Below are 71,324 nucleotides of genomic sequence, written 5' to 3' on the forward strand. Positions count from 1 at the left end.
TGCACCTGGATTGACTCTTCATTGCATTCTTTTTAGTTGAAACCAGTTTTACCAACAGTCCCAGTGGTGACCAGACTGTCAATGAAGGTTCAAATCTGAGTTTGCCGTTGTGACGTAACTGGTAAACCAACTCCAAACGTTACTTCGACCAGAGTATTAAAGAATGGTACAGATAGTGATGTAGTGTTCTTTGGAAACCGTTGGGTTATTGTAAACATCAGCAGAACTGATACTGGAACATACCGCTGTACGGCTTACAATGGAATTGGAAATCCCGCGAACCATTCGCTTTGTGTTAATGTTACTTGTAAGTACAAGCATGCACTTCAAAAAGGTGAAATAAATAACTACTATGTACTTATGCATTAAAAGTGGTTTACTTATACTAAGTGACGTTAATAAGGGTGCATGATTTTGTTACTGCTGAGCAAGGCACGTACAACGAGATTTTATTCTTGTTATACATGCTAACTGTATTATGTTCAGAGTTAAGATTACTCCACTTTCATCATTAGTTAATTAACCAAAGCAACATGGGAAGCGAAAGCTCAAAAATGAAAGTATCAACATAACATGACATAACGGTAACACAAGTGGGATGGGAAAAACCCTAACAATGACATATCACAAGACCTTTTGAAGAAGACTGTATATCGTTTCACTTGGTAAAGTTGTCACGATGTCCTGTAATATTCTGTTGAGTCGCACGCATCAGGATTTTAACTCCCTGTTATAATCACCTTTAACTATTTTGTGGCTGCATGCTCTGTGACGTATGTGGCGGCGTTATCTGTGTAAAAATAAATAAATAAATAAATAAATAAAGTGACTGTTTCATCTTGTGGGAAGAAGTATCTGCTTAGAGATATTCAAACACCACCCTGATTTTAGAGAAGTCTCTCTTTGGCTTTGGAAACAGACAAACAACATTCGCCCAGTTGTGTATGATTTTAAATTGACAAAAATCAAAATAATTCTGGTGACCTTTATTTAGTTGAAGTTGTTATACTGTGAAAATGAAACAATTACGTCTGACATGTACATGTAACATGAGATCATCCTTTTCTGTAGAACACAACTGAGAACAAAGACTGTTCTGATTTGTGGGCGAATTTCACGTGCATCTCATCTGAAGCCAATCCACCAGTTTATAACTATCTGCTCTCTGATGATGAAGATGGCTTCAGTTTTAGTAAGAGTGGATCATGGATAAAGAAGATATTAAGAGGAGGAAAGTCTTTTTTCAATTGCATAGCATATCAGCTTGTAGAAAATGTAACAAGCACAAACAATACCACTTTGACTTTGAATGGTAAGAGAATGAATTCTGACAAACAACAATTCAACAAAATTGTTATACATTCACCTTTTACAGCGTTTGTAATGCGTCTCGTTAAACTGGTCTTTTCAAGTTTAAGGATTAAGCTCACCATAACAGATTGAAACAATCATTTTCGTCGGTAGTTCGTGCAGGTAAAATAGAACTACAGAAGTACATCAGAGGGATTTCTAGAAGCCTCAACTTTTTGTGCACTCGGAAACTTTCAATTGTCAATATTGATTACTGTTGTAACAAGAGTTTCTACTCACTAAGTTGGCCAGTCACAGTAAAAGTTTTAATCCACACAATTCACCATTTTTTAATCATCACAGTAGAAACTAAATAAAAGTTACAATTTGGATAAACTTGAGATATTTGACTCCCAGCTAATAAGCTTACAAATTCTGCGTTCATCTAGTTACGTTAAAAAAAAGAAACCCTTTTAGTTTAAATAGCTTTTTATTTTTGTTTCCAGTTTCACTAGCTACGAAACAAGCAGAGAACAAAACTGTCCAGGAAGGTGACAATGTGGAATTGTACTGTAATGTTACTGGCATTCCTGATCCAGACGTCATCTGGAAAAAAGTGCAGGATGGTGGCTATAACTCGACTGAGGGACATTTACTGAACATCACTAACATCACCAGAGCTCAAGCTGGAGAATACAGGTGCACTGCAAACAACACTTGTGGAGAAGACTCTATAGTGGTGGACATTGATGGACAGTGTAAGAAAATATTTCTGTCTCGGAACTATCGGTCTGATAGTTGCCCTATTACAGATTTGCTGTTCTTAAAAATAGCATATTTGGTAGCTTCAGTTCTCTGGAAAATATTTGTTTTAAGAGGATCAAATTTCCTCGTCCGCCAGTTCCTCCACAAAAAGCTTAAAGTTTAAGCCGTGTCGTTTAAGTAGATAATGGCAAAAACGAAAATCAATGTTGATTATTATTGCAAGTGAATGTATACACAACTTAAGCTGGCTGCCGTGAAATTAAAGCCTGAGAAAAATTTCAGGCCTGAACGGCGTTCGAATCCCGTTCACGCCTGAAATGTTTTCAGGCTTTAATTTCAAGGCTGCTTAAGCTGTGTATATCACTGCGATGATCAATAATGTCTTCTGAATTATTATCGCTTACCGGTACTTTGTTGGCAATCTTTCTTGTAGATCTACCTGAAAATGTCCGCTTAATTACAAATATAACAAACAAAGTGTGTACAGGAGTTGTAATACACTTCACATGCACTGCTGAAGCCAACTCACCAGTACATACTTATTTGTTGTACTAAAATGACACCGTGATTAATAATATGGGAATATCAGGAACCTGGATGAAACGATGGAAACTCCTGGCCAGTTTGTGTTTAGATGCGAGGCTTATAATTCTATCCAAGGGATTGGAAAAAGTGGTAATACTATCTTGATTACTGATGGTAAGTTTGAAGGTATTCAACTATGTTGCATTGTCATCGCAAAAAATCTACATGTATTTCAAATATCCATTGCGTGATAAAAAGATTACCATGTATAATCAAGCCGGGAGTCGGAAGAAGATTGCTGGGTAACGCCAGGGAGATTTGAGATGTAGGGTAGGATTTACCTGCTGCATCCTTTCATATCTGTATCATCCGGAAGATAAAAAATTCAGATTGTCTACAAAAGTCTGCTAATCAATCTTTTTTCTTACATTGAAGCACCGACATGCATAAGAGATTTACATTTGATTGTATTTTTCAGTCCCAACATCTGTGGAGCAGGTCGAAAATAAAGTCGTCAAAGAAAGTGATAACGTTGAAGTGTACTGTAATGTGACTGCAGGTATCCCTGATCCAACTGTATATTGGTCAAAAGTCACGACTGGTGAGCATATTACGGGAAACCCATTGAACATCACTAACACCAGCCGAGCTCAAGCTGAAGAATACAGGTGCACTGCAAACAACACTTGTGGAGAGGACTCTACAGTGGCGGTCATTGATGTGCAGTGTAAGAACATAACTAGATCTTTTACCTAGAAATTTCTTAATGTTACGTTTAACGAGAAGGCTAAAAATTGATCAGTCCACAATGTTTCTGAGGGCGACCGTTATATTTGACTCTGCATTTGAATGATTGCTATAAGAGAGTTTTCTGTCTTCTTGTAACAAGTCCATGGGTCTGAACAATGACAAAAAGAGAAAATTACACGAGAAAGTAGTTTCTGAACTGGATTAGATGATCTGCTTCCATTTTCAAAGGGCGAATCATGTGAGTACATGAAACAATCTTCACGTGATTTTACAAAATAGTTTTATTTTTAACATATTCCTTCATCTCTATTCGTCTCCAACTACGGGACCATCAACACGCTACCCTCTTCAGTGTATACGCCTCTACTCTCCCGACAGACCCTGCAGACAACAAGAACAAGCACTGTTTTTAAGGGAACGACCTTGTTTTCAAGAATTGCTAGCAAAGAAGGAGGGGGACATGGGGGGTTCTGAACACCGCAACACCGCAACACCGCAAAAAAAAAAAAAAAAAAATTAACGAACACCGCATCACCGCAAGAAAAGTCAACGAAACACCGTCACCGCAACACGTATTTTCAGCGCCATAATTCGTTCATCTACACTTAAAATAATAGTTTTATGCCTCAACAGTTTTCCACAAAATACACACTTTACAACGCTTTTCATTGCGCATATGTCGATACTGCTGATGCCTGTAAATCAGTTTTCTTGATCTTGTGAAGAAACCTTGCGCGAAACTAGGAAGCGGACGAAGAAAAAAGAGAGGAGCCTCGAGAGATGGCTTTTACCCCCAGATCCCTCTCTTCTTTTACTTCGCTCACTTTTCTTGGTGTATAAACCCTCTGACTGAAGCCCTATCTTGACTGAAAGTATTGCATTCCGGAGCTAGCTCCGTTTGCGTTCGATATCGATAATCGTTTTAAAAAATAGACGGTCAAGAAAGTCGCAGGACCTTGGAGCGGGTATAGAGCGGTATCAGAATGACCTATAGACGAAGCTGAATAGCAAAAGTAAAAAAAATAGTAAACGTGTGTAATTTCCAAAACTTCCTTAAATTAGAAAGCCTTTTTTCTTCCCTACCCACGCAACATCTGAATAAATTTTGTGGCCGGCAGTTTTCGCCACCTTATCCTTTTTTCATAGAAAAAAGCTGCGCAGTCAACAATACATTATATTCGGCTTTGGCGTTTCCAGAATTTTCAGGATTGTTTCTGTCCTCTCTCCTCCACGTGTCTACCGAACACTGAGCTCCGGGTGGCAGAGGTCGAGTTACTTGTCAAGTTACGTATAAATGAAAACAGTTTCGGATTGGCTGCCGAAGCATATTGAAGATTGACTAGAAAGTGATGGTCTGTATTTTGTTACAACTTATTAACCTCAATGGTACGTGTTTGTCATAAATTAGCATGGATTAACGAAGTTTACATGCGAAATTTAGGTCAAATTTAGGTTTGAGAAACGCAAATAAAAAAACTCCAGCACCGCAAACAATTTCATTTCACGGGACACCGCAGCGTGAAAAACACAAACATCGCACTAAACAATGCATGAACACATGGCAAATTACAGAGGTGTCAAACTCAATGAGTCGACATGCAGATAACAGCGGAAACCATGCAGACCTATGACCTATAAAAATTTGTCATAGCACGATCTAACGGCTCAACTCCACTTAAAATTCCTCCTTATTACACAACATGAAGTGCCCTTCATGAACACGAGTGAAGCGACAAGAAAGGTCGAGTGACCGAACAGACAACGGCAAATCTACAAATGTCACGAACCGTAGAAGTCGTGTAGGCTAGTCAACCCCATTTTACGCCGAACACCGCAGCGTGAAAAACACAAACATCGCACACCGTAGGGTTTGAGATCACCGCAACACCGCGAGTTGAGATTTTATTCACCGCATCACCGCATTAAAAAACATCAACACCGCAACACCGCATATCCCCATGTCCCCCTCAAGAAGAAATTTACAAACTATGTCCACTTGTCAGAAATACTTTTTCAGACAATATTCTGATGAGTCGGAACTGCTTTCTTAAAAATATTTTCACTGTCACTCTCAATTACAAAACTCTGTCGCCATGTTCTTTTTTCTCCCAATCCACAATGTCTTCGAAACAGTTCCTAACCCCCACGGGGCTACGCGGGCCAGGAATGCCTGACCAATTTACGATTCGGCTTACAAACATAATCTTGACACGCTTTGTGAAACCGATGAAGAAATAAGCCTTCCGCTATGCTTGCAGAACCATAAAACGAATTTTGCGGATAATCCAGGACGTGTGGTGTTTCAGCCTGGCACAGCGCACGTTTGGGCGACACACGCTATGTGCACGCTTGGGTGACTATCGTGGGAACCCTAACACTGTGTACGGGCCACGCTCACCACAAGAAGAGCCCCATACGGAGTGCAGATGGGAAGAAGCTCTCACTGATAAGCAATTTATCTTAAGGCGCTGGTCTGCACACGTCCACCCCCTCTTCAGCGCCAACCACAGTGTAAACGCACTGTTCGCGACCCTACATGTTTTAATCTAGTCACGTGTGGAATCATGTTATCGGTGATCGGATATCCATGTTGTGTAATGTAGGATTTCAATTCATTCTTCGTGATTATTAAAGCATGTAGATCTACTACTCGCTTCACCCTGGTTTATTACATCGGCGACGTGGATAAACATGGCAACCTACGGAAACGTGGGGGAATTTAAGGAGTCAGAGGAATCGTGGAATCAATACGCGGAAAGACTCGAGCAGTACTTCGCCTTAAATGAAATTAAAGACGAAAAGAAACAAAGAACTATCCTGTTAAGCGTTTGTGAAAGCAAAACATACGGGTTAATTCGCGATTTGTTACAACTCCAGAAACCGGGCGATGTGGGCTTAAAAGAGATCTTAGAAAAGCTGGAAAGCCATTTTTCGCCGAAGCCAAGTGTTATCGTCGAGCGATTCAAAATCCATAGCAGGAGTCGCCTCGAAGGCGAAAATGTTGCAGAGTTCGTCGCAGGACTCAGAAGGTTTTCAGAGCATTGCCATTTCGGAGCAACACTCGAAGACACGCTGCGAGATCGACTCGTTTGTGGAATCAGCGACGTCAGAAGCTGGGCTGCGGCTGCGAAAAGAAAAGTGTTTCTTCATGGTGTCGGACGTCACCTATTTTGGTTATGAGATCAATGGTCGTGGTATCAAGCCAGTAGAAGCTAAGTTGGAAGCCCTACAGAATGCCCCAGTGCTTCACAGCTGCGTGGATTTCTGGGAGTGCTAAATTATTATCACCGTTTCCTACCAGATATCGCTACAGTTCTAGAACCACTCCACAATCTTCTTAGACAAGGTACAAAGTGGTGTTGGAAGACCGAGCAGCAGGTGGCTTTTGACAAATCCAAGAAACTACCTCAGTCTGCAAACCTCCTGGTACATTTCCAGCCAGATCTGGAACTAATCTTGGCGAGTGATGCCTCAGATTATGGAGTACTAGAACCACTCCAGAAGCTTCTTAGACAAGGTACAAAGTGGTGTTGGAAGACCGAGCAGCAGGTGGCTTTTGACAAATCCAAGAAACTACCTCAGTCTGCAAACCTCCTGGTACATTTCCAGCCAGATCTGGAACTAATCTTGGCGAGTGACGCCTCAGATTATGGAGTACTAGAACCACTCCACAAGCTTCTTAGACAAGGTACAAAGTGGTGTTGGAAGACCGAGCAGCAGGTGGCTTTTGACAAATCCAAGAAACTACCTCAGTCTGCAAACCTCCTGGTACATTTCCAGCCAGATGGCGAGTGATGCCTGAGATTAAGGAGTAGGGGCGGTACTATCCCACCGGAGGGCAGATGGAACAGAGCGCCCAATTGGGCTGAGCGTGGTTATTCCACTATTGAAAAAGAGGCTTTGGCCATCATCTTCCGAGTGAAGAAGTTTAATCAGTTCTTGCACCGTCACAAGTTCACTATACAGACTGATCACAAGCCGCTGGAAGGGCTCTTTAACGAGAAGAAAGGAGTACCCCAACAAGCCTCTCCAAGAGTTCAGCGGTGGGCCCTTACCTTGGCAGCATATGACTACAAGATTGCCTATAAAACAGGAACCAAAAATGCCAATGCGGATGCATTAAGTCGACTCCCCTAGTCCAAGAGGCCGGAGTCTGTTCCTGTACCTGGAGAGACAGTTTTGCTCCTAGAACATCTGTACCACACCCCAATCAACTCACGTCATATCCAGGAATGGACAAGGCGCGATCCTGTTCTCTCAAAAGTGCACTAGTTTACACTTAATGGATGGCCACACCACTGCCAGGATGTGCAGTTACACCCATATTTGGACTGGAAAGCAGAACTAACCATAGCAAGTGGATGCATTCTATGGGGAAACAGGGCGATAGTACCACCTCAAGGACGAGCACAAGTCATAGCCGAGCTTCACGAAGCCCATCCGGGCATGTCAAGGATGAAAGCCCTTACACGTGGTTATGTGTGGTGGCCAAACACGGATCGTGAGTTAGAAGATGCAGTTAAAAAGTGTCAGCAATGCCAATTGCACCAGAAGGCCCTACCAGAGGCACCTCTCCACCCATGGGAGTGGCCCGGTCAACCCTGGTCACGGGTGCACATTGATTATGCAGGGCCATATAAGGGTCACATGTATTTAGTGGTGATCGATGCACATTCCAAGTGGATGGATGTCCACATAATGCAAAGTACAACATCAGCCGCCACCATAGTGAAGTTGAGAGAAATCTTCGCGACCCATGGTCTCCGGGAAACCATCGTCACCGACCATGGTCCCAATTTCACAAGTGCAGAATTTGAGAATTTCCTCTCAAAAAATGGCATCAAACACACCAAAGTATCGCCATACCATCCAGCTTCGAATGGACAAGCGGAGCGAGCAGTTAGAGCGTTCAAAGAAGGGATAAAGAAGATGGAAGAGGGAACCATGCAAGACAAGTTGTCACGTTTTCTGCTCAAGTACAGATCAACACCACACGCGACAACAGGGGTTACACCAGCGAAGCTGCTGATGAAGAGAAAGCTGAGAACTAAGCTTGAAATCGTAGTGCCCAACACTGCAAGTCTGCTGAGACAGAAGCAAGAACATCAAAAACAGACCCACGACCACCACGCCAAACACAGGGACTTTGAAGCCAGTGATCCTGTGTTAATAAAGGACTTCAGTTCCCCCAAGTCCTGGCAAAAATTAATTTTGGTGCAGAAGACGGACCCGGTCTCAACCCTAGTCGAATTACCGGATGGTCGAGTTGTTCGACGACATCAGGACCATATGCCGAAGAGCCACAGCCAAGACCCAACAAAGTCAAATTCTGAGATTTTGGTACCAGGAGGGGTGCCGGAGGCAGATTGCACAACAGACGCAACCCAACCGAGTAGCCCAACCAAGCCAGTCGTGGGTTCGTCTGATGCGCAAGAGGCTAAACTTTGGAGACTTGGACAAAGATGACGTGAAATACATTCGTTTACACACTGTTGGGAAACTGTTTAACTTGAGACGTCTACAAGACCAAAGGAAGACCTTGGGACAGCTAATGCCCCGTCTCCCACACTAAAACTTAACAGCGATACAGCGAATAACTTCTTGCTTTGAAAAAAACTTCGCTTTCCAGGCTTGAAGTCAACGGCAAGCCCCCCCCCCCCCCCATGTAGAATAGTATCAACCAATAATCGTCATTGACCAGATCAAGCTGAAAGTTGTCAACCAGTTCACCTATCTGGGTTGCACAGTCACTTCAGATTCCAAGATCGACTAAGAAGTGGACAATAGACTGGCTAATGCAAACTCCGCCCATGGAAACTGCAAACAAGTCTGAGACAATAGCACTCTGGAATAAATCACAAAGATCAGCATATCATTATTATGTACAGATCTGAAAAGGTGACTACTCTCTTGTACGGTGCCAGACCCGGTGCACGTACAGAGCGCCTCGAGCGCCTCTATCAGCGCTGCCTCCATCGTATTCTCAAAATTCATTGCGGTGGCTTCTTTAAGAACCTCGAAGTCCACCAAAAGGCGGACACCACCAGCATTGAGACCAGCCGCTTAAGGATGACATGCTACCTCCTACTAAAGATTTTGCTGTATGGTGAGCGTTCCGTTCGCCATCGTGGTAGAAAAGCATCTGTTAGAGACGCAAAGAATCACTAAGAAAGTCTCTTAAATCTTGCAACATAAGCCATGGCACTGGTCTACGCTGGCTGCTGACAGAGATACCTTGTAACACATGTGCTAGCAGGTAATAGGGACTTTAAGCAACGACAACGCGGACGGCGACGGGAACGCCATAAGATCAGGGAAAAGCCAAAAGGTCCACTGCGCATGACTGGCGGGAAACAGGTTGACGTTCTGCGTTCGGGCCCGACGTGAGTAAAGCTCATTTCGCGTTGTCTGGAAACGTGAGTTTTCGCTTTCGTTTCGTCTGCTGTGTCAACGCTAAATAACCCGTGTTACTTTCGAGGAACTTTAATGCTTGTTTTCTTTTGTTATGTGAGATATTTCATTTTATAGAAACGTCGAGAAATCTGAAGCGAACTCAAGCGAGTCGGCGAACATGTGAGTACCGTGAAATATCTTTTTTGAAAGCTTATGTAAATAAAGACAACTTACGCCAATTTCAATCGAAACTTTTCGTTTCAAGAAGAACTCAAATGTCAAATGGCTCATTATGGTGAAATTCTAACACATTTAAAAGGGTAGACACGATTAAAACTTGTGTAGCTGTTTCCATTTTCTGTCGTAAGATCAGTGGTTTACTTAGATCTTTATCAGTCGGCACACTGATTTGTCGCGCCAGTCTGATTAAACATCTGTTGATAATAAGTTCATTTACTTAATTGTACAACTCAGCGAGCAGGGGCAAGTTGCGTTTGTGGAAGCGAAATTCGGACTGGCAATCGTCGTCTTCAAACAATCGAAGTTAAAATCAGGAAAGGAATCATAAGGTTGGTCGATATCATTAGACCGGTTTAAATCGTACGAGAGTAGAAGTTCGTCATCGTTTAACACACCTTCATCGTGGATTATCAAGAGTTGATTGCGAACTTCTTTCAATTAAGTCATCCCAGTTCATCCTGATGAACAGAGGACGAATATCAATAATGTCAATAAGCTTGACAGTGCGGAAACCGCGGTTTCCGACGGTGCTGCTTAATGTTTTTGAATTCCCGCTACAACGGCGTTCTCTCCCCAGCCTTCTCACAGGTTTCGGCGTCCCCGTTGCCGTCCGCGTTCCCACTGCTTAAAGTCCCTAATATCATCCTTCGAAAGCTCCAGAGGGGTCACCATTGAAGTGAAAGAAAAAGGAGAAAGAACCGGGAAAAGACCTAATCAGCCTAAACTTTTCCTTACAGCTCCTGGGAAGGGTATGCCTGTCCTGCACCGAGCTTGCCTGCGGTGGATATCGATTGCGCCCATCATAAATCTTCTTTCGCGAAGACAAGCCGACAGAAATATTTGGTTTGGTGTGACGTATTAAATTATGATAATTGTCATTTAAGCTTGATGACCAATGTATTAGAATAGTTGGGTTTGTCATGAGAATGTAAATGGTAACTTGCTTGGCAGCAATAATGACTACTGTCTATATAGAGACCCAAGATCTGCATACAGACCGAATGGTATTTTTTTTTCCCACGATGAAAGTGGTTTCTATGACATGCTTTGTTTTCTGGCCTTAAGTTTTTTTTTGATTTTGTTCTTTCCTGTCTTTTAGATAAGCCTGACGATGTTCATTTAACTACAAATACAACAAACAAAGTTTGTGCAGGAATCATCATAAACTTCACACGCAGCGCTGAAGCTAACCCAGCAGTCCACACTTATTTGCTATATGAAAATGATACTGTGATTTACAATATGGGATTGGGAACAGTGATAAAGACAATGGAAAATGCTGGCCAGTTTGTATTTAGATGCGAGACCAATAATTCTGTCCAAGATAGTGGAAGAAGCAGTGACACCATCTTTACTGTTCTTGGTGAGCTCGCATAACTAATTTAGGTGGCAAATGTTGTCATGAATCTTTTAATATCAGTACCACCAAAGTTCTACCTCGTAGAGTATTCAAGCTACGAGAGTACTATTTTGACTGACCAGGGTGCTACTCAGGGTGCTACACAGGCTAGCGGAGCACTATTAAGAGTCTGTGTAATTGGGGTGTCGTTAACGCTCGCCAAAAAATGCTCTTCTTACGTTAATTCCCTTTGCGTCTTCACCCATAACGTCATTTATTATTTCACTAACAACCATCAGAAGAACCAGATAATAGCTCAACTCCGGCTTTTTGCAACGTGAAATGAATAGGGGCATTGTTTTGTTTTATCATGATAGGATATTTCTCTCTCGCTCAACTCCGAATATTGTCTACTGATTCCCGTTTAAATTTGGTCAGCTTTGGAGAACCTCGCAATCCAAGGCTTCGTAACACACGTCTTACTCCAGCGTTATTGTTTTTTTTTTTTTTTGAGACAGGTTTAGTGTGACAATGACAATTGTGATGGAAAAGTCAAAATATTCCAGTGGGAATTTTCAACAGAGATTGTGTACAGGAACAGAAAATCTGTACCAGTTGCAAGCATATTTGTGACATGAAAATTGCACTTTAGTTAACAGTAGTTACTGCTCTGACATCAAAGGCCTTATTCTGCGTTTTCGGCTGTTTGTTTGGTCTCTTCAGATCCCCCAACGGTTACCAAGGAAGAAGGTCACATTATTGATGTGTCTGAAGGAGATTCAGAATCAATTTCTTGCCCGGTACTTGGAAACCCTCATCCCTCCATAACTTGGTACGATGGAAATGAGACTTCGCCGAGCACTTTGATAAATACCGATAACACTCTGAAGTTTCCTGAGACTGTGCTAGATGATAGTGGATGGTATACCTGCTTTGCCGAAAACTCTTTAGGAAACGTTACTGTCACGGTCCAGTTACGTGTTGGTAGGTTGTATTGTTTTGATTGCTAAATAAGGTACTTTACAAGACTAATCACGCATTAAAGCTGTTATTGCAATATAAGGCAGTCACGGCACTCATTCTTAAAATTGTAAGAGATAATTTTATAGAAGGTCCATATGTGGAACATCTTTAGCAAACATATAGAACTGGAGTGGAGCTACTGAAAATGACATAAAAGATAACTTTTTGCAGTTTTCCTCATGCTTCTTAATGCTTCTACTCCCTGCTAACTGATTGAAACTCTCATGGTGCCTCAGCTTGTTACTTTGTTGCGAAGCCACTGAAAAGAGCTTAAAAGAGAACTTCTCTCAGTTTCCCACAAACTTTACAATATATGTTAGTGCACTCTGTAAACTAACCTTATCATTTTGCATCAATTCACTGCATTTCTAACTTGAAGAAGGTTTTTATTTAATCAAAATTCTCATATGGCATATTCAAAGCGGTTGTTCTATTCAGAAGTCATCATCCTATTATAAAGAAGAACATCCGCCTTTTTTCTTGAGAAATGGAAATTCCTCAATTAAGAAATGCAACGAGCTTAGATTTCTGAACAAAATACTAATGTTTGGTAGTTGCGCATGAAAAATGTCTTATTTTTCCAATCTCAGAAAAGTCTGTAGAAACTACAGTAACCACCTTGCCAAAGCCAACGACTTGTTTATTATTGGAGTGCTCTCAGTTGATGGCAATTGTGATTGTGGACCTGAAGCATTTTATTATAGCCTGGTTGCCCAGAAAGTGTTGTGTAAGTGTTTATTATTCTAGGAAGCTTCACAAAAAGCGTACCAACGAAAAGGGATGCAGCTTTCACCACGAGTGAAAGTCGCAAACTGGTTCTGATTAGCTAAGAAACAACGGAAACCAGCGAGAGACAATCAGATTAGAGTTGTGTCTACGAGAACATATTGGTGCAAAAATTTGAGATAAGATGCCAATACGAAAATAGCCGGAATTTTTCAAAAAACAACTATTTGGTTTTTGTAGTGAAACAAAAATGGTTAATACAGGAACTCAAGAACATGTAAGAAAATATTTTGCTAAAAAATGTTTGGTTAGTTTAAAAATAACACACATTTGCGAGTTCACAGTTGACCAAATTCGGGAAACCTCAATTACGTTCTCAGAAGAATTTGTAATTAAAGCTCCCTTAAGCAACACAGACCACTTTAGGGATTTTTTAAATTGGGATTTTTGTTAAAAAACTGAATGAAAAAAGAAAATATTATTGTGGCTAACGTCCAGACATTTTGGGTTCAAATTCCGTATATGAGAACACCCATGTCATGTTCAACTCAAGATTTGGAATCTTAAGGGGCCTCGTTGTATTATCTACATGAACGTGCAAATCTCTTTTGCACGATTAGGCTGGTCAACATATTTGCACATTGGACACATTCAATACTCAGACATATTTCGTTTGTGCAAGATTATGAGCACGATGGCTGAAGTGGGCTGTACTGTGTAATTCAAGTCAGCGCATGTTGTAGCTTTATCTCTGTGGTTAGAGAGTTGAGGTTACCATCTTTGCAGTAGTTACATTTCATACTTTGCATATCTCCCCATTACCTGGTGATATTTTGTGTTACATGTATTTAGTTTCTATTCAAGTTGTAGAGAGCACCATTTCCGCCACGGCGATCATAGATAAGAGCTGTAATGAACGATTAGACGTTGAGAAAAAGTTTCCCAGTTTGGTAAGTTATTCTGTTTTTCATGTCGCAGACAATCTATTAATGCATAAAATAACTTAAACTGACGTGTGCTACACCTTCTTTTGAAAGTCTTTGGAGCAGAAGGATCATCCTCATTAAGTTGGTTCAGTTAATTTTATCTAGTGATGCCGCGGATAAGATTTGCCCGCTACTCATGTTTTTATTTGTACATTGTTACAAAGGGATAATACATACAGGAACCACTAATATTACCAGCGACACCTAAGAAGCAATTTGAACAAAGACACCGCAATCACAGGCTGAAAATGCCAGCGGAATCCACATAATTTGTAGTGCACTTATGTTATGTGAGCATAGCTATCTGATAACTCAAAATTTAATTTTTCATCATCGATTATCAAATTTTGATGATTGGACTGTTTCAAAATATGTATTTGCAAACCTGTTTGGCCTGGGCTGTGGGGGTGGGGGGGGGGGGGGGTGAGAAACAACTATAATAACTTTTATAACTTAAGCAAAATAATGCTAGGGTGGTCAAACAAGGTAGAGTGGTAAGAAATCAATTTTGGAACTGTCCTGACATTTCTGATAATTTTGCGAAATGCAAGATGGCGGAATTTTTGAAAAGTGAAAGAATTTAGGAGTGATTGACACGTGACTTTACATGCCATGTACGTTTGATTAATATTGCATCCCTTCCCCACCCCGCGGACTAAAAATGGTTAAGGTTTGGTGGGTTAAGTGGTTGGTATTTTAGTTGTTTTTATGGATATCCTGAGTGACATTTTGTAAAAGTCGAAATTGCACGAGCCGCTTCAGCGAGTGCAATTTCAGTTTCAGAACTCATAAGTGCAAATTAATTCCAAATTGAACGAGAAAAACCGTATGATTACTTATTAAAAATATAAGCATGAAAAAATTCGCCTGGAGGAAGTGCCGGAAGATCTTTCTTGAAGCCACTTTTTCTCATTCGAGGAAACATTTTTCAAAGTTTTTCCACAAAATTGCACTTATGTTACACTTAAACTGCACTGTTCTCAGCCAATCAGAATGGAGTAATTTTTTCGTGTACCTTATTAATTATGTCGTGTTATGTTTTTTTTGTGTGTCATATTATATTTTGCCGCACTGTTTATGCATTTTTCAAAACTATACCTGAAGTCCTGCATCAGTCTGACTCAAGGCAGTTTTAACACTGACAAACAAAAAAAATGGACTCTTTTCTCACTTTAACTTCTTTGGTTTAGGAAACTAGAAAGATCATGGTGCCGCAAAATCTTTGAACGCGCGTATTTATGTACTCATACTAAGTGTTAAAGGATAATGCAATGGAATATTGAAGTGAAATTTTAACTTATCAACTTTTGCATGCAATGTTACGTGCATGGAGACTTTCTATGCTGTTAGTAGATGGTTTGAGTGAGTCAATATTTTTCTTTTCAGGCTTGTGAGCGTGTCAGACACTTGAGTTGTTTATCCGCCCAAGCTGTAGCTAGTAGGTATGATAAATCTTTTTTCATTCTGTTTGTATTTTGTGAACTTAATTATGAGGTATACGAGGCGTTGGTTATTAAAGGACCGAACAAGGAAGGTGGTAATGCTGTGACGTTTGGGACGGTAAACTAGATCACATTTTCTAGCCCTTGTTTAGCTTCTCGGGTTAATAGTGCATGTTTCACACCTAGAGCTGCACTCACATGGCAAGCTTAGCAATATACTGCATCGCCTCCTGTTGCTATAAGTAAATGAAATTCAGGTGAAGGTGTGAAGGAACAAACTAGTGAAAGAGGTGACAAAAAAAGGTGTCATACTTTGACGTTCACTAGGAAATGCCTGAATTATTTACTTGCTGGCGCTGTTCTTGTGTGTTTATCAAAGTTTTATAGGTCTACAGGTACAAAAAAGTAATCATCTTTCTTACTATCGCATCAGTTTATTTCTACACTCGTCTTTAAAAAACAGGTAGCAGACAAAACTGGTGTCTGAAAGGGGTAGCCCGGAAGGGATATTTGGTTTCCGGAACAAGTCCTTCAATACTTTTCGAAAACATAAATATATATATAAAATAAACTAATTTAGCCCCGCTCTTGTTGCTCTTAAACCGTTTAACAAATTTATCAATTATTATCACCATGATTTAGCCCTGGTAGAAGCTCAGGAAGTTATCATTCCTGTTTTGTCATAGGTTTTTCACATTGCAATGAGATCTTTTTGTTTTAAGGTGTGGCAGCGTTATCGTAGATTTTGAGATGAAATTTAACCGAAGTGCAGTCGTTAGTGAGGTGTTGAATGTTCTGAAGACAGCCGCAGAAGAAGATAATTTTGATGGATTCAAAGTCGATCCCAATTCTATTGAACAAGTTTCTCCTGCACCCACGGACACTTCAAGCACCAAAGGTGAAACATTTTGTTCTTATTTTTATGGCAGCTCAAGATAATTTAAATGTATAAAAAACCGCGAAATAATGCGCTGTAACTGGTTGTTCATTCCCGATATCTTCGCGATTCATCTCCGAGAAAAAAACATAGCTTTCCATTTTCGTAATGGTTCAAAAGCGGGAATATTTCAAGTAGTCTGCTTGCAAGCCTTATGATAACCACCCTGCACTGCTTTCTTAAGCCTCCAAGGTCCTTGCTGCGTTACTCTTAAACTAACAGCGGTAAGATCTAGGCCAACTACAATGGCTTCAATTGGCTGGAATAGGATTGGCCATGCATGGCCTCTAATTCAATACCTTCTATCAGTATGTTACAGCACCTGTAAGAGCTACAATTTTAAATTTTAACATAAGTTTTATAGGCAACAGTGACAGTAGAGCTCGTGAATTGTAACAAGACTGAAACTTTCCAGGTCAGTTTGGAATGGGCGTAAAAACCAACGTGCAAACCAAGTCGATCGCCTGATGTTACGCAGAGGCGGATCCAGACTTTGGCTGGCAACTTGGGACTGCAGAATCAATGGGGTATGCCCCCAAAAAGGTGCATTTTGAGAATTGGAACCTAATCTAAAAGTGATACACCAGAAATACTAGCAATACCACAAAGTAGAAATTACAAATTACAATGAGGTTCCTCTCCTGAGTATTTTGCTTCTTTAAAAGGGAGGTGGCCACCCAATCAATCCCCCTAAATCCGCCCGTGTTTTTATTTTGTGCTTGGAAAGTATTATAAATTAGTGTAGTATTCCTTTTCCATAGAGACGCATGAAGGTATTGTATATTCGATAAATTCTCTTGCTCTAAGTGGATAAATGAAATGACCTATTTGTATGCCTGTTGCCAATAACATCGATCATCATTAAGGAAACCAATTAAACTGGGCGGTTTTCATTTTTCTCTCGTAGTTGCGGGGGAATGCAAGTGCTCGTGCAATGACGTCATCTGGGCAGCTGTAGTTGGAATTCTTGTGTTTGTAATCATTTGCCTGATTCTTTGCATCATTTGGCTACACAAGAAAGGTAAAACCGTCATATATTTTAGAGTGTATTTTTTCCCCTCTCCGCCGTTATGTCTCATTGCTAGTACATGTATACTGTGTCCACTATGAAGCTTGATTAACTATTTTTTTGTTTCTTAGGCACTGCTGGAAAAGAGAGGTAGGTTGCTTTTCACTTGTGGTATAAAAAATGGCTCACCGCAAATCAATAATGCCAAAAGCATCTCATCAAGTTGTTTAAGATTTGTTGCATGTTATATTTGCCTTGTCAGCTTTTATAGTAGTTGTTCCTTTGATTATTTATGATGCAATACATCAAACACGAAAGGCCGTGTTTGACCACATTTCCAAACACTGAGAAAAGAGGAGTTGAATGCCAATTTTCCGTATGACATGTTTAAATTTTCACGTTTTGAAATGTATTTCTTCTTTCTTTCTTATTTCAGGCGCTATAAAGAAGAGAGAGGTGTTTATGACGTAAGCCTTTGTCGGTTTTTTATTGAAAGCAATAAAGCAATTCTACCGCGTAATTTTTGATTGTCAAAAGGCGGGTTTAGTTTCGTTTGTCGTACTAAGTTAATGTTCTTTTTGGGCACTATTGGAATGGCGTTGCCAGGCAATAGTGCTTGTAAGGATGCAAATCGCGGCCTCCATGAAAATTTTCCACGCGGAAGAAACTCCATGGTTTTTGAGTTTTGCAGAACAACATTGCCAGTGGCTGCTTATTGGTGTGCGTTTCTTGATTTCTTTAGAAAGGTAGCCACAGGAAATTGACATTGGTTCAGGACCAGTTTTGAGCGATTAGGGGACATAATTATTTTAAGGAAGGAAGGGGACCTAAGAAAGGGGGCTATAGATAATTTTACAAACAGTTTGTTGTTTCAGACCTCGCTATACAAACTGAAACAAACTTGTTTGTCATGGGGATCAATATACCTTAACTCATCAAGCCCGTCTGTGTCTCAGGGAGTGATAAAGATAACACAAACGCTTTGATGTGTGTCCTGAAAAGCGGGCTGGGGGAGGGGTGAGGGAGAAAATGGATGGTAGAGAGCAGTTATGAGCGGTTTCACTGGATTTATAAGTGTGTTTTAGAGGAAAAAAAATGAAAAAAAAGTGCCAAATTTTCAAGGTTTGCAATGCTCCTTTCTTCTAAACTTCCTTGTCTATTTTCGGTTCATTATTTCTACTGTGTTGGTTTTATATCTTACAAAACCCTTTTCTCGAGCGTTCTTTTGACTTAATACCCCAGAAAAAAATATTTTAAAGATCGCGAGAAAGAGCCTTTAATATATGATGTGGAAAGCGCTTGTATATCCCTTACATATTTTTACAGAATGAAATGGCATTGGACGATCTCCAAACAAGTAGTCCTAATCCCGGTAACTCCACCCAGCCTCGCTCAGAATACATGGACCTATCAAAAGCAACTACAGCCAGCGACGAAACACAACGTGTTGCTCAAAGTGCTGAGGACGCGCCTTTTCATCCAACAACACCTTCTTGGGAAGTTGAAAAGCAACACGTGACTATAGAAAAGATAATTGGTAAAGGTGCTTTTGGCCAGGTTGCCAAGGGAACGGCAACAAGACTTCGAGGCAGGCCTGGAAAGATGACAGTTGCTGTCAAAATGCTTAAATGTAAGTCTTTGTTCTTCTTTTCTGTTAGGTATTGTTAGGGTTCATTAACTAGTTTTTAAACTCGTGGATACGCGAAGCGTAGAAACGTGTTTGTTGCGGGGACTCCGATATGCAAATGTGTCACTCACTGACTCAGGTGTAGACACTGCTCGTAATTAGTCGGCCCGAACGAGAGCGCCCGAGTCCGACGCCATGTTGGAATAGTAACCGCGCCCGACGCCATATTGGAATAGTAACTGTGCAGTCAGTGCGAGCCTACTACTCAATGCGTGCATCGTGCCAGCCCGAATATTGATGATTTTGTAGCTTTTACACGAAGTGTGCAAAATTGAAGTGGAGTTGACTTCGAATGTTCGAATTAGTATTATGGCCAACTTGAAGGCTGAATTTCATGAGCATTTGAGTCGTCCAGGTGTTCAAAATGACCAGGAGATGTGCATTTGTTTGCTGGAAAGTGACCTGAAAAGCTAATGTGGTAAGCTTTGATGAGAGTGTGTCTCATTCCTCGACCTTAAAGAGCTTATATGAGCGAAACGAACAACTTTTAATGAACGAAACGGCTATTGAATGCAAGACAAACATCAGCACCATTGTCTAATATTGTAATTTCATTTTTATAATTTAGTAACATCTAAACCTGAGGCCAGTCGAAATATTGTTTTAACTGTACGACGTTGTGTCAGCTTTGCAGTAGTGACGTATTATCGTTTTACTTTTCAAGTTTGGCTGATTAGATCTGCTGTGAGATCCAACGTTCAATCAAGCAGGACCTTCCTTCACCGCTTTGCAGTTTAAACACTTAAGTTTTTCATGTTGAGTTGTCCATGTTCAACCGGCATCGAGTAAAGTTTAGACTAAAGTTGTGTTCTCTATACTTGTCTTGTTTATTTTAGTACATTGATCTGAACTCTAAGTGGGATGTGAAATGCACATAAACTTGGAAAGAAACTCCCAAATACTTGATTTTGATAAGCTTAAATGATTTTTACCCTGTCTTTTGTTTACACTTTTGCTTCCTGACTGAAAAGGTAACAAAGGGAAAGAAACCCCCTGTGAGCTTGTCCCCAATTATTAGTTAATACTAAATACATTGACACTTTAATAAAACTGTTATTATTATTCTTGGTACACATATTTATGGTCGACAGGTTTGTCGGATCAACACTGAAAATGCTTGCAAAAGAGTGTGCTTATTTTGATGTATTTTACATACAATATATATAGAGACAAACGGTTCCACATTGGAAAAGAAGTGCTGTCTCATAAGAAACCTTACCTATAACCTTGAATGAAATGCAATGAAAAACGTTTGTGAGCTCCTACGACTTGAATACATGCAAATTTTTCCAGCAGGCAGATCAACATCAAGATCTGGGTGTGTGGGAAGGGTGAGGGAGGGGGGCGGGGGGAGTATTCTATAATTTGTTGGGCATTCCATGTTCTGCTGCAATTTTGCCACCCTAGCTATTCTGGACGTATGTCTTTGTAATATGTGTGCAAAAAAAAAGCCAACGAAAAAAGCCTACACTTTGCAAGTTAAGTGCGACCTTGCATGGTACAAACCCGGCTTGTTTTAACAGCATTTAATAATACACCAGTAATTGCAAGTTCACCAATATGTTTCATCTCTAGATTACCTAATCCACGAGTTTGGCCATAGGTCTCCTTTGATTTTTTTAGCTTGCGATTAGTTTTGCTTAGAAACTCTATCAACCTGCAGAAGTCGGTTTCTGAATTGTTGTCGTTGGCGTTCAGTACTTCATCAAATCAAAATTCGTTGCGGAGAAGTCATCTATTTTTTATAATGTCCGCTTGAAAATTCTTTTACTTTAAACATCTTTATTTGTTTGTTTGTTGTTGGTCAGGTCTGTTTTATTGTTATTAAGGCTGTGGTCTCAGTAATTTATAAGGCTCTTTGGCGAAATGCTGACGTTCATATTGTAGATTAATTAGAAATATATTGCCCCGTGCGTCAGGAGATAACGGTACGTTTTTTTTTAAAGTATGAATTTAATTTACCAAACTGGCTCAACATTTTTGGCTGATTCAAGTTTTGTTCTTTTCCAGATAATTCTCCCGAATCAGACAGAAGAGATTTGCTGAGAGAACTTGACACAATGAAGCAACTCAAACCACATCCTCACGTCATTAAACTACTGGGATGTGTCACAGAAACTGGTAAACTGTTAAAATATTGCGAATTGAACACATGAGAAATGTAACATTGATGGTACGTCCTGTCATAGAAGGCCATTCATTAGATTTAAGAATAGACAAATTCTCACATTAGAAACGTGATTCCGTCGTTGAGTATACATCAAACACAGTTTGTTGCTAAGAAGTTCCATGCACAAAGAATCTAGCATGTTTGCCGAAAAAATTAAATGTCTTCTATTAGGCTATTTCAATTATAAAGAAAATACGTCCAAGTTTTTCACAACAGTTTGAAACAGTTATTTTTGAATGTCTATTCTTTTCTAGAAGAAGAGCAGATTTTTACCTAAGCAAGATCTCTTAAACCTATATTCAAAGTTATAATCCCTACAGTCACGTACGGTATATCCGTATGGGGAGGCATGAACCGCTCAGATGACTTCCACTCACTCGAAAGACTACACTCGGCAGAGCAGCAAGGGTTATTTTTAACTTTCTTAACGACCTACCATCAGTTGAAGCCCTCACCAGGGCCAAATGGGACACTCTAAGAAACTATTATAAGAACTCCATTCTGAAACTCATTTAAAAAAAGTACTACAATGGTTCACCACCCTGTATGACCGCACATATTGCAAAATCACAATCCTCCTATAATGTAAGAAACAGCCTTAAGCTGGAAATCCCTCATTTTAAATCAAATATCAAGAAATCCTCTATATCTTACAGATGCACAATTCTGGGGAATTTCTTACCGATTGGATGCCGAATGGCGAACAGTGTAAAGAGCTTCGCTAACACGTAGGGGCCAAACCACCCCCCAAATGTTTCGTCAGTTCTTGGGTATTTCACATTATTTCGCATTACTTAAAAAGTATTGACTCTCTTTACACCAAACTTGGCAGATGAGCAGGAGACGTATTTCCAATTATATTTACGTGAAAAATGTCAGTAAATGTCAAAGTTGTGACGTCACAGTGATGACGTCATGTTTTTTGCCACTTTTGAAGTTTTTAATATACATATTTTTTTACAATGTGTTCGAAAGAGCACATCAAGGGGAGTTAAAACCTGAAAAAATTTTGTCAATATCACAAAAATTAAATGAAATATGGCATTTTTAAACATGAAAAATAACTCTGCAAAATATGGGGTCCCCCCCTTGAGAAAAATCCCTATGCTGCACATGTGGTGTGCCAGATGACTAAAGCAAAAATAAACAAGAAAAAAAGAATAAAAAATTATCCCTCTAGTGTTATTGTGTTAAAATTAGTTTTGCTACGTCATAACCTCTGACGTCACCCGTTTTTTACTGTTAATACCATCCTAACAAGGATGAAAATCAAATTTCTAAAACCATACGATTTTTGACAACATCAAGCTTTCTATTTTTCTAGATTATTAGCCTTCCTAGACAAAAACTGAAAAAAAATAAACCAGAGAAACTGACTTAAGAAGGATAGTATGGTTAAGCAAATTTCGGGGGGGACAGCAAAAAAATATTTAATATACCATATCTCAAAAAATAATCATCATAGCAAAAAACGGTTTTCGGCATTTTACTCCTCGACTTAAGGCCTTTCCAATGACATAAATCAGATTTTACAAAAAATTATAGCACGTTCTGGTGACGTCATCAGTTATGATGTCATAATCTGGCATTTTGTCACAACTTCCAAATTAAAATATACTGGAGGACAAAGAAAGCTCATCTGCCAAACTTGGGCCAGAGATATATAAACCAAGCAAATATAGCCTTCATGAAACATTAGGGGGGTGGTTTGGTCCCTACGTGAAGATGATCAATAATCTTACTTTGGTCAGGGACATTAGCTTTGCGAATATATATACTGCAGAAGATGAATCGACTGCCCATCGGTATACGTTTATTAGTCACACAATGTCAATAATTAGGTAAATTATTATTAGCTGCAAATTTTTATTTAAACTAGATTAGATCACACATTGTAAACTTTTTAATTCTTATTTTGTAATTATTCTTTGTTTATTTACACACGACCCCACAAGCTGCAAGCTTAATTACTTACTTACTTACTTAGAGCCTCTAATGGTAATAATCGAGTATGTACCTTATGGGGACCTGCTGGGATACCTAAGGAAGAGCCGTGGACTGACTGACACTTATTACAAAGACCCGGATATCAAACCACAAACAGGTCTGTCGTCACAACAGCTGATGAAATTTGCTTGGCAAATCGCTGATGGCATGAGTTACCTGTCTTCAAAATCTGTAAGTTAAATATGTTTACAATCTTTTAGCACCACTTTTCGTAATCAGGTTATCGACAAATCTCTTCACAACAGAAATTATTACTATTGTTATACCAGATTTCCCTGCGTTTAAAGCGTTATTTATGTTATTTTATTGCTTATAGTTCTTATGGCTTTTCGTGTCCATGTTGTAAAGAGATCCCGTGGCCCTTGGTTACTGCTAGTTTACTTTCATTCTAAACAATGGTACAAACGGGACTCAGCAAAGTAGAACGAGATAAAAGTACACCGTCGAGCCCGCCACGTGTTCCTAACTCCTGACGCATGCGCGAAGCCTATAACCGCAGACCTAATATGTTTACACATGTTAGTTTCAGACGTAATAAATGGTATTCCGTTTGTAACAGATTATCCACCGAGACCTGGCAGCTCGTAATGTGTTGGTTGGTGAAAGAGAAACGTGTAAAGTGACAGACTTTGGAATGGCTAGAGATGTTCAGCAGGACAACATTTATGAAAAAAAGACAAAGGTAACAACCCTAAGAAGCGAATTGTTTCTGTTGTTTGTTCTATTGTCCTCCCAAAGGGTATCAAGCCATTCATGTGAGACCTTACGACAGTTGCTACCCGACTAGCTGGCTATGGCTCCACAATTTGACATTTGCTGTGCATAACTTTACAGTTTTCTATACCTTATTTTAAATGCCCAATCAACACACCAATATTCTAGGTGTCCGCGTAATTCCTCGCGAATCGTGTGCTAGGTTCAAAATTATTGGCCCAAGAGTGCAGGTGGGATCGGTTTCTTGTCAAGATTACTTTCATATTTATTGTGACTGCATCTTGGCACAAGAATGAGATTACCCGTCAAATTTGTTACCAAATGGCACAGGCACTCACCTTTTAATCTGATGACGACCATCGTTCCTCGTCCGAATCTGCAAGGAATCTTTATTTTCTTCTCCTTCTCATTACATGGCAAAAATAGACGGGAACTAAAAATGCGCAAAGATTGATCCAAGCTTAGGGTGGAACCCAGTCTTTCTAAGTCGACCAATTTGGTTATAACCAAGAAAATCTCGAGGTACATGTACATTTCTTACCTTGATCTTCTCTTGCAAATGAATGTACAGTGCTCTACCAACTGAGCTACCAAGCGTTTAGGCCTGAATTTTTTTCAGGCTTTAATTTAACAACTCACAATGTGACCAGCTCCCAGTTGACTTGATAGCTCTATTGGTGGAGCAATGCACCAGTATCGCAGATGTCATGGGTTCGAATCCCGTTGGGGCCTGAATTTTTTTTCAGGCTTTAATTCACAACTCCTTTAAGTTATGTGTTTAACTGCGATGATCGATCATGTCTTCATATCTTTCTTCGCAGTTCAAATATACGATCTTTCATATATTCATTTGCATTCTTTATCATACACGAGTATATTACGAACTCACAATGTAACCAGCTCCCACTTGGCTTGATATATCAGTAAAAAAAAAAAAAAAAAAAAATTAAATGTAATTTGTTTACCCACGGAGCACCAAGGAGTTCACAAGAACTCGTTCAGAAATGTCCGTGTATTCAAGGATCGACTTGGAATTTGAGAAATGTTGGTTTTTGAGGAGAGAGGAAAACCAGAGTACCCGGAGAAAAACCTCTCGGAGCAGAGAAGAGAACCAACAACAAACTCAACCTACATATGACGCCGGGTCCGTGAATTGAACCCGGGAGACATTGGTGAGAGGCTAGCGCTCTCACCACTGCGCCATCCCTGCTCCCCAAATCAGTTGGTAGGGCACTGCACCAGTATCGCAGGAGTCATGAGTTCGAATCCCGTTCAGGCCTGAATTTTTCAGGCTTTTATTTCACATTAAGCTGTGTGTATAACTACGATGAGCAATCATATGTTGATGTTCTCTTGTTATAACTTGTTGCTTCTAGACGAGAGACTCATGCTACTGTTACAGTGCAAAACCTTACCAGCCAGAAAAAAAAGGCTTTGAAGACGTAGACAGGCGACAATTTGTTTGCGTGTGGAAGGCTATGCCTTGACGAGGTTCTGCTGCAAATGTGATCCTAATTTACATTGAAATTGAATTGTTTACGAACTACTTCAATCTTTAGGGCCGTCTTCCAGTCAAATGGACTGCTTATGAAGCGCTGTTGTATGGAACGTACACCACCAAAAGTGACGTGTAAGTAGATCTGTTCACGACTGGCCAATGGTTTCATAAGAACCACAGGAAGTTACCAACAGTAAACTTTATGTAAGAAGTGATCATGAGACTCTCTATTGGTTCTTGCGAAAAATCGAAGACAGATCTCAAGATTAACTTAAGGATTTTAAAATTCGTATAGTCAGATAGAATATGAAGATATTAATAGCGTAAAAACTAAAACAACATCTATCATCTTTGTTCACGTCATCGTTAGTTATACAATTTATTGCTGAAGTGCTCCACATGGACAAAAAGCAAACAACTGAACTTTCTTTAAGCCTGTTCTAGGTTGCTAATCCCGATAAGTGACAGAAGATTGTGTTGAACAAGGATTTCAAGTTTTATGTTCGATCCATGAAGCTTGCTGTTTGAGAAATGAATGGTATAATTATTTACAACATCAAAACTTGATTGTGTAATGTGACCGTGGAAAATATTTTCAACCAAATTTGTTGTATATCAATTGGTCAGTCATTGTTCATTTTATTTGTTCACAGATGGAGCTATGGAGTTGTCCTTTACGAGATTTTTACGATAGGTAACATCTTTAAGTACTCATTACTTCGATGGGTTTTTCTGCACTGTTCGGGAAAAGAAACAGAGATTTTCCAGAAAATGAATTACTGTAACACGAGAAGATGCTTAAGAAAAGAAAAAACCAAACAAACAAACAAACAAAAATACAGCGAAAACACGAGTCGCAATCATGTTTCAGGTGCACATGTTCTCCCACTAGTCAATGGAAAAACATAATAAATAGTTTCCTCTCTTTTAAACAGCTTTTTTAGATTGCTTTCAATTGAAGTAGTGATTACGTATTACGTGCTTCTTTCATTAATACATTGCGTTACTCCGTTTGTGATGGAGGCGAGAATCATAATTCCGACAAACAAAATCCAACGTTGCTCTGGTTTTACCGATAAACTCGAGACTTTGTTGTTTTCTTATAGGTGGGTCACCGTATCCACGAATGGATGGCAGAAAAATTGCAAGCTTGCTTCAGGACGGGAAACGAATACCCAAACCACAACACGTGGATGACTAACTGTAAGTTTTGCTCCTTGAAAATCAAACCAGCAGTGACAGCGCTTTATGGAAGGCTGCAGTGCACATGATATCGCGATTTTGAAAGGTCGAGCTATGGTCAGTTATGCAATTATGTAATCGTATACCGCGTAGTGGAACCTAACCACCCACCTGTTGGCAATCGTTGTTATTCGTTATCTCAGAATTGGAACTGACTGTCTCCTGCAAACTACATGTATATTGTCCAGTAAGGTGGGGTGGGTTGGACTACTCGGGTACATGTCTGATAGTGCTGGGGCTAAATCGGACAGAGATAAATTGCATTCAAATGGCAAGCAGAATTCCTTTCTTAACGATTTAGGAATGACCGTTGTCTGCCAAACGATTGATATTATAGAATGAATAAAACAAGATTAATGCAAAACCTGTCTGGAACACTCTTGATGCTTTGTTTTTTAATTAGTTATTTTTATGCAAAGTAAAACAACCTTTGTCGGTTTTGAGTTCTAGGCCATTGATTTATTCCATTAACCTTAGTCGGGGGAGGGGGGGGGGGGAGTAATAGGAGCAATAGGACGTTTTTTGAGTCTAACGATTCGCACCTTTCAACACTGCTGTGATTGAGTACCCCTGGGGTACAGTCACTTTTTATAACTTTTGTTCTTGCCAAGGGGAAAGGGAAATTCTTTCCGAAAGCCATTTAGGCAGAAGTGATTATTATTTGGAAATACGCGTGACATCGAAATTTATTGAAACAGTCCATCAGAAGTTCTTGTTTATCCCAGGTATCAGATAATGATGAAATGCTGGGAAAATGACCCGGATGAGAGACCAACATTCACTGATTTGAGAAACCAGCTTAAGGATTTGGAGAACCAGGATAGGATAAGACAAAGACACATTATTTTTAACTTGTTTTATCGAGAACGTCTGTTGAACCAGACGAAACAGTGAATTATTGACCCAATCCTCTACGACCTTGCTAACACATGCAATCACGAAAAATTAACAACCTGGCAACGTCTTCTGGAGTAAGTTGCTGTGGAGTAACATTTAGCACGATAATATTATATCCTTCGTAATGGATAAAGCGCTAAGTTCTGTCAGCCTGTGGTTGATGCGGAGTCCATCTGAGCATGTTACATTTTTGGCTCGACAAGTAGTAGCCAATTGCAAAGTATTTAAGGTCATCGAAGGTGACTTAGGGCTGGGGTGCAAATGCATATCGACTTAAGACTTGAATCTCGAACCTTTCGACTTTGCTCTTAAACTTTCGGAAGAGTATCGCTTCTGATTGGAAAGAAGTTTTGTCTGCAATGGACATAATGCTTAGGGCATGTTCATGATCATTGAACACACAGCCTGGCTCAGCTGCTGAATGATGTTTCAACCATCATATACCCGGTTGCCTCTATTTATGTGGTGTAGCTGTAAGTTAACTTATCATACTGATGATGTAACTATTTTTTCATCTTAAGCGGCTGATCAACATGAAGATGTTCGACAAGACGCAGTTATACGCAAACGCCGAGGACTTGGTCGTGTAAACTAGCAGAAGTTTCATCACTGCCCAAGCAGCAAATATTCATTGATTTCGCTTTCAGTTTTCGTAATGTAGTGTTTTGCTCGAACATGGATAAACTATTACTTTAGTCTTAAGCTACTAAGTTAAGTTGCTTTACTTGCTACCCTTTTTATTCCCAAGTATCTACGTATCTCGATAGGCCGTGACATCATCGATTTGTATGTCTTCAATTCACTCAGTGACTGATGCTCCTGTCAATTTAGATCCAAAAAGTTTAGTAACTGAGACCTTTCTCAATTGACAAGGCCAAGATCCAGGTGAGGTTGTGCAACTAAAAGCTCGTTTCAAAGTCACTGGAAATATCCGCTCGCGCAACTTTCATTTGAAAAAAAAAAACAAAACAAAACAGTAAACAGTCATGTAAATGAGGAAATACAATAAAGGAAGCGAAAAAGGATAACGCAAGTAAGGCAGTTTCTTGGTAAAATACTGGGAGTTAAAAGAGATAATAGGTTCTTAGGATTTTTAGGAATAGGAGCATGCTTTTGCTGATGCTACAGTATCCGTTATCGCGCTAGGCTTGTATTTTCAAGTAAAAAATTTGGGAGTTAAAAGAGTTAAAAATACTGGGAGTTAAAAGATATTATAAGTTCTTAGAATTTTTAGGAATTGGAACATCCTTTTGCTGATGTTACCGTATCAGTTATTGCGCTAGGCTTGTATTTTCAGGTAAAAATTTTCGACGTTTTGAGAAAAGCTAGCAAACGCTTTATGAAAGCTCGGTAAGTTTGTATTTTTAACATTCTAAGTTTTACGTAGGTCGCTACTGTTGATCAGCAGTCTAAAGACGGGTGTGTACTATATTTTTACAAGTAATTTTTGAAGATTCCCACGTAATTTTGTGCATAGGAACGTCGTATGTAATCATGAGTAATTAAACCAAGCCTGATTGCATACGAGTTTGCGCAGAATGGCCTCACATTAGACACGAAATGACTACAAACATTTATTGAGCTTGTAAAATTTAGGAATTGGTTAAATGTTTGGCTCTTTGGGAGTAATATTCGAGGAGAAATTGGCTTTCAAAAACTGCAATATTTCTTGGTGGCAAAGGTGCTAATGAGCTCTTATAATCTTTGTAAAATGTTGAGTTATTAAACCTGCGTCGCCCGAAAAGTATTAAATAGAGCAGGCTGATATTCCTTGGGACACTTAATCGTGCTGTGCTCTTTCAGTGTGTCAAAACTAATGTTTTTGTTGCACCATCGGAAACTGTATCGCTTATGCTAATGAGGTGAATATTGTAGACAAAGGTACTCCTATACGTAGTGACGTGTTTTAATTGCAGTTACATTAGTTATTTTAATGGCATCATTTTTCATTCACTTTTGAAATTGCAACTTGGTACTAACCAGGGATGTACCCAGGGGAGTGTTACGGGTCCTCCCTTTACGAATTTCAAAATTTCCTGTAAGGTCTATTTGACAAATTGCGTTTTTCAAATGAGGCCAAAATATACTACTCCATATTTTAAGACAGTACGTGCAATTAAGACCACGACACCGACTGCAAGTCTATAAGCACACACGAAGATACGTGCAAAAGTTGATACTATTTTACACATTTGTAGTTTTCTTTTTTTCCTTCTTAAACGTGACGCGCATGCGTTCTGGAAGGCTTTATGATTAAACTTTATTTGTTGATGGTGACTTTTTTCGTGCGAGATGTAATTCCTCCTTACAAAAGTCTGGCTATGCCCCTGATAAATATACATAGTTTGACTACTTTGAAATAAACATCCTCCAAACACGAAAGCGACCTAAAATTCTAAGACGTTCGCTGTATTCACAGGCTTTTAATTCAGTTCTTGGCTGCACAAGAAAGATGTTAACGCAAACGCTAGATTAAGTAGGTCTACATGGATAATGTGTCAAATATTTTTTTACGGCCAAAAAATAAACTTTAAGCCGCTCTTAAAGTAACCATTGTTTGGTGTGCAATTTGTTAGGGTGGTTCCAAGACACTCGCAGATAATGAATTTTTTGAAAAACAAAATCACCGTAACCGTTGCGAACTGACGGTTGAACTCGTTTCGTTCAGCACTACATCGAGAATAGCGTGTTTCGTTGTAAGTTTTGTCTTCAATATTTGGCCCTAATCCTGCTCAAAACTTGAATCTAGTTATTTACTTCTGTCTAAAAAACCAACCAATTAGTGTATGAGAGCAAAGAAAAAGACTGCACACGGTCGTGGACCTTTACTTTGAGCATAAATCTTGGATCTCCTTTCGTTCTTTTTTTAACGTTGGCCGGCCTCGTAACCATTCCCCTCATTTAACTATGGTGTCAGAGATCTTCGATTCATTTTTGAAATGATTGAACGCGCGGTACATACATACATACACACACACACACACACACATACAGACACACAGACAGACAGATAGACATACATACATGCATACATACATACATACATACATACATACATACATACATACACGTAGTCAGAAGAACCAGGTGTGGTTTCAATCATAATGTCTAACATACCTTTCTAAATTTTCGCGTGAAAATACTTGGACGTCCAAAGGACGGCGATGCGCTGCTACAAGTTCATGCACGCGCTGCACTCATAGCTGGCCTGGCGCCTGGCATAGTTTTGTCCGCATTCTGGTCGCACGCAAACTGGAACAAGAGCAAAATCTCCACCCCAGCCCCATCCCCTGCTCATTTTCGGAGGTATGTTTGCTCTCGCTTCGTCCATTTTGCGCGCGGCCATAATACACAATTCGGTGGAAGCTCTTCATACGTGAGCGCTCGCTACGCTTGTATTTCAGATGTTACCTTTACCTGGACCCTTCCTCCTCCACAACGAGGCCCGCTGCAAACAAGCGACAACTCAGTTCGAACAACGATCCAGCAAGTATTAAACGGTTCTTCTGAGGCACATTTGACATGGAACTTCACTTTATCCGGTGAAATACTATTATCCGAATTGGCAAGAAAACATCTTCTGGGATAGTTTCTACAGATCCAACAGCCAACTACCATAGCTTTTGCAGTTTAAATGATGATATGCATCCCTGCATTCTTACTAAATTCGCTGTTTTAAGCCATTTTTGAGACAACTTCACATTATCACCGCAAAAAGTTTCACCACGCAACATTTCAACCGCACTCATCTTCAAATACGAGTGTATTGGCTAATAACCTAGTTTCAGTAAACCAATTAATCAGAAAGCTAGAAATACATTACACAAAGTTTTGAATTAGCAAATGTTGATGTACTCCACATCATACTTACAATATGCGATATAGAGATCACAACTTGTTGCCGAGCCAAAAGGGCGCCATTTCCAAACCGCATGTGTGAATAATCACAACTGACCAATCACAGAAAAAGGAGGAAATAATGCAACGAACCAATCAGGATGAGATATAGAAACCCAGTGGCGGTGCCAAGTGTAGAAAGTTGCACGCTTAACTTACGATCAGTCGTGATTTTGACCGAAATGTGCTGAGAGAAGAACACAGAAAAGGCAGTGTTACTGGAGGATTGTCCTTATGTGCAACATGTCACGCAGGTTTGTTGTACCTCACTGAAAAGCCCCTTGGGGACGTGGAATAAACGTATGTATGTATGCGTGTATGTATTTATGTATGAATTATCGAAAGGCAATAGGAGAATCTTTGTTTTACAATATTTGCATCATTCCTTGACGCCATTTTATTCAAACCTCGGTGGCAGAGGAGAACGCCTACACCAAGGAGAATTGAAATCAAGGCTGGAAAACTGGAAAACAATCTTACCCTGCGAAAAGACGGACTATTACAGGCAAATATTGACTCGATGGCTCCCGCTTTTGATTTGCTTCATTTGTTGATTTCTTTTTTGATTGTCTACCGTTCGTCCTTTTCCCGTCCATTTCTGGTTGGTTATTTACGTTCCGACAGAATTATTGTTGATTAGTCCCGTGAAATCAGTATGTCATTGTTAAGTGCTCCTGGATTGTTGAAAATATGTTCTCCAAACAGGTCTCTGCATCCCGGATAACGAACCAGATAACCTTTTAGTGTAGCGGCTAACATCATTTTTTTGGCAAAATTGTTCACGTAGTGATACAAGCATGAAATTTCAAAGAAATGTTTTAAATTAAGTATTCTTTCTTTCTGATCGATTAGCCACTTCAAATTTGGCGGTATAACACTTTTTTTTTAACAATTTACTAAATAGGTGGTCTTTATCTCAACATGGCCGCCATTAATTCTAGGTATAGAGTTAATTGGCAGTCTTATACAGGAGAAGTTGATGATGTTGCAGTACAAAAGTTCATTGTCGAGCAAAGAAACTAAAAAAATACTATAGCTGAGTAGAAAACGTTGGCTGCTGGCAAAAATGTCCGCAGGCTATCAAGAGTCGCAGAAGGAGCAGCCTTTATTATGGCCAGCGGAACATGTCTGTAAGTATTTTAGAATTTTGTACTTAGGTTATTTCGATAATAGATTTTAGTTTTAACCCTCATATATTACTTGTGCTTGGATCAAAAGGTTGACATATGTTTTAAGGGTTTTTGCACTTTAAACCTTTCAGACGATTCATCTCAAATATAGGTCTTCACATAGAAATGGCTGCTCTGAAATTGATAGAGTCTTTACTCCAGGACAGTTGTTAGACAAGTGCTCTTGTTGAGGCAGGAGTTGCCTCATCTGGTACTTCAGAATCTTATCTGTCAGCCTCAAGTGTTACCACATCTCGTCAAGCACATCATATCACAGCATGTTGTCTATACAAGCAGCGGCAAGCTGCATGTAATAGCTATAGCAGAGATACATCTTAAAGTCCACAAGGTGTTCTTGATTTCGAAGAGTGGTGTAAGAAACGAAGACTCGAAAGTCCACAGTTCGCATTTCGTTTTAGCTCTAGAGCTAACCATTCTAACATTGGTTCGTTCATTTAGAGAAGCCAACTTGTGCCTGTATCGTGAGAAGCTGGAAGAACTTTTGCCCTATTTCTTTGCAAACAACAATGTGAATTATGCGTGGTGGCTTTAAATTCACCTCAGAGATATGATGACCATCGATCAACAACATCCAGAAGTAGCACAAATCTTGCAAAGAATTCTCGTCAATTGCAATCGACAAAGCCCACGAACAAAACAATGCAGTCATCAAGGATGATGGAGGAGCGATAGGCTTGACAGAGGACCCTACAGCACTCTGGAGGTGGATGATAGCTGGACCAGCGGTGAGCCGTCTAGTCGCTCGCTACGAAGAGGTTGCGGGAACTTAAGATACAACAATCAGTAAAAAACATCACGAACAAGGCGGAAGTGCTCAAATAGCAGTCTGAGAAAGTGGAAAAGCTATTTACAGTATTTAAAGAAATGGGCAATCCTTTTGAAGAAGAGTCTGCAGACCTCCTTGTGCAAGACAAAAAGCTAAGGACATTGCCGATCCGGCTAATTAAAGACTTGTTGCAACTCACTATAGCAGAGGCAAAGATCAGTTCTAATCCTTCATTGAAGGACTGAAGAAAGAAGAGCACACCTTGTTTTATCAAATAGAAAGACACCTATTTTCCCAACTTTTCATTTCATGTCAAAGCAGACAGTGTTATTTGCATGATTTCTTCCAGCACGAAAACCAGTCAGCTCCGGCTTCCCTCAGTGACAGTGGGAAACTTCACACATGTCAGAAATCGCAATTGGTTGAGATACTTGAGTCTAAGACTTTGATGCCAAGCACAGAACCAGAGGCAGATGCAATCATCATAGATGGATTACTGAGCTCTTGTCAACTCCCAACCCCCACGTACATCAAAGACATTTGATGACTACGCCAATGAGGACATCCTTCCAAGAGTTAGACCATATTCTACCAAGTACCAAAGAGCTGACATTGTGTTTGATGTGTATAAGGAGTCCAGCCTGAAAGTAGAGGCACGATCCAAAAGGGCAAAGGGATACGAAGAAGGGTTACACCGACCAGCAAGACTCCCCAAAATTGGACAAGCTTTCTGAGAGATAACAACAACAAGACTGAACTTTTCCATTTTCTTGCAGATCGGTTGTCCGAAGCAGACATGCCGTGCTTGGAATACGTCTGTTGCAATCGCGTAATTGCGTTAGAAGATTTAGCACCATGTATGCACAAAGAGGCAGACCCACGTATTTTTGTGCACGCATGACATGCGGCAATGGACGGCAGTAAGGCTTTAATAATTAAGGCAAACGACACGGATCGATGTGGTAGTTATTGCCATATCTGTCAAGAAATCCTTAAACGAGCCTGGCCTTGAAAAAGTGTGGATTGCATTTGGCCAAGGAGGAAATTTCCGATTGGTTCCAGTGCATGAACTGGTAAACACAATCGGTCCAGAGAAAGCCAGTGGACTCCCATTCTTTCACGTGATCCGACACTGTGTCTGCTTTCCGTGGCTGAGGAAAGAAGTCTGCATGGCAAACATGGAATGAGTGTAAAGGGGTCTCGACCACCTTCACCAAACTCAGTCATTGTGTGACATCTCTTGACGACGCTGATCTGCAGAGCCTAGAGCAGTTTGTTGTGGTGATGTATGACAGGTCCAGTGCAGATACAAGTGTGAACGATTGAAGACTGAATTTCTTCGCTTGCAAACAGAGGCCGTATGATGCAACACCACCTCAGTCTGCCCTCAGGCTACATTCAGAGCATGCTGCCTACCAAGGAAGAATTATCTGGGGTCAAGCCACTCTCCCTCGACCTGTCACAAAAAGTTCAGCTGATTGGGGTGGAGTAGGCGAGGTGACACGTGGCAGATACTTTGGACTGACATTCCATCAGTTGCTGCAAGTTGTCGAGAACTAACCAGATGTGGCTGCAGGAAGGACTGTTGTGGAAGGTGCAAATGTCTTCCTTCTGGGCTGAACTGTACAGCTTTGTGTAGCTGCTTGTGTGAAAAGTAGCTCCACCTGGTCATCGACTATAGCAGGCATGCAATGTAAATTGTATAGCAGCACTATTTGACACTGTTACGAAATCAAAAGCTTGTTTGAAAAGCTGTTTTAGCCAGCTAGAAACTGCTGGGCGTAATGAATTGCTGTCCTGAATACCAGAATTCGGTTGAAGTAGGCATGCAATGTAACTTGTGTATTTGAAACGTATACGTGATCAGAGGTAGTTTAAAAAAGAATTGTTTGGGAATTACCCAGTTAAGAAACTTCTGGGCGTATTGAATTACCGTACTGAATAGGCAAATAATGTAACCTGTATATAACAGTACTGTGAGATCATGAGCGCCTGTTAAAGAAAGAATTCTTTAGAATTGTTTGGCCATTTTCAGAAACTGAAAGATGTATGGAATAGTCAATTGTATCTAAAGGATGCCAGCAGTGAAACGTTGTAATCATGGAGTAATAAACTGCTCAAAGTTTGCTTCAAGATGAGTTGGAAGTAAGGATATTATTTGAAATGGCCGCCATTTTATCACATCGTTCCCATTTTTAGCCATTTTGAAAAAAACTCTTGTTAATGCGAGTTTCAGGTGGCTAATCGACTAGAATGAAAGAATAGGCAATTGAAAATGTTCCTGCCAAATTTCATGCTTGTATCACTAAATGAACAATTGAAGCTGTTAGCCGCTACACTATTTGTGTAATGGTTATTGTTACCGATTGATATCCAACAGAGCCTGAAGAGTACAAAAACTTGATTATGCGCGACAGAGAGTTTAATTAATTTTTCAGACCATAGTATCGATTTTGGTCACTCCAGTGACCGTAGATTGAAAACGTGACAGAAAATTGGCGTTACTTTCGATTCTCACCAAATTTGGACAGTAGGATGATCTCATCATTAGCCAATAACAGGCCATTTATCAGCTCTTTTCGTCATATCCCCCCCTTGGGAGAGTTTTGTCAAGTTAGCTAATTTAGTATGCAAGCCAACGTAATGGCCGTCGCTGTCGGCGAAATGTTTATTTGCTCAAAATTGGGGCAAAATCTTTCGGAGATGGAAGTCAGGACATTTGTAAGGATACAGAAAGTAATTTGGGACCAGTTGCTGGCTTCTAAGGCTGAATTTATCCAGAAGTAAGCTGTATTTTCGTTTTCGTGCCGAAAGCCACGCGGTGAAATATTATCGGCTTGTTATGCTCTCCTGTTCTGTTTTTTCTCTTGGTCTTTTTTGTAGCCTGCCGAGGCCATTCTTTCGTCTAAATCAGTTGAAAAAAGTTCAAAAAAGATGTTCCCATTCAAGTTTAAGCTCTCAGACGATAATTCTGGAAATTTTTGGCCGAAACGTCGGCTTTGTTATGTCCGTGTTTTTCGGTTGCTATGGGCGACCGTAGCGTCCTTTGTTAGGTCAAGTCTGGGAAGTGAGGTCGCAAAAAAATTCTAATTAATTCTGGTTTTGTTCGATTTCGCTGAAATTTTAACACGATAAAGCTGGATTGTTAAGAAATAGATTTACGTTCTACCGATGTGTGGTAGCTATTAACATTAAAGTGATATATCGCTTCGAAGTCAGGGTTTTGAGGAGATTTTTTTGCAACGTGTGGGTTCGGCGTGATTTTGTAATCAGAGGATTATGTTGACCCCGACGGAAAAAATATCCCGAAAAGGTCATTCCATCGACGATTCAAACGAATATAAATATGTATATGTTCCGAGCTAACTTTCTGGTGAAAAAATATAATTTTTGACGAGCGCTGGGTTTTCAATTTTTTTCCCGCGAAACACAGGGTATGCGAAGGGTGATGTGCCCTCTGAAATTTCAACAATGGCCATTTGGACCAGAAAAAATCAAATTCCTCAAACTTTCTCAGATGAATAGTCTAGATAAGTGATTCACAAAAATATAACTTTCAGTTCAATTCGCTTCGTATTTTAGCGCTGGGGCCACCATCTTGGTTTTGCTCCTCTGAGAGGGCTTTCAGCGGCCATTTTAGGGCACATTTTTAACAATTTGCCATACAACGAAAACGATCTAACTCCGGGTAAAAACCCTTTATTCGAGACAAGCAAATGTTTCTTGTTACATTGAGAGGCTGTTTTGGCAATTTGATCATCACCTGATTTTTCTACAGAATTTTAAATTTCTTCCATTTCGGACTACTCATGAAGCGCCATAAAAAGGGCGAATTTTAAAGGAAAATATTGCCAAAAGTATATCACTTGAGATCCCAAAACTACCCTCCACTTAAAGAGCATTGTCTCACCTGTAAAAGCATGCAATAAAATTTTGGGGCAGTTAAAACTGTAAAATGTTAGACGAAGAAGTTTAAGCTGTGTTTTTGTCAACAAAGACCGCCGTCCTAATTAGCATAATAACGTGAAAATAACGATGCACAGAGAAAATAATGATATATTCCACTTATCTCGCGACATGTCGACAACTGGATGTTCCACGATGCCTCATGTTATATTTCCAGTATGTTTCAGCCACATTTTCGGTGATTAGTGTACGAAATCACTCTCAGACATCGCCACGGTTAAGCAGATTTCAACTCTCCGAAGCCCGCTTCATAAGATCTATCCATATTATTTGTCTTTCGCCTCATAAGCCGCCGTTTACAAGAAGTTTAACAATTTGCTGAGATCCTAACTGACCCAGAAGTCTGTTAGCAGCCTTTAAAATCTTCCTTTTAATCGAGGATTCTCATCAAGAACTCGTTAAAGCTTGGTTCTGTTTTGATCTGTTGTGCACCCGCCATTATTCCACAGATTGCGTTACATTTGACAAATGCGCATTCCAACAGGTAAGGGTAGGGTGTGTAGGAAGTGAAAATGTAACCGACATTAAAGCCATTTTACGCATTTCTGTGGCTAAACTAGTAACTGGCTTTCCCAGAATGATTTGAACATGAGCTTCTGCTTGCAGGTATTTTCTAGGTTATTTTTGCAGGGTAGGTGGGCCGGGGGAGGGGAGGGGGGGAGTCATGTATTAAAAAAAAAAAAAAAGAAGAAAGAAAAAGAAAACGATAGACAATATCAAGTCAACAGATTATGATCTGTGAGTCTTGATCAGCTTTATCAGTTCATCAGTGAGGCCCTATTAGTGGTTTTCGGGATACTGGATATTTGGGTAAAAAATTAACAGGATGCAAAAAATTTAGGGGAAAAATTAATGCGGTAGAGCATGTTTAGATCAGATAAAGCGGGACAGTTGTGTCTTTGGCTGCCGGAAGTGCCATCCAATTTTGCAAAAGACAACAGACTGACAATAGTGTGCAGGAAGTAATGATAAGCGACGTTTTATTGAAACTTCTTACATTTTCTTAGCCGTGTCACTTTTCCATCAGAAAAGAAAATGCTCAGAAAATTACTGAAGGGCAGTTAAGGATGGTACTTTCTTTTTTAGGCATGGTTTAAACGCCAGGCGCGCGCTTGGGTTGGAACTAGTGACGTAATTAACTACCCTACCAAGCGTGCGACTTAAAAAAAAAAATTCTATTTTGGACCGAAACAAATTTCGCACTAAAATTATGAGCCTGTGCTAAAACCGGGATTACCAGAAAAGCAGCATATCGCTAAGCACTAACTGTGAGCGGCTTGCAGCTGAAAAACTACCTTTTATCGTATCCGTAAAAAAAAATCATACTGAAATTCACGTGTAGATGGCATAATGCGCGCGCAAAACAACTGCGAGAGACTTCATTGTTTAACTTACTTGGAAAGTAACAAGAAAAAAGTAACGGACACCGACAAAGTTTTCGAAAGGATGAAACAACTCATTTAACTTTTAACAAAGGGGTGATTACAGCTGCATTTTATGGTATGAATTGGAATTGGCAAGCCTATTCGACAATGCATTAGTTTTTGGCTGTGAGGAAAAGCTATGTAGACTGTATTTTGGCTAAGCCAGAGGAGTGCTGTTGCGACGATTCTGTCATTAAATACATATCAAAAGTGGTTTAATGTTAGCACTTACCACGTAGCTTAAAGGTGTTTTTTAATATGTTTAGTTTTCTGCATGTAAAGGCGAACCTTAGGAGAATATGTGAAGAAATATCTTTACCTTTTTTTTCAGAAAATTGCTACCGTCAGCAGTAGCTAATTATCTCGGAAAAATTAATGACTACCCCCAGTTTCCTTTGTGGATTCTAATAACACTGGCTAAGATCTACTTTTTCACGTTTTCTTGATCTGGCGGAAACACGTTTGTATTTTGTAGGCACCATTCGTTATGAACCTGAGGCACCCCACAGCCGCTAATGTCGTTCAGTTCTGTGATGGAGCACAGCTGCATGTCTGCACAAGACTAGTTTCCAACCCTATGCAGGGCGCTTTAAAATATCCACATCTATCAAGCGAAGCACTAATGTTGGCGCTTAGCTTTTTAAAGACATTATAGATGCGTTTAAGGCACACAAGTTGAATGAGTCATAAGCAATTGGATGAGTTAACAGACACTTGTCAAAAATATCTGCAGCTTGATTCTCAGCGGTTGTCGTGTCTTCTCGGAGGACCTTCTCCTGTCTGTTTCTAAGCTTTGAAGCCATTCTCGAGAGGAAGGATCAAACGTGGCAAGGAGTCAGGAACTCATCACAGGTGAACCGCCTAATTCTGGCCTCATCTTTTGAGCGCCTCATCTTTTGTGCTACAGTAATTGCGTCGACTTTTATGGCCGTTTCCTGACCCGAGAAAAACTTTTCTCGCGCACTGCTTGTCAGTCTGTTGCCTTTCTCACCATTTGATGACATTTCGGGCAGCGAAAGACACAAGTATAATGCTGAACAAAAAAAAAAAAAACACAAGGAAGAGGCTTTTTATTGGAGTTCTATCCGTATTCTATTTGTAATAAATGAAAATTCTCGTCTAAAACTAATGGTTGTCAATGAGATTAGGATAGTTGTTTACAAATATAGTGTGACATTTTGTGCCTCGATCTCTTTGCAAACACAAAGGTTGCCATGTAAGAAATTCGTGTTAACCGGTACAGAATTCGGGACACATTTCATTCTCTGTTTATTTCTCCAGCCCCGTCTTTATCTATCTATTCAGTGTAACAAGTGTGGGCTTCGAAATTACTAACAAGGAGCTGCGTTACCTAACCTTAAAACCCCTAAAATCTGATACAAAACTTTCATATTCCACCGTGATATAAGTACTAAGAGTCCAGAATAAATGCTTATAGCAGTTGACGTGCATTTATTTTATCCTAAATAGCTGACCATTGTTGAGGCCCCATAGTGGGAGGGGGGGAGGGGGCGGGGGGTGTCGGTGTATCCCTTATCCTGTTAATTTTTGTCCTAAATATCCTGTATCCTGTTAAATCCACCTCAACGATTTCCTACTCAATTAATGTCCTGTTTTATCTGATCTAAACATGCTCTATCGCATTAATATTTCCCCTAAATTTCTTGCATCCTATTAACTTTTTACCCAAATATCCAGTATCCCGAAAACCCCTAAAAGGGCCTCACTGATGAACTGATAAAGCTGATCAAGATACACAGATCATAATCTTTTGACCTGATACTGTCTATCGTTTTCTTTTTCTTTTTTCTTTTTTTTTAATACACGACCCCCCCTCCCCCCGGCCCACCTACCCTGCAAAAATAACCTAGAAAATACCTGCAAGCAGAAGCTCATGTTCAAATCATTCTGGGAAAGCCAGTTACTAGTTTAGCCACAGAAATGCGTAAAATGGCTTTAATGTCGGTTACATTTTCACTTCCTACACACCCTACCCTTACCTGTTGGAATGCGCATTTGTCAAATGTAACGCAATCTGTGGAATAATGGCGGGTGCACAACAGATCAAAACAGAACCAAGCTTTAACGAGTTCTTGATGAGAATCCTCGATTAAAAGGAAGATTTTAAAGGTTGCTAACAGACTTCTGGGTCAGTTAGGATCTCAGCAAATTGTTAAACTTTTTGTAAACGGCGGCTTATGAGGCGAAAGACAAATAATATGGATAGATCTTATGAAGCGGGCTTCAGAGAGTTGAAATCTGCTTAACCGTGGCGATGTCTGAGAGTGATTTCGTACACTAATCACCGAAAATGTGGCTGAAACATACTGGAAATATAACGTGAGGCATCGTGGAACATCCAGTTGTCGACATGTCGCGAGATAAGTGGAATATATCATTATTTTCTCTGTGCATCGTTATTTTCACGTTATTATGCTAATTAGGACGGCGGTCTTTGTTGACGAAAACACAGCTTAAACTTCTTCGTCTAACATTTTACAGTTTTAACTGCCCCAAAATTTTATTGCATGCTTTTACAGGTGAGACATTGCTCTTTAAGTGGAGGGTAGTTTTGAGATCTCAAGTGATGTACTTTTGGCGATATTTTCCTTTAAAATTCGCCTTTTTATGGCGCTTCATGAGTAGTCCGAAATGGAAGAAATTTAAAATCCTGTAGAAAAATCAGGTGATGATCAAATTGCCAAAACAGCCTCTCAACGTAACAAGAAACATTTGCTTGTCTCGAATAAAGGGTTTTTACCCGGAGTTAGATCGTTTTCGTTGTATGGCAAATTGTTAAAAATGTGCCCTAAAATGGCCGCTGAAAGCCCTCTCAGAGGGGCAAAACCAAGATGGTGGCCCTAGCGCTAAAATACGAATCGAATTGAACTGAAAGTTATATTTTTGTGAATCACTTATCTAGACCATTCATCTGAGAAAGTTTGAGGAATTTGATTTTTTCTGGTCCAAATGGCCATAGAGAATGTTTGAAAGCCGCTGTTTGCTTTCGTTTCCTTCTGAAATAGTATCTTAATATTCCATCTGATCCCGCGATTTTTAAATCTTCGCGTCAATCTTGAGATCTTCGTTTTTTCATCAATAATCGTCTAGTCTTCGATTTCTTCAGGAATAGCACCCATAGAAAGGCTATAACTTCGGACATAAAGATAACTGTTGGTAGCTTTCTGTGGTTCTTATGGAACGAATGGCCAATCGTGAGTGGATGTACTTACACATCACTTTTGGTGGTGTAGGTGCCATACAACAGAGCTTCATAAGCAGTCCATTTAACTGGAAGTCGGCCCTAAAGATTAAAGAATTTTCCAAACAATTCAATTTCAGTGTAAGCTAGATTCACATTTCCAGCAGATCCTCGTCAAGGCATAGGCTTGCGTACGCAAACAAATAGCCGCCTGTCTGCGTCTATAATGGTTCCCCTGTGTAAGTTTTAGTGTTGTAACAGCAGCGAGAGTCTCTCGTTCAGTAGCTACAAGTTATAACAAGAGAGGATCATCAAATTGGTCGCCTTGTTAAGTCTGGGTTTTATCCCTTAAATCAAAGTTTAACCATTTTGTGCATTTTTAGTTTCCGTATATTTTTGCAGCCTAATGAAAAGGAGAAGGAAAGACTCCTTGCAGATTCCCACGCGGACCGAGTGCGCCACGTAATCTCATTCTTGCGGCCACATACACTCGCCTTAAGTATGAACGTAAACTTGGGGCTGCCCCAATGGCCTCCAAGCGGAGCCCCATAACCATAAAAAGCTGTGAAAAGATAGTTTTTCTCATGGTAAAAATGGCTAGCGGTGCTGCTCGTGGGCGCGTACGCACGACAACGACGACGGTGACAATGACGTCGTACAACATGGCGGCCATACCCAAGCTAATAGGACATGCGGCCTTGGTTTACAGCGTACACCTTTGATATTGGACATCATTCTCTGGTTAATTGACACCTGTCAAAACAAGGTATCCGCTGACCAGTATCACGTGACCATACTACTGGCTCAAGTTTTGAGCTAATTTTAATTGGATTACGGGCCCAAACCAGGCTAACTTACTGTAATCAGGGCCGGATTGTTCGGAATTGAGTCGGTTAACGCGAACCCAGGATTAAAATTTAACCAAAGAACGTATAAGTATAAGTTTTTCTTGTATATAAATGTTTTTCACTATTTATGTTACGTGTAGTTTGAGATCATTCAAACTTAGAATGCCAAACAATATAAACAGAAAACCTCACCACCAACTTAAAAAAAAAAAATCAAAACTCTGACTTATCCTGGGTTAGCTTAGCTCAGGCTTTAAATAACCCGGCCCAGGAGCTCCGCTTTTAGGTTTGGCTAAATCTGCGCTCTTGGGCCAATAATTTTATCCTACCACGCCAATATTAGTTAGAATATTAGTATGTTGTTGATGCTTTTAAAATAAGAAATGAAGGCCGTTATAAATTTATGCACAGCGAGTGTGGAATTGTGGAACCACAGCCAGCGGGTCGGGTAGCAGCTCTCGAAGGGCTTGGTACTCTTTGACAGGACTAATGAACAAACAACAGAAACAATTCTCTTCTTAGGTTTTCTACCTTTGTCTTTCTTTCGTAAATGTTGTCCTGCTGAACTTCTCTAGCCATTCCAAAGTCCGTCACTTTACACGTTTCTCGTTCACCAACCAACACATTACGAGCTGCCAGGTCTCGGTGGATAATCTGTTATAACGGATATTAAATTACTCAAAACGTCTGAAAATCAGGCGTATAAGCAAAAACAAATAAATAACTCATTACTACAGGGGAAAATCTGCCATTGTTGTAACCTATCAATAATTTGTCTCTTGCACTTCAAATTCAACCTCAAAGAAGTCGTTTCGTTCGTCTCATAATTTCACAATTCCTGTTGAGAAGAGGTTTGTCTCCTTATGTTGGAAAGAGCTGGCAAAAGATCATACTGAGATATGTTACATACAGATTTTGAAGACAGGTAACTCATGCCATCAGCGATTTGCCAAGCAAACTTCATCAACTGTTGTGATGTCAGACTTGTTTGTGGTTTGATATCCGGGTCTTTGTAATAAGTGTCATTCAGTCCACGGCTCTTTCTCAGATATCCCAGCAGATCTCCATAAGGTACATACTCGATTATCACCAGTAGTGGCTCTACGAAATACATTTAGAAATAACTCTTCCAAACCTTGGACTTAGTTCCTGCTGACCTCGAAAAGGCAGTTTAATCTTAACTTCGTCATGCTAGATTCTTCACACATGACAATAAACAAAAACTGTTCGACTAGTATAAATCAGTGATGAAATAATGATGCTTAATGTTAAACATTATATAAACTGAAATTCGACAAAAATAAAGCGCATAAACGATAATACGTGAATTTATCTAATGCAAAATTTAATGAATGGTGTTCTTTGACAGAATTTACCGTCAATCTCCAGTTAAAGGGCACGATATGGCTATTTCAATTTAAATTCAACACTTTACCAGTTTCTGTGACACATCCCAGTAGTTTGATGACGTGAGGATGTGGTTTAAGTTGCTTCATTGTGTCAAGTTCTCTCAGCAAATCACTCCTGTCTGATTCGGGAGAATTGACTGCAAAAGGAAAAAAAAAATGAATTAGGCCAAAAGTATATACTATAGCTGTGTTCCATAGTTGTAACAAGCACTCGCCATGTTATCCCGTGTGACGATTTTTAATCTACGATGTGAACGTCATTATTGCGTCTCAACAGCTCTTGTATGTTTTATTACTGACACTCCAACAACAACAGTGACAATGACTACAGCAACAACAAACACTAAACTAACAAACATTGGTAGATTTAAATGAATTTTCAAAGAAACCACAACTGTAAGTAGCTAACTGTACAGTGTTTTCAGTGAAAGATTGCCGGATCACTGCTCTTCAGCAAATATTTGTTGAAACGGTTGACGAGTCCTAAGCACCAACAAACCATCAAGACACCGACTTGAACGTAGGTTGAAAATGTCGGTCAGCTAAAATATACGGAACTTGGAAATAAATGAAGCATTTTCTAGTTCAGGGGGACTTGGAAGTAACAGCAGAACAAAAATTACATTTAAGCATTTTAACAGCAACTGTCGTCTTTCCAGGCCTGCTTCGAAGTCCCATTGCCGTTCCCTTAGCAACCTGACCAAAAGCACCTTTACCAATTGTCTTTTCTATAGTGACGTATTGCCTTGCAACTTCCCAAGAACGTGTTGATGGATGAAGAGGCGCGTAATCAGCACTTTGAGCAACACGTTTTTCGGAGTTGTCTGTGGTTGCTTCTGTTAAGTCCATGTACTCTGAGCGAGGCTGGGTGGAGTTAGTGGAAACAGGACTATTTGGCTCAACTTCACTCAATGCTATTTCATTCTGATGAACAAGATATGATGAATATTGTTTTCAACTACCTTGACAACTTTTTACATAGTGGTATTGAGTACTAGGACATCTTACAGATAGTTTGATCTTAACCCTTGGATGTAAAAAGGGGAGGGGAGGAGGGATTACAGCCCGTCGAGGTTTTCCGCAATTTTGTGTATGACGCCGGAACTTCCAGTTAGTAGCTGTTCATTTATCCTATGCCAAAATTTTGATGTGTCTGCTGCTGTTTCTCTCGTTGCCATGGCGAAGGCATTTTGGAAGAACGCTCAAGCCAAATTTCACCTTTATTGACTGCAGACTCAGTACTTTTTCACACATCATAACTGTCTTATATCCCATTTGAGGCCGTAACAGCCAAAGAATATCTCATCTTATACAGCAAGTTGAGTGCTATCTACTGAGCTCAAAACGATTTTAGTTCCTTATTATAAAGGAAATCGTTGGAAGAAATGGATTTCCTTGTAAATCAAAGAGATGAAATCTGAACCTGACTGTTAAAGTGCCTGAAATTCCCCAGTATTAAGTTTTATCATGCTGTCCTTCTGCTGCGAGAATGGTGTGAGGTATTTTTAGATGTAATTAGCTGTGAATGTAAAACAAACTTGTGCAATAAAGTAAAACGAAGCAAACTAGTAACCCTGAAATAACAAATAGATTGTCTTACATCATAAACTCCTCTGTTGTCTTCATATTGCCTGAAGATGTAAGAAAGATAACACCGAAAGTCAATTTGGCTAAGTTTTCAGAATCGGCTACCTTATGTCATATTCTTTAAGTCAAAAACCAATGACCTTTTACTCTCGTAATAGTCATCTCCAGAATAAAGGCCGGCATACGGTTCGTTGACACAAAAGTTTGGATAAACATAAACAATTATAATTATTGTTTAGTCTTATTTGATTAGGAATGACTGGACTGCGATCAATCCAGTGCCAAAAGACTCTAACATATTATAAGTAAGTTTTAACAGATACTCTTTCACGACTAGAGTGAGAGGTTTATTAATCAGAGATGTGTTGTCATGTCGTAACTAGAAAGGTACACAGTCTTACCGTTTTGTTCCTGCTTTACCTAAGAAACAAAAGAAGAGACTGTTACATGTATTCTAAGCATTTAGTAAGGAGAAACAGAAACCTGTAAAAAACAAAATAGCTCCTCAAAAAAGAAATTACTTTAATACCTTTCTTGTGCAGCCACAACACGTAGATAATGAGAAGAATTATTATAAGAACAAGAATTCCAATTATAGCTCCAAACAAGGCATCTTTACACGAGCATTCGCATTTTTTATCGCCTATGAAAAAGGAAAGAGAAAGTTCATTTCAAAAGCAACATCATATAGACTGAATCATAATGAACTTCGCTGAGATACATTTGATTCCCAACATCGTACAGTTTGGACAAGATCACTTAAAAACAGAGAGATTTTGTACTCCTGCTTAATAAAGGATATAAAAGTTACAATATTTTACTCTTAGAAACCTGTCTTGCAACAAGTGTTGTGTATGTTCGTCCAAGGGAAAGAAATCTTTCAAAAAAAAAAAATAATAATGCGAATAAAACAATGACCAGTAGCATGGCTCATACTTCCTGTCAAACGGAAACAGAGTATATGAGCTGCTGAAAAGCGAAACATTGAGAAAAAGAAATTAGCTCTTTCGCGTACGTGTTGGTTCTTGTGTACTGATTGGTGAATCGCTAGGTAGCTGGTCATCAGAAATTGCTTGTATGGATCCCGGATCAACTTGGAAGTCACCAAAACCGTCGCCTTCTCCTGATATTTTCAGAACAGAGAGAACGTCGGGGATGTTTACACTTTGAGTGAAATCCAGGGATAAATAAGCAGTCACGCTGCCACACCTAATAACAACAGAAATGAGTCTATTACATTCTAAAGAAACTGTTGGGCTGCGTCCTCGGCAAGAGAAACACAGGTGTCTATTAACTTGAAGTTGATAAAGGTTAATTTATCAGTTGCCACAGTGTGAAAGTGAAGCCGACTATTCTAGCGTTAGCCCTTCGTCCTTGCTCTGACAGAGATAACGCTTGAATGTCAGGTTCACAAACTTGTCGCGGTGATAATCCTTTAACAACTTGATGTTGATTAAAAAAAAAAAAAAAAAAAAAAACTATGCGTTTAAAAAAAGGATAAAAAAGACATTCCTCTAGTCCAAAAAAACTTTCGTATTCCTTACAAAAGACTTTCCCTATAATATAACTGAACAATGGCAATAAGAAATTTCCAATTTATGTTATGCCGGTAATCCAAATGATCTGCTATTAATCTGTTATAACTTACATCTCAAAACAGAGGAACTAATGACCAATCAATGAAAATCGCGATTGAAAATCTGGCCATCAATCAATATCAATCAGTAACTGTTAGCTATCAAATTTCCTTAAGAAATAAACTTTAACGGCGATAAACCGAAACGTTGGGGGCTTCCTGGGCTTCCCCTCCTCCATTAACCGCCTTTTATTAATTTTTCCCTCTTTCAGTACTCTTCAAGGGACAATCCTCATTTAACCCGTAACGGTTAACAAAAATGACATAAAAAAAAAGATTTCATACTTGCAGTTTTTCACTTCTACAGTTTTGAATATATTATCAAGAGCGCCTTCACGTTTGATCTGTCCATTGACCTAATAACGTAAACACATTTGACGCTAACAGAAAGGCATATAATTTTATTATTTCAGAACTATGGCTGATTTGGAGGTACACAGCACTCCATTCATCTTACACTGTGAGATATATACGACTTTAACAACCTTATAATTACTTATCAATTATTTGCCAAATCACGATATTCACAACCTCGTCCAATAACTGTTAAATGTTTTTAATGTCACTTCTGTAATGGGGCGAATTGGTAGGGGTCGCTTAATATTTGATAGTGGGCGCTAAATCAAATCATTACGGTATAGTGCAGACACTTCAACGTTTTAGGTATATCAGTGATCAGTTAGTTAAAGCAAAAAGAAATGGCTGCAAGAAAGTTCGAATTTAAGCTGGAGGTCTAAGCAAAAATTCCATATCCAACGAAGTAGCAGCTAATTTGACAATCTGATAAGAAACTCTAAGTAGTAGTTAATTGGTGAGTAAAAGAGATTTACATTTCACTTACCATTTCACCTATCTGTTGGCAGATGTCTGAAGGGTTATCGTCACAGCCCTTGTTTGAAACGGTTAACTTTATTAGAATGGTTTTAGCTCCGTCAACTAAACGGGAAAAGAAGTGCTAATATCACGTTTAAGTATTCAACACAACTAAACCGTCCAATCGCTGAAAAAAGAGAGAAGGAAGGAAGGAGGTAGACAAGGTGGGAGGGAAAGAAGGACGAAACAATGGGTCACAGATGGATGACGCGAAGGACCGACTAATGAACAGAATTCCAAGGAGAGTGCAGAATACAGTACACTGGGCCGCATAAGCTTTGAACATCGCCACTAGTTGTTTTGCTTTTAAAAACAAAACCAATTAAAATACATATCGAATAATGAAAGGAACGGTTTCTCAGTTTACGAGATATGTGAAGAGTAAGGAGCGCTGCTTGACGTATCAAAGTTGCGATCGAATTTGTAACTCGGCGCCATAGAGTCTACAGGAACAATTGAAGAGTTTCCATTCCGCGAAGCTTTAGAACATATTGGGCAAATATGAAAGGCCTCATCCTTTCTCTTTACCTGCTTTAACTTTCCTCTTTAAATGAGATTATCAATAATCAGAGTTAAATGGGAGATCTGCTCTTGGCCAGTAGATGATCGCTGCAGGCATGCGTAGTTGTGCCATTGCTGTGCAATTTCGTCCTCGTAGTTATGCTCTGCCTTGCCTTGTCGCTTTCCCTTTGGTTTGATTAACACCACTTTTTCGCCGATTTATTCCTTTGCTTCTAGTTCAAGAGTGCTCTGGTGTTTCGCTCCGTGTTTCTTTCACTCCTTTGCAGTCTCTTCGGCCGTCATGCTTCCCCAACGTACGAGAAATAGCTAGGAGAGCTCTGTGCCGGATGTGTGTTCGTCTCCAGCGTCCACCGTTTCTGTCTCAACTAATGCCGTTTCGACATCCGTGCTAGCATCTGGTACTCCTGCTAGTGCTTCCATATCGCCAGAAGTTTTAGCCTCTGAGATTCAGGCCATCCAAACTTCGATTTTAGCTATCGCCAAAAAGTCGTTATCTGCTGTGGTCGGCGCTCATTCAGTTTCTCAAGGCCTTTCCGCAATTGCCGCCCAAGATTCTTTCCTTGCTACTCGTACAACACACTTGGACGCATGTGGCTTTCATCAACCTTGGTCTTCATCGGTTCCTGCTGGGTTTTTGCCGTCGCCTTCTTCGTCCAGTACCGTCCTCCAGTACGAGTGGCTACGCAAGCGAACGTATCGACAGGAATGTTTTCGTCTCTTGTTGTACCATCTTTCGTTCTTGTATTTTCCTCGGCTACTTTGTCTTCCATAGCACCTTGTTCTTCGGCGCTTTACAGCCTACCAGCTACAGTTAATTCTGCCTTTGCTTCTCAACCAACTACGGCGGTTCCTTCGCTGACAGCCTTACCTCTTCAACAGCCTTTCGTGGTCGGCCCCGGCTACTCACCAGTACCTTTCAAGGTTGTTTGTCAAATCACTGCGGGAAAGTTCGTGAATCTGGAAGATTTATTAGCAGAAATATTACCATTTCCGAGCAAGAGCTGCAACTTTGGTTCAATGGCCACTTAGTGTTGTCGCACACGCCTAAAAACCGGAAGCGCCCAATTACGGACATCGCTTCGTTGATGGAAGCCTTTTCCATTTTTTATCTCATTCTCTGCTCGTCTTTCCCGCACCGATGGAGAGATCTGACAAGCTACAAGCTTTTAATACTCCGAACATATCGTCAATTTAGCGGGTTTTGCTAGCTGAACTACGACCGGGCCTTCAGGAAGCACACGGCTGCAGAAAACGTCACCGACTGGTCTAAGATGCATATTTAGCTTTTCAACTACCATACAGCTGGCGCTCAAGGTCGCACTCGCCCAGCCTCATCCCGTGTTGTCTCGTCTCAGGCAGAGGCCTCCGGTAATGCTTCTAGTAAAGTCATTTGCCAATCTTGGAATGCTGTCCACTGCACTGCAGTTAATCCACAGTGTCGGTTTCGCTGGGGCAGTCATCGTGCTACTTCTTGTACTTCTTCGCCGTCTTCTCGTGCTCGCTCGCCGGATCCTGAGGAGCCAAAGCGTCGCGAACGCCATTAACTGTCTTGCCCTTGTTGTTCCCCCGTTAAAGACTGAGTTGAATTAATTACTGTTGTCGTTCTTTAGTTGTGTTAGCTTTTTTGATACTATTTGTGCCTCTATCCTTTTTGAACGGATCCTTTGTCGTATTTCTAGTCTACTTTAATACTAGAATTTGTTATTATTACTATTTTCATCCTAGGCTCCTCTTTGACATTGCTCCTCTTTGACATATCCCGATAGGGCAAAGGCAAACTTTGTCCTCCTTCAGGGTGTCAAGGAAGGCTGTAGACTTGGTTGCGATAAACCTCTAACTTTGAAATCAGCTAGAAGAAATAAACTGTCCGCTTACCATCATTCTGGGGTGATCGACGTTTATTTAGCTAACGAGGTCAGGCTAGGCCGTATAGTGGGTTCTTTGATGCCCCACCAGTGCAAAACTTTCACGTAAGCAGTTTTGGGGTGATTCCTAAGAAAGGGCAGCCGCGCAAATGGCGCCTTATTGTAGACCTATCCTCGCCGCAAGGCCACAGCGTCAACGATGGAATCGATCCAGATCCTGGCATCTCCAGTACATCAAAATGGATGACATTATTAAGATGGTTTCTAAATTTGGACCGGGTGCGCTCATGGCTAAATTTGACATTTAATCTGCATACCGGAACATTGCTATTCATCCTTCGGACCGCCATCTATTGGGCCTGAAGTGGCGCAGTGCTTATTACATAGATCTCGCCTTACCATTTGGGCTTCGCTCAGCTCCAGCTATTTTCAACTCAGTTGCAGAATTGGTCGAGTGGATTTTGGTCCATAACTACGGCATTGAGGACTTGTTGCATTATTTAGATGATTTCATCATGGCAGCTCCAGCAAACTCAGTGGTCTGTGCTTCCAACCTTCAAGTAGCCGTAGCAGTGGTTGCCAGATCGGGTGTTCCTTTGCACCCTCAGAAATGCTTGGGTCCAGCCTCCTGCATGGTTCTCCTGGGAATTGAATTAGATACAGCAGCTCAGATTGCACGCCTTCCAGCTGATAAGCTTTTTGCTTTGCAAGAAGCTTTCTCCTATTGGTCAACCCGCAAATGTTGTACTAAAAAAGATCTTCAATCATTGATTGGTCGGTTGCATCATGGTTGCATGGTGGTTTGGCCAGGTCGCACCTTTCTTCTCCGGATGATTGATCTATTGTCCTGTTTCCGCAATGATTCTCATCCAATACGTCTTAACGTGGAGTTTCGAAAGAACTTGGCCTGGTGGGTAAAATTTTTTGGTCAATGCAAATGGAATATCCTTTTTCCTTTTTCCCACCCTTGAGCCTTTGCCTGATTTTTCTGTCAGTTCTGATGCATCTGGTGCTATTGGTTATGGTGCTTTTATGGACAACGAATGGTTCAATGGTCGGTGGTCTACTCTCCAATTTCCACTGTCCATTACTTACAAAGAACTTTTTCCTGTTGTTTTGGCAGCCCATGCTTGGGGTCATGGTTGGTCCCGCAGGCGTATCTTGTTTCACGTCAGTAACGAAGCTGTTGTTCACATTCTTAACTTGCTGACGTCTCCAGACCCAAACATTAAGCATTTGTTGCGTAGCTTACTCAAAGCTGCAGCCTTCTTCAGTTTTACATTTGCTGCGATTCATGTTCCAGGAAGAAATAACGGCATAGCTGACGCCTTGTCTCGCTTCTATTTTCAGGCCTTTCATTCTCAAGCGCCACATGCCAAGAAGTTTCCAATCCGCATCCCTCCTCAGCTCTTAGCCCATCTTTCCGTAGTCATTTAGAAGCTCGCTGCCTTTCGTTCATGTATCAAGGTCTTGCTTCTTCAATGCGCCGCAGCTATTCTTCTGCCCAGGAAACGTTTGTAAATTTCTGCGTCATGATTGGACATCTCAGCCCCTATGGTTCTCCATGCCCAGCCTCGGAATGGACCCTCTGTCTTTTTGCCACGTACCTAACCGGCTCCCTACGACACTATTCTATAAAAGTGTACCTATCTGCGGTGCGTCCTTTTCATGTCGATCAAGGATTCCCTGACCCCTTGGAGAACTGCCTTCGGCTTCAAAGAGTTCTTAGAGGAATCAAGCGTTCTCAGGCTACCCTACCTTCCAGGCCACGCCTACAAGTTTCCAGTAACATTCTTCGCATAATTTACTCTGCCCTCGATCTCAATTCTTTTGACGATGTTATGTTTTGGGCCGCCTGTCTTTTGGCTCATTTTGGTTTTTTGCGGTCTGCCAAGTTCACTGTCCCCAGCTTATCAGCCTTCAACCCGTGCGTCCATTTGTCCGAGTCCGATGTTTTTGCGGACGTTCCTCTCGATCCATGTTGCCTTCAAGTTTTTATCAAAGCTTCTAAAACCGACCCCTTTCGAAAAGTGTGAAACATTTTGATTGGACTGGATTCGCCGCTTTTGTGCACTGTCCAAGCTGTGGTCTCCTACTTGGAACGTCGCGGTCACTGTCCTGGCCCCTTGTTCCTTTTAGAAAATGGTCTTCCACTAACTCGCTCATTGGTAGAAGACAGGTTGAGAGCCATTCTTCTTTCTGCTGGTCTCCCTGGTGATTTTTCCAGCCACAGTTTTCGAATTGGGGCAGCCAAATCCGCAGCGAGGGCCGGTGTTCCAGACCACCTTATCCAGGTCTTAGGCCGGTGGAAAAGTGATGCTTAGAAACAATATATTAGAACCCCACCGGATCTTATAACTCGCGCAGCCAAATCATTGGTTGAATAGTTTGGTTAGTCTCGTTTAATTTAGTTGCATCTGTGAATTTTTCCCTCTTGCTTCCATAAGCGTATTTGCTCGTCGCTTAGTAGCCTGGTTTTTTTGTTTGTTTGTTTGTTAGTTAGTTTGCTTGTTTTTCTTGTTTTTTTTGGGGGGGGGCTGCTTTCTTTTTCAACGGGGGGCGTTAATTGCTTTTGCCCCATTGCTCTCCCACTGTTAGCATTTGCCTTGCTTGGAGGGGGTGCCTCCCCGCAGTTACGTACTTGGAGATTCATTGTTTGGAGGGTCGACCCCCATGGCTGCCTCCTCCCATCGGTCCTCCGTTTTATAAGTACTTACATCTCTCTTGGAGTTCCTTTATTTTTGGAGGTGACCCGTGGGAGGTTGCCATGGATCCCCCTGTTTATTTGCATTTTGCCCTCACTTGCTCATTGCCTGCTTTGCTGTCAATTGGCACCTACTTTCCATTTTGAATATTGCTTATCGACAAATTAGATGAGATTAGCAATAATCAGAGTTAACGGGGAGATCTGCTCTTGGCCAGCGGATGATCGCTTCGGACTTGCGTAGTTGTGCCGTTGCTGTGCAGTTTCTCCCTCGTGGTTTTGCTCTGCCTTGCCTTGTCGCTTTGCCTTTGGTGTGCCCCATCTTACCCGCCTCTTGATTCATGGAGAGCCCTTGTGTCTAGGTAAGTATACTTATTCTCCACTGAGAATTCAGTGTGACAGGTGCCAGGGGAAGATGACCCGTGGGAGGTTGCCATGGATACCCCCCTCTTTATTTGCAATATTGCCCACATTTGCTCATTGCCTGCTTTGCTGTCAATTGGCACCTACACTCAATTTTGAATATTCCTTATTGACATGTTAACATCCCTAAAAGACAAATGTGTTCCAAGTTGTCCTCGAACCCTAATCAGAAAACAGGAGGTAATTTTTATTGTATTACGTGGACGTTAACTTACCAACAGTGACGCTGACAGCATTGCCTCCTGTGCCAACTGTGTTTACAGGAACACAAGTGTACACTCCATCTGCTTCAACTGTGACATTAAACACACCTGAGGCACTTTTACCAACAGAGTTGCCATTAAAGTAGAAATGATACTCAGCTTCAGGACTGGCGTCTGTTTGGCAATTCAAAATCATAATACTGTCATGAAGTAATGTTGTGTTACTAGGAACTGTAGTGAGGGTTGTTGCATCAGGTGCATCTTGAAAAAGAAAAAACTAACCTTAAAAGACATCATTCATTAATCAATGTTAATGCATCTTGGGATATTTGTTAGATAGTAGTGTAGTCTCACTGGAAAATGCAAGAGTCGTGTTTTGGTCTGTGCAACTCGAACGCAAAAATATCCTGTAACTCGATCATTCAGATTGAAGATCAATAATCCGATAAACAAAATAGTTTCAATTAAATATACGGAGCTGTGTTTTCTTAGTTTAACAAGAGGTTCCACGTAGCCTATACTCATGTGCAAGAGAATACAAGTTATATAAAATAAATACGCAATGCGTACATAGTCATATATATATATATATATATATATATATATATATGTATATATCCTTACACATGTTGCTAAAAATGTACTGTTTCAATAATTAATACAAAACACAAGGTGTATTAGACTAACCAAGAAGCAGAAAAAGAAAAAGGAAAAAAAACGTAAACACACAAGTGTTTTATTACCTGACATTGCTCGTCACATTCTTCTTAACTTGACTAGAGCAATTTCAGTTCTCAAAGGACACAAACCTTGTACCAGAATAACTTTAAGTATATTACAGTCCTTTTTGCATTTTCTAAAAGCTAAAGATATAAAAAGTTGTCTGAAATAACACCAAAAACACTTTCTCATGGGAACTCGAGCAAGTAAATTTCAAAGTTCAGAGGAATTGTCAGGTAAAACACAGGTAAAATTTCATCATCAGTTTCACTTCAGCAGTACTTTCAAGTGTTTCATATATTACTTCAAAATTTATTTTCTACATTTGGTGCTGTTAGAAATGATTTCTTTTGAGGAGATATTTAAAAGAGTCGCACAGACGTTTCCAGTAACCTCGGTTAAAAGTTTTAGCCCACTTGTTACTTGAACTTTTGGTGGATTCCTTCTTAACACATAGGCTAGTATACAACAATAACTGAACTGAACAACTTTAATCTGCATTTGATAATGGTGACAAGATAACGCCGAAACGTCAAGTTATAGCACGCATTTTTCTTTCAAAATATTTTTTTTTGTAATCGAGTATCTATTGGGATTTGAGGGGCAAAAGAAACTTGAAACTTTTGTCCTGAAATCCTCGGAGGCATGCTGGAATATTCATATACGGTATATCGAACGTGACCTATTACCTGTTTTGTTGAATACGTCCATTTACACGAGCAGGAAGCATTTTTTGACCAAAAGGTTAAGTATACAGAGCACGTTCTTAGTAAATGATTCTTCTAAATATGTCCTTGAATCTCCAAAACCCTAATAAATTTGAGACTTGTCATATTGTCAGATAGCGTTTGACATAAACAATGGCTTACCTCCCCAGAAACACTTTCTTGCTGTTCATGTATGCTCACATGCCAGTTCAGAATCTTAACAACGAACTAAAGTACTGATAGGTACTTTCACATCGTATCAAATTGGGGAAAAAGCACAACGTTTGCGAAAAACAGCACCTTCTTGAAGAATCCAATATGGCGGACGGAGCTTCAAAGACCGTGGTAAACGTATGCTCGCATAAATTTGCATGCACAAATGTAACACCAAAACGGAGAAACGGAGCCCAATCCTTAACTCATGCGCCATACTGCGCATAAGTAAATAGGCAGTAGTGTAGTCCTATTGAGAAAATGCCAGAGTTGTTCTGTGCATCTCAAACACAAAAATAAAATGTAATTTGTCGTTTAGAACGCAACAGCAATGAGGATTATTAGGAAATTCATTAAAAAGGCGTATAAGCAAGATATTTCTAATTATAAAGGTGCTGTGTTTGTTTTGTCACAACTACGACAGCGCTCATTAGTTAATTCAACAATATTGATTTCTTTAAGCTCTTATACGGAGAAATCTTGTGAGGAAATGAATCATCCAGTAATACTCGGGATTATAGGAAGATTGTCGAGTGAAGGTAGTCAACTACAGAAAGAGGATAGCAATTATGTTGTACACTTACATAACACTGTAACAGTTATAACTTCTGTAAGTCCATCACCAAAGTCATTGAACGGAGTGCAACGATAATTCACTTGATTCACCCTTTCATTGAAAGACGTTGTGATCACCGAGACGTCACTGCCAGTTGTGTCATTAACAAAACTGTCCTGGTCTTTGTAGAATCGATACTTTGCAGGTGGGTTGGCCTTTGAGATGCACGTGATGCTGAAGGATGTATTAACTACAACTGACCTGTGACTCAAAGAAGTCCTCAGATTTGTGCCTATTGGACGATAGTCTAAAGTCAAAGAGAAAAAATGTAATTGTTACTTATGTACACGTAACTTATGCCATCCTGTAGAAATGTCATGTAGTTCAATTTTATATATTTGAAGTCAATTATACTGTGCGCAAGACTACAGTGTAATCAAAACACTAGATTGTAGCGTTTCGGCTCTGTGAAAATTTGAAAAGGGTTCTATGATCTTATGATGATATTAACCTCTCAACTCGACTAATGGACCTCAACATAGACAGGCTTAATTTTCGGTCAAGGGAAATAAAAACCAGTGCAAAAAGTAGATGGTTAGGAATAACCGAGTTCAGATAAGCAAGTCCAACCGCGTCTCCTCAGTTTTCTACCTAGACGTATGTGACATAGATCGAGGAGCGCTTTTTAGCACTAAAAAGTAAGAAACCAACGCAACAATTTGGAGTGCCTAATCTACAGAGTTCATGTAAATAAATAATAGTGGATTTATAGGGAGGATATGCACAAGCTCTGATCCCTTTAAAAGAATAGGTGGGTATTGCAGACAGAAATCTTCAAGTAGTGATTTTGTTAGAAACCATAGGTTGAATGGTCCCTATTTAAAAGCTTGGATAATGTATAAAGACAAACATTGGCTCACATGTAAAGGCAACACTTTAAAACACCCAAACTGGAAAATATTACATAAATACTCCCCAAAAATAACTAATGTGAAATGACGAGATTTTTTTCCTTTTGTGCGCTTGTTTCGTCCTGTCGATAGTTTGTCGTAAAGAGGGAAATCAAAAGGACTGCTTCGAAAGAATTACAAGGAGTACACTTATGGGGGTGCATAACACTCTAGCTTACTGTCATCTGATCTGTTGCTGTATTTTATAAGCATGCAAAAGTTTCAGAAAGATAATAATAATGTGTCGTGTCATAAAATAATCCTGCGAACTGCAAAACTATACAATAATTAAAATACCTACTATTTGATCATGGGTAAAGGTAAAGTCTGCATACGAACCTAGTAGCCCACCAGGTCGGAGCTTATCCCGGTTTCTGTAGCATGAAGCGACTAGGAGTATTTCTACTCCCCCCTAGATGGGACGCTCGTCCATCGCAGGGTTACCCCCAGCATTAAGTTCGCCGGTACCCATTTATACACCTGGGTGGAGAGAGGCACTGTGAGAGTAAAGTGTCTTGCCCCAGAACACAACGCAATGTCCCCGGCCAGGGCTCGAACCCGGACCGCTCGATCCGGAGACAAGCGCAGTAACCATAAGCCCGCCGCGCCTCCACACTATTTGATCATGACAAGAGTACGACTTTGTGTGAACCTGTCATTAAATTAAGCATCAGTGGGAATTTGAAGTTTTGGGGGATCTTGTGTCTTCTAAAGGGTCAGGACGTATTTAAAGGATAAATTGTTGAAAGCATCACTACTACTTCAATATAACTCTTAACGTCAAATAACTTGTGCTCCATAAATTTCTTGTTAAATCAAAATTTTTGTAGACCTACATTGAACGTTAATGAATGTAACAACACTGTCTGGACTCCCTACGCCATTGTCAGCAGTACACCTGTAGCCTCCTTCATCCTGTTTACCAGAGATGGTCAAAGGAAAGGACACAGAACTGTTGTCAGAAACTCTTGTCCAGGTAATATTTGGTGTTGGATTACCATCCGCTGTACATGCTAGAGTCACTGAGTCACTTTCATTCACTGTGTTATTGCTAGAGATGTTGATGACGGTCGGAGCATCTATGCCAGAGATAAAGACAATAAGGGTGATATCAAAAATATTAATAAATGTGAAGAATGATCATCGCAGTAAATTTTCCAATTTAAGCAATTGGAAAGAAGAAGCCTGAAAAAATCAGGGCTTCAACGGGATTCGAACCCGTGACCTCCGCGATACCGGTGCGATGCTCTACCAAATGAGCTATGAAGCCACACATTGGGAGCGAGGTCAATTAATTGAGTTCATATCTTCCCGTGAGGAGTGAAATGATGAGAAGTATATATGTGAAATAATTCACATTTAAACTGGGGTAGTAGATGAATGGGAAGAATGATCATCGCCCTGATTTTTGCAGGCTTCTTCTTTCCAATTGCTTAAATTGGAAAATTGACTGCGATGATCATTCTTCCCATTCATTTACTACCGCAGTTCAAATATCAATTATTTCATATATACATCACATCAAAAATATCAATACTCGCACAAATTATTTTAAACAATGTGCATCTTTTAAAATTGCTATTTGGAGAACTTGAGAGGATTTCAAATTTGATAATTACTCTTTCTCTGAATGACTTAAAGATAGAAACGTTGTAGACTAGTTTTACAGGTTACAAGCCGTGAGACCAGTGTTATCAAAAGGAAAAGGCAAGCAGAAAAAACTTTTATTAAACATCGTCATAATAATCACATAAAGAGAAACACTAGCGGAAAAGATAAATTATACGTCTGACAATTCACAAGCGTACCAAGGTTTCAGGAGAAACAACAAGATGGTAGGAGTAACGGTATATGAACGTTTTAAAGTATAAAGTGCTATGGAAGCTCTAAAATATGAAGAAACATCGAAAAGATAACACCACAGAGTAAGACCAAAAACGTTCAAATTTTCCAAAATATGGAAAGACGCCTGATCAAAACAGCCCAAAACTTAAGAACAGACCAAAATAAGAGAATAAACATCGATAAGAAAGGACTAATATATCATAACATAGGCCAAGAATAACGAAATAAACATATAGACTGGAAGTGCGAAAAACACTACTGCTGACAGGATGTAACGCAATGTACATGCAATAACTGGAGAAGCACTGGAAATACAAGCTGAGAAGGGTAGATCTATTTACAACGGAAAGCCAAAACAGGAAAACGAAAAGAATTGACAAAATAGTGAAATAAATCTGTCAGACTACAAAGTATCTGAACGAGATTCATATCTACCACAGTACGGACGGCCTGAAGTTGAGAATTTCTTTTTTTGTTCGGAGGGTACAAGTACAAAATCTTCTTTTTGGCAAGCAAAATATGGCTTTGTTTGTAGTATACCTACCTTGATAGGATATTCTTACATCCAAGAATCGTGGCAAAATATATTTTAATCTCCTTAATCTCAAATCTTGTATTGTTAGCGAAACACATTTTTATTACACTAGTAACTTACGACAGTTACGATTTACAGTAAACTAAGCTTGCTGAAGTTTAGTAACGCCAATGCATGTGGCTATGACATCTCCACCAGGCATTTAAATTACCTTTTCAATACGACCGTCTACGAGCTTAAACACCAATTCCTAAACGCGAGCCAACTAGGTGGGTTCTGAAGGTATGCTCTCCCAGAAAATCTTTGATTTCAATTCCTATTAAAGGGAGAGGGAAATTGCATACCGTCCTAAAGCTCACTCTTAAATCATGCATGATACAAAAGTAAGGCATGTACTCCACTTCGTTAAACTTTTAATAGACAAGAGATCAACAAATGTACAAATATTATGTGGTCAAGAGCTTTAGCCATCGTGTCAGTGGATGCATAGCATATTTGCCTGCAGTAGTTTAGTCTTTTCATGGGAACTGATTGTTCTCCAGTCTCAATTTCAATTCCTTCATGTTCGCGTTTTCCGTGTCAGCGCTGTTCCTGCCACTGAGTTTTTACTAAAGTCGGGTCGAAGAATGATTTGAAATTTACGTCGCTTCCTGCATTTTCGCCATGACATTAACATCCAGTTTACCACTATCAGTTTACATTCTTGTCTTCTTTACTAGGAATTTTATCTTTGTGGGAAAGCAGCCGCTCTACGATTAAAAATTCTAAATCAGTCGATGCATTTCGGACTTTAGTTTCCCGACAAGGTAAGTTATCCATTCCAGAAGAAGATCTGCGTAGTTCTTTAAGAAGTTTTTTTTTTTTTGTATTTATCTAAAGGTAAAGTCCCCAGCCCCTCCTCCAGCGCGGTCACTGCTGAAAAACTTTGGAAACTGTCGTCAGCCAACTAAAACAGTATTGAACTTAACGCTTTAGCAAAAGCGTTTGCAGGCTGCATTGCAATTGTAGCTAACTGCGTAATCACGCAAATGAGTTTATCCAACAGTTCTGACCCTTAGAAGTCAAGTGACGGTGAATTTCTTTGCTGAAGTAAATTACTTTCCTGAGCTGGCTTATATGATATTTTGGTAAAAACATACAACGTGGGATAGCTACAGATACTACATACTTACATAACACAGTCAGAGTTAACCCATCTCTAGGTCCATCACCAAAATCATTAAATGGAGTGCAGCTGTAGTTCACCTGCTTTCTTCTTTCACTCACTGAAGTTGCAATAACTGAGACATCACTTCCAGTTGTGTCATTAACAAAATTGTCCTGGTTTTTGTAGAATCGATACTTTGCAGGTGGGTTGGCCTTTGAGCTGCACGTGATGCTGAAGGATTTATTCAATACAACTGACCTGTCGCTCAAAGAAGTCCTCAGATTTGTGTCTATTGGATGATAGTCTAAACTCAGAGAGAAATAATCATGTAAGTATAACTTATGTTCATGTAACTTATGCCATCCTGTAGTTCAATTATATTTATTTAAAGTTTAACAGTAAGTGTACTGTCATTTCGGTTATTGAACCAAACTAAAAGGGAGAATAGTACAAACAAGACGCCAGGAGAATGATAGTAAAACGACAGAGAGGGAGAAAAAGAACGACTTATGTTTTTTAAGACCAACACAAATAAGCGTAGCAAAAACAGCTTTGGACAAAACTTTTAGAATGAAAAGAATGACGGTTTGTGACCCAAAAAACGGATCTGGCCGCGGGAAGACAGCTCACCCTTAAGCAGCCGCGTTATTAGGAGTAACGGAACATTCAACCAAAAAATTTGGTGAGCAAGCCGACCAGAAACATTATCACGAAACGACGCTTTTGGGACCTACTCATTAAAGGCCGTTGTTTTGGTTAGAGTGTGTAGTTTCGCTGATATCGTCACTCCATAAGTCCTTTTTCAAAGGTGCATGACAAAGATTTTGACATATTTAGCAGAAATATATAATAAGGCAACTTGTCATAAAGCTGCCTAAGAAGAATCTATATAAATGTTAACAAATATTAGGAATCTCCTCTTTACCCCTTTTTCGATAGGATTACATTCTGTTATCTATATTATGTTCCAGACATGACGACGTCAGTTTTGTTTCACTCCAGATAATATTCAAGTAAAACTGTTCCAACATTATTTTTTTCTGTAATTTATTCTAAACTGAGATTAAACTACCCACAACCAGTGGTAATCAGAAATCAAAATGTGTAAAACAAATTAGATTCTATTAAATTGAAATAGGTGTATGACAATATATTCTGGAGCTAAGGTAGGTCCGTAGAGAAAAATTTAGGTCGAGTTATTGAGCTTCAGGTCCCTCTTGATGTTCTTCACTTCAGTTTTGGCCAGGAAGCTACTAAATGGCTGATTTCTTAAACATGCACACGTAATCGATGCCGGATGAAAAAACATTCACCTGTACCTTAAAGAATAAAAAATGGGAAGAACGGAAGTGAAATGTTGTTGTTGTTGTTGTTTGTACCGTAGATCAATGCACTGAAAGTAAATTTTATCAAAAAAACAAAAAGTTATGTTAACTGCTATTTTTATTTTTATGTGTGGATTAAAAAAAACGTTTTACTCACTTTCAACAATAACGTAGACCACTTGGCTTGCTGGATTACCAATACCATCGTCAGCAGTACATCTGTAGCCTCCATCTTGTTTACCAGTGATGGTTAAAGGAAAGGACACAGGACTGTTGTCAGAAACTCTTGTCCAGGCAATGCTTGGTGTTGGCATACCTTTTGCTGAACAGTTGAGTGTCACTTCCTCATTTTCATTCACTGTTTGGTTTCCTGAGATATGAGTGATGTCTGCTGGGTCTAACAGGACAATGTACTGAGGGTTCATCTTATTAAAGGGTAAAGTTATTTTTATTAATTATTTACTTAGTTAATAATCAGCTCTTATTAACCGAGGAGGAGGTCTGTATGGGGGAATCTTGACCGAGGTCGTGAGTACAGACCGAACGCAGTGAGGTCTGTACACACGACCGAGGTCAAGATTCTCCCATACAGACCTACATGTACTAAGCTCGGTTAATAAAATGTTTATTATATGGCAAACAAGAACAATTTAATTCGTTTAATGTAACTGGTTTGTGTTAACTGACATTTTGATTGCAAACGGCGATGAGCAAAGTTTGCTCGTCCTCTTTAATTTTTTTGTATCAGGCTTCTTATTGTTAGAAGAAAATGGACATTAATGATTTTGCATTTTAGCTTGCAATGCTTTCACTGCAAAACATTACGGGTCCAGATGCCGGTCTAGATGGGAAAACCTAGACCGCTTTCAACATCGATTTCAGCCAATCATATTGGTAAATTTGTTAGTACCCAGTCCTTGTGAGACAGAGCCAGATAACAACACTATTTGTAATTTTTGTTTCCACATAAGCCAAAATATGAAAAACATCATTTTTGGAGGTTTTGGGACAAAGGGACGTTAATTCTCTCGCATAACAGAAATGCCGAGAGATTTGGTTAATACTTATTTTCACAGTCTGCCGTTGAGAAACACAAGACAATAGAGAGTTTATGTTCAATTCGGGGTATAACACTCAATCCACTCATTGCTTACATAAAGGACAATGCTTGATGCTATTGCTTGCGTGGAGCTAAGTGTTTGATATCTACGCTTAGATGATCAAGGAGGTCTCAGCCATTGTTTACACCTGAAATAACAGTCTAAATAGATCTAAGGAAAGCTAAAGATACTGGTAAGGATAGTCATGGTTTCCTTCATCGATGTTTCACTTCCAACACTCAAAAACGATTATAATTTCAAATCGATGTCAAAAGTAATAGTTTTCACATCTTCGTCGTGGAGATTCATTTGTCCCTCTCCTTTTAAATAAAATCATTCGTAGGCGGAAGGATCAAAGAAGTGACAATGAGAGGGAGAGAGACATAATAAGAACCATAAGTTCGGCGGACGAGTAGGACTTGGAGCTCAGCTTTTCAATTCTAGTGCTTGCGCTTTCAATAACACCAATCTCGTACATATAGTCCATCGTTCAGCTGGCCAACAACAACGGGGAGGTGTGAAAGATTTGAAAACATAACTGGATTGAAATTTGAAGCAGTATGTACTCAATCTTGACGATTTCCAGAATCTTTGTTAGATGAATGCTACCTCTTTTTTTCAGTTGATGCCATAATAGTGGTATCAGATAAATGCCCAGTCATTGGTAAACAACTTAGGACAACTTTTGTGACACAAACCGTTACCAAAGCAACAGCACAACACATCTTACACCCTTAATTTTAGCTTTAAATGCTTGAAACTCAAAAACGAGTCCGGTAAGCTCGTTTTGTATTAACTAAAGGTTGTTATAGATCGTACTTTTCCGTGGTGACTTGTAAAAAAACAATGAAAGGTAGCGAAACAGGGCGCTACCTTACTATAAGAGGTCTACTAACTCCTTCCCCTTAAGGACAGCGACTAATTAGTGCAAAGGTCTTTTCCGCGATTTAGGACTAGGTGGAAAACGAATATTATAACAAGAGTTATTGCAATTAAAAAAAAAATGATGGGTAAGCGCGCATTTATCAGAGATGATGGTTTTAAAGGCGAAAAATATATGTTTTAATTCAAAAATATTCCAAGAAAAAGTTGCAAAATTGTGGCAGTAGACAAGTTTCTTTGTGTCTCATAGAATTAGTTGTAGATTTATAAATAACCCGGGAAATAATGATGAAGTCTAAATCTGGTGAATGTTTCTGGATAACCAGATAAATGTTATTATGACAACAGTCGAACGTAATTTTGAAGACTACATTTTAACGTTGCGTGATTTGTCTTTTCTTGAAAGTTAGTTAGCTCTGTTACTGTATTTTACTTTCCTAAATAAAGGAGTAGAAACCTGACTCCTTCTAGAATTTCTCACGTATTTGGCTAAAAGCCTTATGCGTAGGACTATTTTTAGTATAGTGCATAAGCTCGCCTCTGATTAAGGCTTTCTTGTCCCTCGCGGGATAAAAACACTCCAAAGGAATGTATGTGGATTAAAGAAAACCAACTACATGTATTTTAATTAATGGCACAAGAATCCTACTGTAAATTCTTACCTGTGACCTCAACTCGTATGTTGTATGCCCAGAAATCCCCATCCACTACCAGCTTGCACTGAAAAGTAGCATTCTCCTGTTCAGTCACCTTGTTTATTGTCAAACTGGAAAACTGACTCGTGCTGTAAATGCTGAAAAGATCTCTGTATTTGCTACTGGGGTTTCCAGAAGGGCCCGGACTGATTACAAGTCCAATGTCATCCTGACTGCTGCCATCACCAATGGAAAACGTGGTCAGTGTTAATGATTGACCGGGTAGCAATGTGTAATTCCACCTTAGAAGCACATTAGTACTTCCATTCCGCACTAGAAAAACAGCAGTTTGAATGTCAGCTAGGCTAGTCCCCGCGTTAGTTTGATTCCAAGCTGGAGGAGGAGCTGTCCACATCAAAATAGCCTCTACAAGAAATTGTACGTTTCAGTGTTAGTATTTGACCTTTATTGATACAAAAGTATGATGCATGATTTAAGCTAGATAATTTCAAGGGTTCGTACGTTGTTCTTGGCTTATTTATCAAATGTGAAACGCCATTATATCCTCTCGGGAATCGCATGGGAGGGAGTTCTTTGTAATGTTTATGTAAAAGCGCTATATTTGTTACATATTCCAAGAATCGAGTAGAACTTAAGATCTTGGGGTCCAACAGTAATCCCCTTTCGATACAATCTATCATTCCTTGTGAAATCAAAATGAAATAATAAAAAACATAAGGCTGTCCCAAACAGTTTGTAAACAAGAAACAAGAGTCTATTTTTAAAAGCCTCTAAACCGGAAGCATTACATCCTTTCCAAGCCTAAGGCAAAATGATGCCCTATTTACTAGTAAGGATCAAGAAACACAAAAACCATACCCTATCCTGCGGTACATGCCGATATAGCCTATATATGGGAGTATCCGCCCCCGGAAAAAATGTTGGGACAACTACTGTCTCCGTTAGCATTTGCTGTCTGAAATATCAGATAGGTGTGAAAATTTGCGCTTTTGTTGGAAGGATTAAAATTCTCGCTTTTGAAGATTACCTATTTTAAAGATTCCTTATGTTAAAAATTCTCCATTCCAAATGTTCCCTATTTTAGAGATTCACCATTTTTAGACTTGTACGTATTAATTTTATCATGATAAAATAATTGCGTTCGACGATAGGAGAACGCATACTAATCGGGTCATTCCCGCGGGTTTATGTCCCGCGATTTTCCGCGATGCCAGATGATTTTAGAGTTTGAACGCCATTTTGGACTGGCTTTGTGGCACACATAGCCTCGGTCTGATGTGATGCCCCCGTTTGAATAATAGTGAGGTCTTACATGAAGTGGTGTCCGTCCATTTCCATGTGCTTTTCTTCGTTCGTTGTTCTACGTAGGAATCGTCGCAGTTTTCCCCAAGGTTAGTGAAGTTGTGTTGATTTATTTGAACTATTACTAGCTAAAATGCCTAAAGGTACTTATCTAAGCACCAGAAAGCTGTGTAGCGCTGTATTTTCTCCGAAACCGCGTGGGTAACATATCGATTTGTGATCTGTGTCGCCCTTCAGGAGTCAGCTGCTTTTCTGGGCCATTGACTTCTCTGTGAAGATGAAGTTGCAAGGCTCAACCGTAATAGCTCGAATAACTCAACACAACTTCATTGACCGTGGGAAAGACAGCAAATATCCCAACGTAGCACAGCAAACGACGAAAAAGAAATGGCCACGCACACCACTCAAGGGTTTTCACTGCAGGGGTGCAAGCTTGCATGTAAACTTAAGTGAAAAACGTTCATGTTTGGAAATAAAGTTTCATGTACTGTTATTCTTTTCTATTGTTATACACAGTACCAGAAACATATTTAACCTTATTAAACGATGCGCCGGCTAGAGTGATGTGACATGTAATGCCAATAAAGGACACAAGAGTTCAACAACACCCTGAAAAATACACAACTTGGAAAACCCTGGAGAGAGAATGACATAAATGGGCTTTAGTATACGCTGCTGTCAAGGGTATGCTTTTCCAGCAGTCTGCTTTGGGTACAGGAACCAGGATCTGGCAAAACAATCAGGGATCTTGATATAAAAAGAACTGGGTTTCTGATTTCTTTTATTAAGTATAGTACGAAATTTTATTTAGTATGAACTATTAATAGAGAAGGTATTTCTGGTACTCAGCCTACAATCAGATGTCCAAATGAGTAATGAGTAATGAGTAATCAATGGATAATCAGTGGCATCAATGAGTAATGAATGGCAGCAATGAGCAATTATTCTCCATAAAATACTTGTTCATTAATATCTAATCATAGATGTTATCGATCACTGATTAGTTATGTCTGGCTTATATAACCAGCCTTATAAATTTCCAGTGACCTGAGATGCTTCACCTGGTCTTCAAAAATATGATATAAGAGGCGAAAAACAACCAAATGATTAGTAGGGAATTCATAAGCTTCCGCATTTAAGGAATTCAATACTCTATAGGCAACAGTTGGAAGGTTAAACTATTTCCGTAACCCTTCGGTAATTGCTGAAAACATCTCTTCTCACCATATTTTTCTCAATAATAAATAAACCGTTGCTCCGCTTTCAAATCGACCACAGGAAACAAAGAAAAGATTTATTCAGGACCTGTTGGAATTTACGCCCAACACGATATTGGTATAAGTATTTTTGGTTTAGCGCGAAAGTAAGAGGGTGCGTACAGTGCAGCTGGCCGATTGTCCCCACTTTCAGTCGACGTAGTTATGTGGCTCGTGCAACAGAAATTCGCACATTGTAGAAATTTTTTAGGAAGTTTTAGAAGTCGTTCAATATAATATCAGGATTAGAATTTTAGATTTAGGATCTTGGACATTTTATTATTGGTTAAAGAAAGAAAGATCGTGGAAAAATATATTAAGTTGTGTACTCGACTAGTTTCGCGCGGCACCAACAATATTGAAGAAATCGTATACATTAGCGATATAAATTTACGATATACTTTCGATCAGTCCGCCGGGAAAATTGATCGACGAATATTGTTCCCTTGCGCCCATGTTACAGCTTGTGATTTCCACGGCTTCGTTGAATCTTTTTTCCTGGATCTCTACACAAGAATCTTCCCGGGCCAAGATCGATGAAGAAAACCACTTCGTGTACGAAGGCGACAGAGCCACCCGGCTGGATCTCCTCGCTGATTGGCCAGAAAAATATTTCTCTGGCCAATCACAGAGACGGAATTCGAACACTTCTGGAAGTGGTTCGGCAAGAATAAGTGCCCAGAGGTCTGCTTTTGGAGAAAACATTCGCCCAAAAATATCGCTCGCCCGAAAATATCGCATCGTCCCGACTAGCAGCCCCTGGGTCTGCAAGTATGGTTGAATTCAGACAAGTCTGCGACATGGTTATGTCCCTATTAGATCGGGGCTTGTCGGGCGACATCTCGCAGTGCTAGACCTCAAAACGTTGTATCGGGGCTTGTCGGCTAGTGAGCAGTGGACCAAGACAGTTTGTCGCCTCAATCAATTAGGAAATGTCATGAGAGTCACGTCAGTGCAATTAGGCGCCATCTTGATATTGGATGACTCGGCCCCAAGCCTCAAAGCGGTTAGTCGCGACAAAAAAATCGGCGAGTGTGCGGCAAGCTGATGGACCGACCAATTTTAACCCGATTTGAACCCGACAAAAAATCCGCAGTTCTAGGACAAAAAATCGGCTAGTGTGCGGTAACCTTAGGTTCTCGATTTCCTCCGCTTGCTCGAGTCCAGTTTACGTTCCTTCCCGAGGAGCGCGGACTCTTTTCTTGAAAAGCAGCTGGTTATCGAGCCTATGTTATAGGGTTATTTTTCAAATCCACTATAGAAAATTTATCAGCGCTTGTTTTGACTTTTGTCACTCTTTTCATGATAATTAGTTTTTATTCTAACTACAAGTTTAACTTGAAAACCACATATGTACACACTGTGGACCAGTCTCTATTGTTAGCTGATTATAACCCACGTGAGTCCGAGTTAAGCAGGCATGACAAACAGGCTACACTATTAAAAAAAATGATAATAAGCAGCCAAGTTTACGCTTTGACGACGAGTAATGGAGACAGACACCGCCTCATGTCACACTGAACGTATGAGTACAGTAAAATTCGAGATTTGTGGGCGTTCTATGAATCTCTCTTTAATATACGAATAACCATTTTTGTCTGAACGAAAGAAGGCGACATAGCAGGATGCCATGGTAGCGGAGCACCATTACCATAGGAACAGAACGACATGCATGCGTAGAAATAGAAAACCTGCATCTCTTTTCTCATGGTCAGCATTTCTAGCGGCATGGATTGCCGACGCAGGCGCAATACGACGACGACGACGTCGCCAACATGGTGGCCATACTCCAGCTAAAGGCTGACCGAGGTCACACAGGTCACCCAAGCGTAATACACATGTATAAGAGTTTGTATGGAGATTAGGGGATGACACTGGAGTCGATCAATGTATGTGTAATTCCCCGAATAAAGACACTCGAACATTCAATGGTGTCATTCCTTCTTATCCTGGGGTGTTTAAAAACAAGATTTGAGCGAATGTTGATAAATTATCCTACGGTGTTATTTACCACAAGAGACAACGTAGGAAACTTTGGCGAGTTTGGCATGTACTCACAATATTACTCGCCGCTGAACTCACGAAAAGGAAGGCCTACAGCTCTCTTTGTGCAATCCAATTAAGCATATATTCCGTTTTCACCGCGTTAGCTGGTTGAAAAGTTAAAATATCAACCGCTCGGCCGACACTGGGAACCTGCTCAAATTATGGTCCCAAGGTTAGAGGGTACGAGAGTTTGGATCCTACAATCGTTCTCTGACTACAGCAGGCTGCTTCAGAGTCGACGGCTTTATAGTAAACTTTTGCAAACTTTTTTTTATAATTTTGGATGATCTTCGACATCGATCAGTTGTTTAGTTTCTGGCCCAAGGAAAACAAATGCTTTTTGTCCTCTATGGTTAACTTATTGAAATTAATTAGGAACGCCACTTTTAGAGTTGGCTACGTTTAAAAACCATCTCAGTCTTTGGAAAATATGATATCATCATACCTTTGTCTTAGTTTCATACGTGATGGAGTAGAGGCTATGAAAACAAATTACAACCTTTTTAGGTGGTGGTCAAGACTAGAAGCTAAGTGTAGTGTGTATTTTTATTGAACGTGCGATATTCGTGAGAATTGTTTCGAACGTAGCTGCGTTGAGATGGGTGTAGAAGGCGTTAAGATGAACTTAGAAGACAGTAAGCTTTAAAATGACGTTATGCTGGTGTAAATGCTGCCGCATTAGTATTACGTACTGGTATACCTACGTACAAGGCGACAGTTTTTCTTGGAACAGGAGTCATGTGTTCACTAGCGAGTCATGCGCTTTATTGTTACAAGAGAGAATAAACTGGGTAAGAGCGTTAATCCCCATATAGGCCTTGTTCTCGAGGTAATCCCTCTAAGGCTATTTTTAGACATATTGTCCTGTCGTCACGGGTAAAATGTCAGCAGGTGCATTGTGTAAATGTTATCATGGAAGATAAAATTCGTGTAGAGCCGCTTGGGCTGTTCACGTGAGGAAAATCTGCGACACAGAATGAGCTCTAAAATGATGTCAAATATGTCAATTAGAAAAGCCTGGTAAAAAGTTAAGCCTAGTTCAGACTAGCGACATAAAAACGTAACGACATAATCGCCTTGTGCCAGAAATGTGAACGTCGACATAATGACATAAGGCTAGGTGAACAATGGAGCAGGAGACACTTGCCGCAATTCTTGCTCAGTCGCCGACATTTTGAAAATAGTGCTGGTGGCAAACTGGGTTCGGCAATTCTTGCGCCGCTCTGATTGGTTCTTTGTTATGTTGTTGTGTCGATAATATTCACACTTGTTTTGTCAGAGACAAAGAAAAGATCATCGTTTTCTTTATGTCGTTGAGTTCATATCGTTATGTTGCTATTATGTTGTTATGCCAGGATGTTCACACTGCCAACATAACGACATAACCAGTGGCAGATCTAAGGGAGGGGCCCGGGCAAGCCGCCCCCCCCCCCCCACCCCCTTATTTTTTTTAGATCACGAAGGAATGTTACACACATATAGATCGGAATATTTGAGCATAATTTGTTTTAGATCGGGATTTTGTAACGCAGCTTTTTCGTGGGTTGGAGCGCGTACTTCATCGATAAATTTAAAAGTGTTCCAGTCTATCAATGCTAATGAAACTTTGGAATAAAATTGTTAACATTATCAGGCATACATAGTTAATTTTTTCAAATAATCTATCCCGCAATTTTTTAAGATTTTCGGAAAAGCGCGTAAAATCGAAAATTGTTTTGAATCTGTTGTGGAAGTGATCTTGAGAAAAAGTCTTGTTCTCAAGGTCAAGGGAACACAAACCAACGAAACTTTCGAATTCACGGTTTCAAAACATAACTTCAAGAAACATTTTGGTGTCTTTTGGAGCAATTTCATTAAAATAGTGTCCTTCCTTCAGTCCATTTAATTTCATTAAACAGAAAGCATGGTTTGAAATGATTTCGCGATTTA

General features: G+C 39.9%; 5 protein-coding genes across 5 annotated transcripts; 3 read left to right on the forward strand and 2 right to left on the reverse strand.

The window, feature by feature from the left end:
* The first annotated feature begins 259 nt into the window (after positions 1–259).
* Positions 260–17,559, forward strand: LOC110040064 (uncharacterized). Its single transcript, XM_089293720.1, has 8 exons — positions 260–307; positions 1,072–1,312; positions 1,740–2,048; positions 11,978–12,286; positions 13,904–14,001; positions 15,424–15,479; positions 16,202–16,377; positions 17,324–17,559. Exons 1-8 carry the CDS (start codon positions 260–262, stop codon positions 17,524–17,526), a joined length of 1,440 nt encoding a protein of 479 aa, XP_089149846.1. The 3' UTR covers positions 17,527–17,559.
* Positions 17,560–17,851: 292 nt separating this feature from the next.
* LOC110040075 (proto-oncogene tyrosine-protein kinase receptor Ret-like) lies at positions 17,852–26,917 on the forward strand. The gene is made up of 8 exons (XM_089294369.1): positions 17,852–17,892; positions 18,752–19,055; positions 21,123–21,233; positions 23,270–23,460; positions 23,849–23,971; positions 25,563–25,633; positions 26,155–26,195; positions 26,608–26,917. Exons 2-8 carry the CDS (start codon positions 18,758–18,760, stop codon positions 26,700–26,702), a joined length of 930 nt encoding a protein of 309 aa, XP_089150495.1. The 5' UTR covers positions 17,852–17,892; positions 18,752–18,757; the 3' UTR covers positions 26,703–26,917.
* A 15,181-nt stretch (positions 26,918–42,098) lies between these two features.
* Positions 42,099–46,666, reverse strand: LOC149109493 (proto-oncogene tyrosine-protein kinase receptor Ret-like). The gene is made up of 9 exons (XM_089293721.1): positions 46,651–46,666; positions 46,459–46,572; positions 46,331–46,349; positions 45,943–45,973; positions 44,966–45,266; positions 44,369–44,527; positions 43,844–44,034; positions 43,465–43,587; positions 42,099–42,187 (listed from the first exon to the last, which is right to left on the reverse strand). The coding sequence occupies exons 1-9, from the start codon at positions 46,664–46,666 to the stop codon at positions 42,113–42,115; spliced, it is 1,029 nt and encodes a 342-aa protein (XP_089149847.1). The 3' UTR covers positions 42,099–42,112.
* Positions 46,667–51,340: 4,674 nt separating this feature from the next.
* On the forward strand, positions 51,341–52,262 carry LOC149109494 (uncharacterized). Its single transcript, XM_089294643.1, has 2 exons — positions 51,341–51,735; positions 51,821–52,262. The coding sequence occupies exons 1-2, from the start codon at positions 51,341–51,343 to the stop codon at positions 52,260–52,262; spliced, it is 837 nt and encodes a 278-aa protein (XP_089150769.1).
* A 673-nt stretch (positions 52,263–52,935) lies between these two features.
* LOC149109495 (Fc receptor-like protein 5) lies at positions 52,936–65,192 on the reverse strand. The gene is made up of 7 exons (XM_089293722.1): positions 64,798–65,192; positions 62,311–62,550; positions 60,854–61,132; positions 58,138–58,380; positions 56,380–56,658; positions 54,168–54,416; positions 52,936–53,144 (listed from the first exon to the last, which is right to left on the reverse strand). Exons 1-7 carry the CDS (start codon positions 65,183–65,185, stop codon positions 52,936–52,938), a joined length of 1,887 nt encoding a protein of 628 aa, XP_089149848.1. The 5' UTR covers positions 65,186–65,192.
* Positions 65,193–71,324: the final 6,132 nt, after the last annotated feature.

This window comes from Orbicella faveolata, unplaced genomic scaffold (assembly GCF_042242905.1).
Source record: "Orbicella faveolata isolate gen_17 unplaced genomic scaffold, um_ofav_v1 contig_25, whole genome shotgun sequence".
NCBI lineage: Eukaryota > Metazoa > Cnidaria > Anthozoa > Scleractinia > Merulinidae > Orbicella > Orbicella faveolata.

Excerpts from the sequence above, each read along its gene's own strand:
- LOC149109495 (XM_089293722.1), bottom strand. The coding sequence starts at position 65,185 with ATGTGGACAGCTCCTCCTCCAGCTTGGAATCAAACTAACGCGGGGACT. Across the intron at positions 61,133-62,310 it reads GGTCTACGTTATTGTTGAAA|ACTATCATCCAATAGACACA; the intron begins GTGAGTAAAACG and ends CTCTGAGTTTAG. Across the intron at positions 53,145-54,167 it reads TGCTGTCAGCGTCACTGTTG|CATCACTTTTCCACCGGCCT; the intron begins GTAAGTTAACGT and ends ATTGTTTCTAAG.
- LOC110040064 (XM_089293720.1), top strand. The coding sequence starts at position 260 with ATGGAATTGGAAATCCCGCGAACCATTCGCTTTGTGTTAATGTTACTT. Across the intron at positions 1,313-1,739 it reads TACCACTTTGACTTTGAATG|TTACGTTAAAAAAAAGAAAC; the intron begins GTAAGAGAATGA and ends GCGTTCATCTAG. Across the intron at positions 2,049-11,977 it reads GGTGGACATTGATGGACAGT|ATCAAAGGCCTTATTCTGCG; the intron begins GTAAGAAAATAT and ends TACTGCTCTGAC.
- LOC110040075 (XM_089294369.1), top strand. The coding sequence starts at position 18,758 with ATGGCATTGGACGATCTCCAAACAAGTAGTCCTAATCCCGGTAACTCC. Across the intron at positions 23,461-23,848 it reads GTTACCTGTCTTCAAAATCT|ATTATCCACCGAGACCTGGC; the intron begins GTAAGTTAAATA and ends CGTTTGTAACAG. Across the intron at positions 23,972-25,562 it reads TTTATGAAAAAAAGACAAAG|GGCCGTCTTCCAGTCAAATG; the intron begins GTAACAACCCTA and ends TTCAATCTTTAG.
- LOC149109494 (XM_089294643.1), top strand. The coding sequence starts at position 51,341 with ATGGCAGCTCCAGCAAACTCAGTGGTCTGTGCTTCCAACCTTCAAGTA. Across the intron at positions 51,736-51,820 it reads TTTCGAAAGAACTTGGCCTG|TTCTGATGCATCTGGTGCTA; the intron begins GTGGGTAAAATT and ends TTTTTCTGTCAG.
- LOC149109493 (XM_089293721.1), bottom strand. Across the intron at positions 44,528-44,965 it reads TGCTGTTAAAATGCTTAAAT|CTATAGTATATACTTTTGGC; the intron begins GTAATTTTTGTT and ends TATGGAACACAG. Across the intron at positions 42,188-43,464 it reads TTTACGAAAGAAAGACAAAG|GGCCGACTTCCAGTTAAATG; the intron begins GTAGAAAACCTA and ends TTTAATCTTTAG.